Consider the following 72,089-nt stretch of genomic DNA (forward strand, 5'->3'; position numbering starts at 1 on the left):
TGCCCACTCTCCTATTGCTGCCCACGATCTGTGGTTCCCATATGGGCATCCCGCCCTGGCTCCAACCTCACATAGCTGGTATCCCCAAGTCTCCCTGGTCTCTGGGTCCAGACTCTCCTCTTCCCTCAAGAATATCAGATATTGGATTTGGTCCCAGTTGATGCTGTGTTCCATCATGTGAGCTCTTAGCTTCATCACTGTGCAAAGACTCTTTTCCCACACAAGTTCGCACGACTTTTGGCTGGCTTAAGAATTTTCAGGCGACACTTTTCTAATGAGTACACTTTCCTTCCTTCCGATCTCCCCCCAGTGAGCATTCCTCGCACCCTTGTCCTAGTTCCTTTATGGCAGTTTCCCTCCTTATGGCTGAGAGGACCTAGTGACCCCTGGATTCACACGTTCTCCTTAATCACCAACACACTGCCGAATTCTCCAAAGGGCCATATATGCTCCTGGAAGTTGGTGTTGGAAATAGTTCTCCATCCATTAATCACTCCCTCACTCACTAATGTCCTTGTGTCCTTGAGAAAGGCTCTCCCTTTCCTGGTTTTCCTGAATAGAAATCCTCTTGCCTCTTGGGTGAATAGGGTTATGGGTTGTGCAGAGGGTGTTGGTCCACTGAGCATCTTAGAGACTGTCCTTTATGGAGCCTAATGATCCTCACTGGGGAATGAGGCCAGGGTCCTAACTGTGGTTAGTGTGAGGACACCCTGGGTTCAGAGAGGGAAAGAAGGACGAGGGAAACTCAGATGTCCCTTCATGGCCCCTGGAGTTAGAGGACTTACCCCTTTGCACCTGGGATCAGGAGACCTCATTTCCTCAAGGACACGCACACTCAGACGTTAATCTTGAGTGTGGGTTCCTTTCTGGGGTCCAGGGCTGTTGTTAGCCACCAGGAATGACAGTGCTCTCCATGCTGAGTGGAGCCATTTTTGCCAGGAAAGAGCCCGTGGTCACGCCTTGTGCAAAGCATCCTGCGCCAGGGGCTCCCATCCCTACATTCCTGTCCTGAAAGGAAACCACTCAGAGGCAAGGTGGGTCCAACCACCTCCCATGTGTTCACTCATCACTGTGTTCCAGCATCACCCCAGTTAACAGTCCTGATGGGATTGGATGTGGCTCAGAGTGTCACCCTCATGAGCTCTACCCTGCCACAGCTGCAGTTCTGCAGTGGGAGAAACTCAAAACCTCAAAACACATGCACGTGAAAGAAAAGAGCAAGAGCCAGAGCCCAAACAGGCCAGGTGTGGCAAAGACAGCTGGAGTGCCTAGGTTGGGACTCAGAATTCTGTCAGTGGGGTGGCATTGCTGCTGGCACCAGCATGATAACAGAGAGCCAGCCCTGCTCATTTTGGGGAGCAGTGTGTTGGGGAAGGCAGCAGAAATTGAGAGGCAGGATTGAGTTTGGCCCTAGGAGGAGGTTGGGTAAGAGGCCAGTGTGGGTTGGAGGGCCTGGGCAGATAGAGAGAGGCCAGGGCACACCCCAAAGCCTGGAGACTGCACTGGATGTCCAGGGTTGTGAAACACCCTCCCCTCTTACTCACAACTGAGAGCAAGGGGCATTGGTGAGTTCAGTTTGTGTGCGGCTTCATCCAAGGTGGCTCGGCTAGGCACCTCTGTTTCCTTGACTCAGGAGGCTGGGAGTCCAGGCTCCACCGAGGCTCGGCTGGGAGGATCGGACTCTGAGTTTATGCCTGTGTTCCTGGTAGGATCCATGTTGGCTGAGCCTCAGTGTTTTTGTAATGAGAGGATGGGTGACCGTCATGTCTTTATCACAGGACACACTTGCTAAATGGATTTGTTTGCTCTGAGGAGGAAAGAGAGAGGGGGGAGTGGTGCTGGAGACAGGGATGCAGACAGGGGTCATGGACTTGGCATAACTCAGTCTTGGAGGTGATATCCCATCACCTGTACCCACTTCAATTCCCATGAATCCAGAGGCTGAGCCCCCTTGAGGTGAGGGGTGAACCGGTTCTGGGCAGCAGGATGCTGTGGTACCTCGGAGTCTCTGTGAGACCCCAACACTAGACACACTTGGCCCTTTTGAAATCTTAGGAGAAGCCTTGGGAAGTTGTATGGCAGAGGGGAGCAGCCTCTGCATCTCAGTCCTCTCCAACTTGCCATGGTGTAGAGAGGGAACTGCAGCCACGATGGGACGGACATTGGCCATGTCCCTGTGTGGGACACAGGCCTGATTGAGTTAGGGTGCATTCTTTGTCTCTCCCCTTCTTGTGATTGTCCCATCTGTACATTTGTGCTTTAGCCACCTGTGAGTCCCATCTCTGGTTTCAGAGAGAATAGAGGGTGTTAGGGGCCAATAGACACAATAAACCCTAGAGATTAGATGCTACCCTACTTTCCAGAAAAGACTGGGCACACCGTGAGTTGCACAATGATGGGACCAGGGTCCAAAAGCTGCTGAGAGGGAAGGACTGGTTGTGAATGCATTTTTGAAGGCTCCAAGCTGGAACTCTAGTGGCACCAAGCAGGGCAGATGCTGGTGGGGATGTTTGGGTAGTTGTTGGTGAACACCTGCGCACCTGAGATGGGTAGGTATGGAGGAGAAATCAGCAGCCCATAGGGCTTTTGAAAGTGGTCTTATGTGTAAAGAGGCTCAGGTATGGGCACAGGAAATGACATCATTGCCTTGACAATGGATCAAACAGAACATGGAACCCTGGTATCCAGGCATCCACTTCACTGACCAAGCCATCCGAGCTCACTTGGTTGGAGCCACTGGAGGGAGAAGGATGTTCTCCTGTGGTTGCAGACAATGCCGAGCCTCAGGCTCCCAGGAATCTCAGGGGGGCCAACTAGCCCTTTTGTGGATACACTGGGTGAGGCTTCATCTTAGACGCCAGAGCCTCTGGCGATTGTCGCAGAGGAGCTCAAGAGTAACAGTGAGTAGCACAGGGCAGGTGAGCCCAGCAGGCCCTCTAGTCTGATCCCTGATGAATGGCCCAGGACTCCTATTCTGACTCTGTGTGTGTGTGTGTGTGTGTGTGTGTGTGTGTGTGTGTGTGTGTGTGTTTGTACTGATGGGAACTGTCCCATTGTGCTTTGACTCTAGTGTATTGGCACAAGTCATTTTTCTGTTTGTCACCATTTCCATTTTGAACCCACCATTCTTGGTCCCAACCCAGGGTGAAAATGATCAGAACACGGAGGAGCCCTTCAGGGTTCAGAGCCTTGAACCTTACAGGCAGGACCAGCTTAGGAATGAGCTCCTGCCTGTCATTTGTGGGAGGAACCTAGAGTTCAGCAGCAACATGGGGTTAATCTCCTGGGATTTCATCCCCACCCAGCAGGTGCTGGATCTCTTGTTCCCAAGGTAAGCACCAGACCACCAAGCCCAAGTGTGTAGCCCCCTCATGCCTCTGTCTTGGGGCTGCCATGTGCCTCTCAGGGACCCAAAGGTTTGTGATACCTAATGAGATAGAGGACCACACTCATAGTGGAATGTCAGCCCCGAATGGTACGAGTCCTGGAGGTGCCTGCCACAGCCTTGCAAGGGCAGTGAACTTCCCCTCTCAGGCAGAGAAACCATCCTGACTCCAGCTGATCCACAGAGGTCCATGGAGCAGTCCCCACACACTGGGCACCACAGCTCAATGGTGTGCACTGAGCTCATTCCCAGGTGGACTCAGTGAGGCCAGGTGGTCTTTCTGGTGTGATGTTGGCTTTGTGAAGAACGTAGATCTGTGCCAGAGGCGTCTCAAAACTCGGGCCTTGGGAAAAGCACTTTTGGGTTAATAAAGACATGTTAGTTTCCATAGTGGGACAGAGCGTCCTAGCTGGGACATAGCTGGACAGGGGCTTTGGACATGGCAGCTCCCACACCCAGAGATATGTGGGAATCAGCAGTTTGGGCTCATTCACTGGTGAACATGGAGAAAGCACCCACTGTGTGAAGACACGTTTCCAGTCACGTTTCATAATTCAGTGAAAAATGGGGTGCAAATGATTGCCATTGTGTCCCTTTTCATGGGGTCAGCCTAAACCGCAGGTGCCATGAGTACATATCCTCCATGTGACTGCATCCCTGACTCCATGAGGCATAACTGCACGTTGTCCTCTTCAGTGACTATGGTGGACCCTTGGACCAACTTCAACATGGAATGGGCTTGGGGTCAAGAGGGTGGGCTCCTGTTTCCAGAATAGGGACCTGCAAGATGATTTGACTTGGGAAGGCTGAGGAAAGACTGCTCTCCCCAATTCAGTTTTCTGCCTGCAGTGTAAGGTGTGGGGCTTCAACAGTAGGAGGGGTAAGGCGGGGAGTTGTAGGTGGAGTCAGGGTCCTCTGGGGAAGGCCCTGGGATAATGGATCCCCCCACACCACACCTCCCTGTCCTCCCCCAGGGCCACAGAGATGTGGTCTGCACTCATGGGAAAAGAGAGGTCCACCGCTACTCAGGGGAACTCAGTGAGAGCTCACAGAGAATGAGGTAGCATTGCAGCCCACGCCAGGGGAGGAGGTGTCTCTTGAGCCCCGAGAAGAGTGGGCAGGAGGACAGACACTCCCAGAAGGTGCATTCCAGGTTGGAGAGCATGTAGCCAAGAGGAAGAAGAGTGTCAGGCCTGCCCAGAGGAGGGGAGAGCTGGTCAAACCATGGATCTAGCGCTCCTTCGTTGAAGGTTCTTTGCCTGTAGCAACCTGTCCTGACCCTGCCTGTACAGCCACTGTGTCTTGCCTGAGGTGGACTGGTGTGTTCAGAACCAGGGACGGTTCAGGAGGGTAGGGTCAGAGGTTTGCTCTGGAGGCCGTGGCGAAGGCAAGGCCAGGGTTTTGCTGACTCCACACCTGCCTCCCCACAGTGCCTCATCTTCCTTCCTGGGGACCTGGGTGAACTTCTACTCCGAGGCTTCCCATCAGCCTCCAGGCTCTCTGAGTCTGCAGCAGCTGCTGCCGTACATGTGGCTCCTCCTGAGTGGCTTTAACCTGGAGCACCAAGCACACCACCTGCTGGCCCAGGTTGAAGATGGCAGATCAAGCCAGGCAGAGCCTGAGAGCCAGGCGGACCGGGGTGAGTACCTAAGTACCTCAACACACCTCCAAACCATACCCCTCCAATTAGTGTAGCCCTGTATGAGTAGATGAGTCCACTGTCAAGGTGGAGGCACCCACCATCAAGTGCTTTTCCCCAAACCCACCTGTGATCATTGCTGCAGTGGGGAGAAAACCTTCAACACATGAGTCTTTGGGGACCAATCCAGATACAAAGTCTAGCTGTTTCTCTTTGATGGGTCCAATGTGAACTAAGAGGTACTGGGGTACAAGGGGCTATTTCCTTGAAAGGTGTTCCTGTAGTGGACCTCCTGTGCATAGAGGGTCCTCAGGGATTAATCAGTGGGGAGTCTTTGGTGGAACAGAAGCTGGATTCGGGGGCTCTCAGGTCTGTGTGTGAGACCTGAGCTGGCAGAGGCTCTCAGTTGTGGGGGATGTTGGGTAGTGTATTCCTTGAGTGTCACCTACCACGCCTCTGCCCCTGCCTTTCCAGAGCTGAGGGTCCCTGCTGATGCGAAAGTATATCACGGCCTGATTGGAGGAGTGCATTACGACTTTCTTCTTCGAGAAACAGATGCCAGCAAGTCGTTGAAGGTCAAACCAAAGGAGGTAAACAGCCACCTTCTTCAGTCTTTACTCCTGGTGCCACTCCACATCCTCCAAGGGGACAAGAACCTCAGGTTCTGGATGGATGTTGTAGAATGCCCACAGAGCCAACTGCCAGGCTGGGTGGGGTGCAGTTGCTGGGCTTTGCTGATGTTGTCATCCCCCACAGTTCTTGGAACCTTCTGTGGCAGTGGCATCCAGGACCCCAGCAGCTGTGAGCAGCAGCTCTGCAGTGGCTGCAGGATCATTGCCCCAGGCCACCCAAAGCAATGAGTGCTGCATGAGAAAAGTCACCAGTAGCAGCTCCTCACTGCTTCACTCCAGCGAGCAGGTGGAAGACAGCCGCGTTGTTCACGTCCTCCTAGAGGGACAGAGCCTGAGGGAGACAAAGCGCATCCCGGTAAGCCCGACAGCAGGGCTGCCTCCTGGGTGTCCACACAGTGGAAGGCAGGAGACACAGCCAACCCCAGGGCTATGGTGGGAAATAAAGAAGAGAGAGGTCCGTCTTAAGGGCTTGACCTGAGGAGGGAGAGCATCAGCATGCCCAGCTTCCGTGGTGAGTGGGCCTGTGTATTGTGGGTTTTGCAGGCCAGAAGTGCAGACGGAAGTGCTGTGGACAGATGAAGGCAGAGATATGTCCAGGGTGCCGGCTGCAGTGCCTAGAACTTGGTATTCTCAATGAGTGAAGTTGGAGCAGAGGAGGTGGCAGTGACTTGTCACATGTGTAGGAGGGGATGTGTTCCTGGTGGCAGGGAAGAGAACCTCCTTAGCATGACTAGGTGTAGGAATTTGGGGTCGGGATCACCTGGGGGGTCATGCCAAAGCTTCGGAATGTTAGGCTTTGCATGTATGTAAATACGGAGCTAAAGGGGTTCTTGGCAGAATTTCTATGGATGTGCAGTAGACACGCTAACGCTGCAGGTGTCCAGCTGCAGAGGAGACATGTTCAGTGACTGCCAGTGCTGAGTCAAGTACATCATTACAACCAGACCCGCACCGAGCTTCCAGAGGCCAGGGCCTCTCAAAGCTATCATGAAGCACTCAAGTGCACACTCTTGTATCTGAGTCTGTTTTGTGTCGTGGCAGTCAGGACCCAAATTTTCAGTGCATCTGCCTCTTCCACCCACAAAGGCAGCCTGCATCCCAGATCACACTTGGTGCGCAGATCCCTGGCCCATTGCTCTCATCTCAGTGAGATGAGAGTGTGTCTGTGCATAGGCAGTTTGGTCCTTTGACATGAGTGGAATGTGGCTCCCCAGGGGGAGGGGAGATGGCAGGTACAGGCAGATATTTGTACCAGGATTGTTCTAGTAGCACATTGCAAGAACCCAGGTGGTATATGGAGGACACACTCAGGTAGCAGGATAACAAGATTGTGCCCTTGTATATGTAGCTGAGATTTCTCCTGAATGTTTGACCACAGTCTTCTGGGTAGCTCTTCTAAAAGCCATTCTCTGATGACATTTGTCCCACCCTGATCCAGGTGACCTTTCAGGAGACGGTGACAAGCCTCATCCGCAGGGCCTTGGACCAAAATTTGTTGCAGCATGAGGATGTGGACAACTTTGAGCTGCTGTATATGATGTCTGAGGATGAGAGTAAGTAGGACAATCAGACAGTGGGGAGACATGATCCACAGTGGGCTCAGGATAACTGACAGCCAAGAGAAAGTGGGCCTTGGCCCCAAAATACCAAAGTGTGATGGGCCTGGCGGAGACTCTCAGGGGTTGTGGGTGTTTTGTGGTATAATCCTTGAGTGCCACCTAACAATTCTCTCCACTTCGCTCTGCAGAAATCAAGGTCTCTGACCACTCACTCGTGTGTCTGTCCATGAATCTGGGAGTACAATATTTCATCGTGAGGAAACGCCCCCAGGTCAAGGGAAAGGAGGTAAACACCTACCTTATTCAAGCTGTGCATGTGCTGCCATTCCACTCCGACCTGAGGAAATAAGAAGCCTCAGCACCTGGACATATTTGCTGGAAGCCCATAGAGCCAACTGACAGTCTGGGGTGGCTTTGTGTTTCTGGGTTTGCTGATGTTCCATCCCCCACAGTTCTCAGAATCAACCTGCAAGTCCTCCAGGCCGCTTTCCCACAAGCAGGTGGGAGACACCTGCTTAATTCGTGTCCACTTAGAAACACAAAGTCCAGAGATGGCCAAGAGTGTTCTGGTAAGCCTGGGAGCAGGGGTGTCCCGTGGTGCTTACACCTGGGTGGGGAGCAGACACTGGTCCAATACCATGGACTACTCATGCCCTCTTGAATTTGGAGCTTCTGGATGATCAGGAGGATAGATGGGAATCAAGAAGGGAGAGGTCAGTGTGAAGGGCTGGAGCTGAGATGAGCGAGTGCAGCAGCTTGTCCACTGCCATGTCTGAGGGAGTCTGTGTGTCAGGTGGCAGCATGCAGTCCAGAAGGGCAGGGACAGGTATGGGTGACAGATGAGAATAGGACAGGAACTAGGTTGCAGGTTCCCTTGTATGGGATGCTGACGTCTATGGAGGAGGACAGCAGTGTGAGGTTCTCCATGTTCCTTGAACAAGGAGCTGAGAGAGTCTCTCTGCAGAGTCGATATGGAATGTGGAGCAAGCACACTAAATGTCCAGGTAACCCAATGACCACCCTTGCCGGATGAGGTGCCCTCCTACATCCCAGCCAGCACTGAGCCTCTGGAGGCCAGGAGCTCTCGTGGCTATCTTTCAGCACTCCTGTGTGTGGTCATGTTCCTGGGTCTGTTTTTGGCCCTGGCAATCCAGACCAAAGCCTCTAGGTTTTGTGCCTAGGCCATTCCCAATGCCGCCTGCATCCTCGGGCAGACCTGGGATCTTGGAGGCTATTGTCCCATTCCTCCCAACTTGTGGGATGAGATTGCATCTGTATGCAGGTAGTGGGGTCCTTTCACTCCGAGAGGAGTGCAGCTCCACAAAGAGCAATGGCAGGCCCAGGAAGTCCTATGTACAAGGATTGGGCTAGTAGCCTGTGGGAAGAGCCCACACGATGAGCAGGAGGTCAGCCTCAGGTAGTAGGGTCATGGGTGTTGCACTTGTATTTAGAGTGGAGGTGCCTCCAGAATGCCCCTGCCCACTGTCCTTGAGTAGTCACTTCAAGGCCCATTTCCTGAAGGCCTGTCTCCCATGCTGCTCCAGGTGACCTGCCAGGATAGGGCTCCTGTTGTCATCCGCAGCGCCCTCGACCTACACTTCCTTACTGAGGAGAATCCAGAGGATTATGAGCTGGGCCAAATCATCTCTCGCCGTCAGAGTAAGTGAGACAATCAGATAGCAGAGAGCAAGGGTCAGGATGTGGACTCAGGTCAACTCTTAGCAACAAAGAGTAGTCTCTGACCCCCAAGAACACTCCAACAGGTGTGTTGGGTTCGTGCACAAAGCCAACTGCACTTCTGCTGGTGGAAGGTCTTGAGGTCCAATAGTATACCCCAGTGGATATTGCGGCTCCCCACCAGGTGCCCTCCCCTGGACATGAACAGGCATCCAAAGCTGACATCTTTGAGGAGTGAGGAGGAAAGCCTCTCTCCAGGAGCAGTATGTTTTCATGGTCTGGGATAGGAGTGGTTTCAAAGGAACATGGGAATGCATGGGCTAAAGAGGGAACTGGCATTTTGTGGACTGAAGCAGTACTATTGAAAGCCTTCTGTGTGACCAAAAAACCACTGCCTGGGCAGAGCATTGCCAGGATTCTAGCAAGCAGTAACAGGATGAAATTGGGAAGAAAACACAGCCTGGGAGACAGCCTGAATCATCTGTTTTTGCATAAATTCCATGGTCTTACGCACCTGAGTCCACTAGGCAAGGAGTGATCACAATAGCCAGGTTGTGATCCCTAACTAAAGTCAGATGAGGGCTTCCTGAGCACTTAGCCACAGAGCTCATCTGATAATAATGCCAGCGCTTTTTTGTTGGTTGGTTGGTTGGTTTTTGTGAGCCAAACACCACAGCAGCCATTATCCCAGCCTATGTACCCTGAAGACCACCATCCCTATGAGTTCTAGGGTCACTTGTCTCCTATCTTAACCTACTGTTAGGTTAGTAGAGTCTATGGAAGAGGAAGTCTGTCTGGGGCCTTGGTAGCCTAAGAAATTCATAGCAGAGATCTCCACATCCAACCCAGAAGGGACGGAGAACAGGCTCTAGGTTAGAGGAGGGCGACAGGAAACACATGTTCAGAGGAAGGAGAAGCGGCTGTTGTATTCCCCCACTCGGGGTCATGGCACCACTGGGCCATACACCATGTTGGAGGGAAGCAGTCCCTTTGCTGGTCTTTGGAACCATTGTTCTCAGTAGGGCAGTATTTGGAATGTGGCCTCCATTCTCAGAAGCCTGGTTCACATGGAGGCGGGCTCCACCAACGCAGAAGCATGGCTCTAACGTGGTATCCGTGCTGGTCAGCCTGTCCTCACTGTGGCCATACTTGAGGAAAATAACTCAGAGGAGGAATCCTAGGCCTTTTCTCTGGGTTTCATAGCTTTCTCTTTGGTTGTGCACTGAGGCTGTCCATAAAGCTCTAGTGTGTGGCAGTGGAGGGAGAGCTCCTCAGCCCTTGCCACAAAGGCATAGACTGGGAGAGAGAGAACGAGGCTGGCAGAGAGGGAGAGAGAGAAAGATGGAGAGGGAGGACCTCTACTTGGAGAATGAGGATTCAGTGGAGCCAACAGGAACAAGGTACTGTTGCCCAGGGCGCACCCCTGTTTAGGTCTTACTCCAACCATGCTCAACCTTTCTTCCAGTCCCTCCCACCCCCCAGTAGTGTATTCATCTTGAATGAGAATTTCATGTTGACATCAGAGCACTCACCATCCAATGCTTCCCTCCAAACCCACCTATGAAGATGGCTCATGTGGGGACTGAATCTTCGGCACAGGAGCCTTTTGTGGGAGATTTCAGATGCAAACCCTAGTGGTGTGCTTTGGCAGATGCAAGAGGACCTGAGATATTCTGGAGTCCAAAGCCTTTGGTAGGAACAGACATTAGGTCTGTTGAAGTGCTCTGCCTAGTTCTTCCTCAGGGAGGACTGTGGAGGCTGTCTTTGTTGGTATTGGTGCTGAATTGGAGAGCTCTCAGGTGTGTGGCTCTGGCCTTTTCTGGCACAGGCTCTCAGATGTTGGCGTGTCCTAGGGAGCACCTCCTGAGTGCCACCTTCTTTTTGTACACCCCTCTCTCCCCAGAGCTGAGGATTCCAGCAGAGGCCAACGTATTTTATGCCAAGAATCCTCACAAAAAATCCAACTTTGTGCTGAGGAAAAGGAGCCTCTCCCAAAAGAATGATGGGTGGATCCAGCCTCAACCTCCCTCTCGTCCTGGAAAGAAGGCTCCAGCCCTCCTGAGGATGCTTGCAAAACCATTCTGCTGCTGTGTGCCTGGGCGGGGCTGAGGCAGCCCAGGAATATTTACATTGATTACTATTTTCTTCAAAGTTTGAATCTATAGTTTGCCATTGTCCTTGACCTTGTTTAGTAACACAGTTGTTACTCTATCCTGTATTTGTTGTTTCCATTAATATATTATTATTTTAAAATATATATGTTTTTGTTACCTGATCTACTGTGATGATTTGAGTATACTAAATGTAACAGTGATTCCTAAAGGACACATCCAAACCAACAGGAAGGAATGTTTCATTCTATCAGCAAGAACTTTGGTTTTTAGGAGTTTGGCAGATGGCATTATCTGAGTCAGTTTTCCAATGGGGGCAATGAAGTATCAGCTATGATGGTACAAACACAAACAAAGACACACAAACACACACAAGAGCACACACACTCACTGAGAGATAGATAGACAGATGGAGTTGGTCTCTGCTGAAATACTTTGGAGACATGGTTCTGATTTCTCCCCTTTTGGAGTATTTTCAATTGCACAAGGTGCCTTGCAAATGAACCCATGTCTGAGGAAGACATGCATGTGTACTTCACATGCCACTTTTCACATAGCAGGAAGGTCATGTAATATTTTTCATGCAGCTGTCTTTTGACTGTGAACCATCCCATGAGGTCAGCTGTGGAATTTTCAACTTGTAGCATCACAATGGGGATCCACTCTTTGGATTTGGGGATATTTCCGATTTTCTTGATTCAGATTGGAATGATATATATATTAGTTTTTGATGAAAATTCTGCATTTGATGGTAATGAATGTCGTGCATCTAGGAATCTGTAGAGTGCAGACAATGAATGGATGCCTACTGTTGTCTGGACTGGTCTGAAAAGTCCTGTAGCATCTGAGCATGTGTGAGGGCTGTACAGGTCTTGCAAAAAGTCCAGGTCAGATGATCCTGCACAAAGCTGAACTCCTAGTGGTCTCCACAACAGTGTAAGGGCCAAGGAGAAACACACTTCCACACAGAAGTTGGGAAGCTACCTTATGAAGGTGATCATAGGTACGGGATTATTAATATATCCAGGTTGGCATCTATTATTTTTTTAGCTTTTGACTTTCGCAGCTGTGGGCATCTTGACAACCATCAACTCCCTGTAAGCACAGACAACTCTATAAGAACCTGAGGATAAATTTCCCTGTGCATGTCCCCTTGTGAAACTGCTTAAGCACCGCCTGGTTTACACACAGGTGGAATTTCTAGGTCAAAGTGTACATGTTTACTTCTTTGACTAAGCACTCCTCTGCATAGCTCTACCTGTGGCCAGGATTGTATTATCTAGCTTTCTAACTTTTGCATGTTGAGTAGATACATAGTGGGAGCACACTGTTTTTGTTGGTATTTTTCTTGGTATCTATTCTGATGCTTTTCACTGGGGGATTTTTTCCTGTGAAAATGGGCTTCCTCTACTTGACCTTATTTTCTTCTTTTTAAAATTTTTTCAATGTGACTTTTTAATTTTAGTTTTATTAAAGACATTGCCCCTTGCTTGCATAGTCTATATCTAAAGCACTAGTCCTTGCTCCAAGGCCCAGCTTGCTCTCAGCTGCCCCAGGAGGGGAACAGTCTTTGGCGGTAGACAAGAGACACCCCTGCAGGGGGCACAAGTGCTTTGGCCCTCTGGTGTCTTGCCAGCAGTGCTTCCCATGCTCACAGAGGGTTTCAGACACTGAGTCAATGGTCCAGGTGGTCTTTTGTTCAGTCTGATCTCAAATTGAGCTCCTCTGAGAGGTCATATTGAAGTCCTTGTGTGTACCTGATCCATCATTTTAAACAATATTCCAAGTTCACTTTTTGTGTGTACGTGGGTTCTGGGGATTGAACCCAGGGCCTTGAGCCTGTGAGGCAAGTGACCTACCTGAGCTACACCCTCAGAGACCCCTGTAAAAGTATTTCCCCTTTGCCTCGGGGTCTAAGTTGCCAAGGCTGACCTCAAACGTTCCTCTTGCCTCAGCCTCCCTGGTGGCTGGCATGACAGGCATGCACCTGGGACTGTCACACTCGAGCCTGAGATGGGAACTCATGTGCATCTGTCCAGGGCTGAGCATGGTTAGGCAGAGCTGTGCTCCAGGCTCCCTGCAGGGCTGTGGAGGCTTCTGCTGCCCAGCAGCCCTGGTGCCATGGCCAGGGCTCCTCCCAGCCGAGGGCAGGCAGCTGCCCATTGCTGTAGGCTGACCTTATTTTCTTCTTATGGCACTCGTCCGTTCTCTGGAGTATGTTGTATGGTTTGTCCATTAGGAGTCTAACAGGTCCTCTAGAACCTTCAAACAATTAGTAAAATTCCTAAACAGTAAGTGAGCACGCACAGAAATTGGGCTAATATTTTGGGAAGAACAATGTTGGATGATATATTCATGGCTTGAATATATCATCCAACATGAAGTTATATTTTATTACTTACAAAATAATAAAATAATGAAGCAATACCATGGGCTGAGCTAAAATAGATCCTTAGGATCTTAGGCATTCTGTAATAAATCTGTGTCACTTGAAGTATAGAGTTGATCGACTCTGAGTAATGAAACAGAAGTAAAGGTATCAAAGCAAATGATCATCTGTTTCCAATTTTCTGTGATTTGGTTCAAGTGGTAAAGTGGTGATATTTATTAATAATGGATCAAATAGGTTCATAATTGTTTTAGAGTACAATTAGATGCCTTCAAACTTTAGGCTACATGGGCACATTTGAGAACGGTTCCAGCCATTCTCTCATCCTTTGGGTCATTCCCCTCCTATGTCCTGTGAGACATTTTCTATGTGAGGCTTTAAGAAGAAGAAGAGAATATTCTGTAAAGAAAACCTTGTGATCTGTGCAGTATGAAGTTGAATGGATTCATTCAGAAATCAGAAATTCTATTGAAAGATATTTAATCTGCATGAGCCAAGTAAAACCTATTTTTAGGCATCCTGGTGAAGACAAGGTTTTATCTTTATGTCTCATTTTCTATGTTTTGTTGTTGTTGTTGTTGTTAGAATGAAATTCATATGTTGCCAGACCATTCTATCAGATGTGTAACTAGATGCCATTTAAATTACCCACTTTTACATGGTAGACAGTTTTTAATGAACACTGCCTGTCTGCACCTTTTTTAAAAACAGGACTGGGATCAGAAGCCCAAATACCAATGGTTAGCTGGAACATATTTTTCATTTGGCCTATCTGTCAGTATTCCCTGAGGTCATCTGTGCAATCAGCTTCGTTACTCCTGCTCCCTCACTGGATTTCATAGAAACCATATGCTATGTATGAATCAGGGACACCAATCCCACAACATAGCATTCTTGGAATATCCAAAGTCCCACTTTTCACTTCGCCATGCCTGAGATCAGCAGTAATATTTATCAGCAAATGTGAGATTTTCAAAGATCCAATTCTATGTGCTCCTTTCTCATAGAGCCTTAGGCAGGGATATAGCATACATAAATATTAAGTAAAGTCCATAGTTTTTAAAATGTCATCCATTGAATAGTTGACACATGTCTGAGATACTTTTTATTTTGGAGGAGGTGTTATTTAATAGGGAATTCCAACAGCTACCTAATAGTGAAATGAGAAGTCTTGCATCCATTTTATTTTGTTTCTGATGATTTTTATGAGTAAGGGTAAGATACTTCCTTGTTCTGATGCAGATGTTGCCCACTTTTGTGAATGGATGCGGGGTGTCACCTACTACTTGCATATCTGCATATTGGGCTTGACACTGCTATCGTACTTGGTAGTTGGCAAAAAGTCAATACTGAAGTTAAGCTCTTGTGTTCTAGCAGCAGAGCTGAAGATCCTTGATGTGCCACCTTCTGCAATCCATGCTGCTCTCTTCATGTTCCTTATTGACTTCCTGGTGATGAGCATCATGGTCTCCTGGTCTTGAGAATGGCCAAGCATTGCTCTGTGAATGTGGAAGATGGGCATGTGGAAGGCTCCAGGGAGGAGGGATCATTGAACATGTACTCTAATCCATGTGCCTGTTGAATGACCTGTTTTTTTATTCTTGGGTTTTAAGGGAGACACTGCCCTAAAACACTTCTGTGCAGCTGGGAATGCAGGCTTCTGCTTCACCTTGCAGGAAGCATTAACGAATCCTTTCCAGAAGACATGAGAAGAGAGAAGTGAGCCTCTGGTATCATGCAGGTTCCTTGCATTGCCCATGGGCTAGAAGAGAGAAGAGTTGCTTCATGAGATTTGATCCCCTTTTTCCTGAAAAGTTCCACACAGAGGTGAGTCCCCAGCATGTTTAGAAATCATTTCAGACACCTTTCTGGACGGAATTGAATCAGAGCCCCTGATGATGTGGAAGAGCTAAAGATGGGTTTGCTATGAATTTTCTATTTCATTCATCAGGGCCTGAGTCAAGTCAGTCATTGTGCTGTCAACACATGAGCTGCTGGTCAAATGTGAGGAAGTGGTCTTGCTTTATGAAAACACCACCCTGATTCAGTGAGCCAGAGGCAGCCTGCAGTCCCTGTTTTCCTGTAAAGGCAGATTGCTGTGGATGGCCTCTGGCCTCGTCATGCAGCCCTGCTCAGAGTAGGGGATTGAGGGACCAGGCAGATCCCTAGTTCCTTTTGACCTTTATTGCCATTGGGCCACCCCAGGATTCTTGGACTCTACCTGGTCTTCTGGCCTGGGTCAGGGGATGTGAGGTTTGGAATCCCCCTCTGTGGCAGGATCCCAAGCCCCCCCCCCAGCCACTTGAGGACAGGCACAGCCTTCCCTAATTGTGTTAGAGTTGGAGACTTCTCCCACCCATCCTCATCCATGCTCATCCCACATTTTGTAGCTTGACACCTGAGGACCTTTATTCATTGACTTAGTTGTTAGTGATGATGGTTACTAAGACTAAGTGACTCTTTCAAGTCACATCACTTGCATGGTAGGGCTAGAGCATGGATCTTCCTAATTGATTTCATGGGACTCTCTCATGGAAACTGTGACTGCCTCCTAAACACACACTCTACATTTGGAGTGTCAAAATTCTTGGCACTGCCTCCTTGGCAAGTGTATCTTGTCTTCTACGTGGGAATTTCAAAAATATTTTCCTTTGGTTTGTGGAGGTCATGCAGAAGTGATTTCATTTGAAATAGCCCAAACAAGAAATACCAGTTGTCTTTTTCGCACATGGATGTGTGTAGTGAACATCCCTTTCTGTGTGCTTGCATGAGTTGCTCCTTTGAATTTGTTGAAGAATGGTTGGCTGGGGAGCAAGGTAACGAGAGATGGATATCAATGCTTGTCCAGTATTCTGAAGTGAAGAATGTATTGAGGATGTGAAGGCTTTTCTAGCCAGTTCCTATGGCTCAGTCAGGGATCAGTCAGAGGATTCTGTCTGGTAGACTCTTTGGAACATATGTCAAAGTGGCCTGGTCTTACCCTGTCCAGGACTGAATGCTGAGCTTGAGTGGGAGCTTCTTATCAGTTCAAGTACTTCCATGAGTCTGTCCTCTGTTCTCTTTGTTTTTTTTTTTTTTTCAGTTTTCAGTGGACATATCTTTATTTTATTTTATTTTATATGGTGCTGAGGATCGAACCCACTGACTCGCGCATGCCAGTCGAACACGTTACCACTTGAGCCACATCCCCAGCCCCCTCTGTTCTCTTTTTTCCGAGCAGTTTCTAACAGGAAAGGAGAACAAACATTGAAAGTACAGTGATTGATTATGTATACCAATGTTATTTGAATCAACTTTGTATAATTCAAAATTAACTTTTTGCTAGTAAAATTTCATATGTTGAGGAAATAATGAAAATATTGGGGTTGGGGGATGAGGATGGGCAAATCAAATATTTTTGAGCACCAAGACCTGTTTTTTTGTTTTTTTTTTTAACTTAAATCATAAACTGCCTGAGGACCACAGCAAGTAGATATTTCCAGAGACAGTGGGAAGGTAGTAGCACATGAGGAAGGGAAGAGCTCTCAGGATGGGAAGAGGGGGCCGCTTCAGGACTCACCGGGCAAGGCACGAGGCTGCTGGCCATGGTACATGCCTGGGCCCACTGAGTGGGGAAGATCCATGCTCTGTGTCCCTCCACCCTCCTCTGTAGCTTGTGTTGGCAGCAGATCAGGGAATTGGGGTCAGAAGTGCTCCCAGTAATATAGGCACCAGCCCCCAGAGTGTGTTCCTAGCCCTTTCCCCACCTGGCCTGACTTGGTGCTTGTGTTGATGCATGGCTGAAACCCTACAGTCATCAGAGTGTGTCTGCGGTCCAGATCCACCCTGCATGGCCAACATGCTCAGACCTTCGGCTGGGTCCTAGGCCTGCTACAACCAAACTCTGTCAACTGGGTGGCCAACAACAGAGGAAGGGCCTTCCCTCAAGCTCCAGGGGCTCAACACACAAGGTGTTGGGCGGTCTCACTGCCAAAACACCTCACAGGTTCCTAGGGGACTGTCCCCCCAACTCTCCCAGCCCTTGCCCACTCTCCTATTGCTGCCCACGATCTGTGGTTCCCATATGGGCATCCCGCCCTGGCTCCAACCTCACATAGCTGGTATCCCCAAGTCTCCCTGGTCTCTGGGTCCAGACTCTCCTCTTCCCTCAAGAATATCAGATATTGGATTTGGTCCCAGTTGATGCTGTGTTCCATCATGTGAGCTCTTAGCTTCATCACTGTGCAAAGACTCTTTTCCCACACAAGTTCGCACGACTTTTGGCTGGCTTAAGAATTTTCAGGCGACACTTTTCTAATGAGTACACTTTCCTTCCTTCCGATCTCCCCCCAGTGAGCATTCCTCGCACCCTTGTCCTAGTTCCTTTATGGCAGTTTCCCTCCTTATGGCTGAGAGGACCTAGTGACCCCTGGATTCACACGTTCTCCTTAATCACCAACACACTGCCGAATTCTCCAAAGGGCCATATATGCTCCTGGAAGTTGGTGTTGGAAATAGTTCTCCATCCATTAATCACTCCCTCACTCACTAATGTCCTTGTGTCCTTGAGAAAGGCTCTCCCTTTCCTGGTTTTCCTGAATAGAAATCCTCTTGCCTCTTGGGTGAATAGGGTTATGGGTTGTGCAGAGGGTGTTGGTCCACTGAGCATCTTAGAGACTGTCCTTTATGGAGCCTAATGATCCTCACTGGGGAATGAGGCCAGGGTCCTAACTGTGGTTAGTGTGAGGACACCCTGGGTTCAGAGAGGGAAAGAAGGACGAGGGAAACTCAGATGTCCCTTCATGGCCCCTGGAGTTAGAGGACTTACCCCTTTGCACCTGGGATCAGGAGACCTCATTTCCTCAAGGACACGCACACTCAGACGTTAATCTTGAGTGTGGGTTCCTTTCTGGGGTCCAGGGCTGTTGTTAGCCACCAGGAATGACAGTGCTCTCCATGCTGAGTGGAGCCATTTTTGCCAGGAAAGAGCCCGTGGTCACGCCTTGTGCAAAGCATCCTGCGCCAGGGGCTCCCATCCCTACATTCCTGTCCTGAAAGGAAACCACTCAGAGGCAAGGTGGGTCCAACCACCTCCCATGTGTTCACTCATCACTGTGTTCCAGCATCACCCCAGTTAACAGTCCTGATGGGATTGGATGTGGCTCAGAGTGTCACCCTCATGAGCTCTACCCTGCCACAGCTGCAGTTCTGCAGTGGGAGAAACTCAAAACCTCAAAACACATGCACGTGAAAGAAAAGAGCAAGAGCCAGAGCCCAAACAGGCCAGGTGTGGCAAAGACAGCTGGAGTGCCTAGGTTGGGACTCAGAATTCTGTCAGTGGGGTGGCATTGCTGCTGGCACCAGCATGATAACAGAGAGCCAGCCCTGCTCATTTTGGGGAGCAGTGTGTTGGGGAAGGCAGCAGAAATTGAGAGGCAGGATTGAGTTTGGCCCTAGGAGGAGGTTGGGTAAGAGGCCAGTGTGGGTTGGAGGGCCTGGGCAGATAGAGAGAGGCCAGGGCACACCCCAAAGCCTGGAGACTGCACTGGATGTCCAGGGTTGTGAAACACTCTCCCCTCTTACTCACAACTGAGAGCAAGGGGCATTGGTGAGTTCAGTTTGTGTGCGGCTTCATCCAAGGTGGCTCGGCTAGGCACCTCTGTTTCCTTGACTCAGGAGGCTGGGAGTCCAGGCTCCACCGAGGCTCGGCTGGGAGGATCGGACTCTGAGTTTATGCCTGTGTTCCTGGTAGGATCCATGTTGGCTGAGCCTCAGTGTTTTTGTAATGAGAGGATGGGTGACCGTCATGTCTTTATCACAGGACACACTTGCTAAATGGATTTGTTTGCTCTGAGGAGGAAAGAGAGAGGGGGGAGTGGTGCTGGAGACAGGGATGCAGACAGGGGTCATGGACTTGGCATAACTCAGTCTTGGAGGTGATATCCCATCACCTGTACCCACTTCAATTCCCATGAATCCAGAGGCTGAGCCCCCTTGAGGTGAGGGGTGAACCGGTTCTGGGCAGCAGGATGCTGTGGTACCTCGGAGTCTCTGTGAGACCCCAACACTAGACACACTTGGCCCTTTTGAAATCTTAGGAGAAGCCTTGGGAAGTTGTATGGCAGAGGGGAGCAGCCTCTGCATCTCAGTCCTCTCCAACTTGCCATGGTGTAGAGAGGGAACTGCAGCCACGATGGGACGGACATTGGCCATGTCCCTGTGTGGGACACAGGCCTGATTGAGTTAGGGTGCATTCTTTGTCTCTCCCCTTCTTGTGATTGTCCCATCTGTACATTTGTGCTTTAGCCACCTGTGAGTCCCATCTCTGGTTTCAGAGAGAATAGAGGGTGTTAGGGGCCAATAGACACAATAAACCCTAGAGATTAGATGCTACCCTACTTTCCAGAAAAGACTGGGCACACCGTGAGTTGCACAATGATGGGACCAGGGTCCAAAAGCTGCTGAGAGGGAAGGACTGGTTGTGAATGCATTTTTGAAGGCTCCAAGCTGGAACTCTAGTGGCACCAAGCAGGGCAGATGCTGGTGGGGATGTTTGGGTAGTTGTTGGTGAACACCTGCGCACCTGAGATGGGTAGGTATGGAGGAGAAATCAGCAGCCCATAGGGCTTTTGAAAGTGGTCTTATGTGTAAAGAGGCTCAGGTATGGGCACAGGAAATGACATCATTGCCTTGACAATGGATCAAACAGAACATGGAACCCTGGTATCCAGGCATCCACTTCACTGACCAAGCCATCCGAGCTCACTTGGTTGGAGCCACTGGAGGGAGAAGGATGTTCTCCTGTGGTTGCAGACAATGCCGAGCCTCAGGCTCCCAGGAATCTCAGGGGGGCCAACTAGCCCTTTTGTGGATACACTGGGTGAGGCTTCATCTTAGACGCCAGAGCCTCTGGCGATTGTCGCAGAGGAGCTCAAGAGTAACAGTGAGTAGCACAGGGCAGGTGAGCCCAGCAGGCCCTCTAGTCTGATCCCTGATGAATGGCCCAGGACTCCTATTCTGACTCTGTGTGTGTGTGTGTGTGTGTGTGTGTGTGTGTGTGTGTGTGTGTTTGTACTGATGGGAACTGTCCCATTGTGCTTTGACTCTAGTGTATTGGCACAAGTCATTTTTCTGTTTGTCACCATTTCCATTTTGAACCCACCATTCTTGGTCCCAACCCAGGGTGAAAATGATCAGAACACGGAGGAGCCCTTCAGGGTTCAGAGCCTTGAACCTTACAGGCAGGACCAGCTTAGGAATGAGCTCCTGCCTGTCATTTGTGGGAGGAACCTAGAGTTCAGCAGCAACATGGGGTTAATCTCCTGGGATTTCATCCCCACCCAGCAGGTGCTGGATCTCTTGTTCCCAAGGTAAGCACCAGACCACCAAGCCCAAGTGTGTAGCCCCCTCATGCCTCTGTCTTGGGGCTGCCATGTGCCTCTCAGGGACCCAAAGGTTTGTGATACCTAATGAGATAGAGGACCACACTCATAGTGGAATGTCAGCCCCGAATGGTACGAGTCCTGGAGGTGCCTGCCACAGCCTTGCAAGGGCAGTGAACTTCCCCTCTCAGGCAGAGAAACCATCCTGACTCCAGCTGATCCACAGAGGTCCATGGAGCAGTCCCCACACACTGGGCACCACAGCTCAATGGTGTGCACTGAGCTCATTCCCAGGTGGACTCAGTGAGGCCAGGTGGTCTTTCTGGTGTGATGTTGGCTTTGTGAAGAACGTAGATCTGTGCCAGAGGCGTCTCAAAACTCGGGCCTTGGGAAAAGCACTTTTGGGTTAATAAAGACATGTTAGTTTCCATAGTGGGACAGAGCGTCCTAGCTGGGACATAGCTGGACAGGGGCTTTGGACATGGCAGCTCCCACACCCAGAGATATGTGGGAATCAGCAGTTTGGGCTCATTCACTGGTGAACATGGAGAAAGCACCCACTGTGTGAAGACACGTTTCCAGTCACGTTTCATAATTCAGTGAAAAATGGGGTGCAAATGATTGCCATTGTGTCCCTTTTCATGGGGTCAGCCTAAACCGCAGGTGCCATGAGTACATATCCTCCATGTGACTGCATCCCTGACTCCATGAGGCATAACTGCACGTTGTCCTCTTCAGTGACTATGGTGGACCCTTGGACCAACTTCAACATGGAATGGGCTTGGGGTCAAGAGGGTGGGCTCCTGTTTCCAGAATAGGGACCTGCAAGATGATTTGACTTGGGAAGGCTGAGGAAAGACTGCTCTCCCCAATTCAGTTTTCTGCCTGCAGTGTAAGGTGTGGGGCTTCAACAGTAGGAGGGGTAAGGCGGGGAGTTGTAGGTGGAGTCAGGGTCCTCTGGGGAAGGCCCTGGGATAATGGATCCCCCCACACCACACCTCCCTGTCCTCCCCCAGGGCCACAGAGATGTGGTCTGCACTCATGGGAAAAGAGAGGTCCACCGCTACTCAGGGGAACTCAGTGAGAGCTCACAGAGAATGAGGTAGCATTGCAGCCCACGCCAGGGGAGGAGGTGTCTCTTGAGCCCCGAGAAGAGTGGGCAGGAGGACAGACACTCCCAGAAGGTGCATTCCAGGTTGGAGAGCATGTAGCCAAGAGGAAGAAGAGTGTCAGGCCTGCCCAGAGGAGGGGAGAGCTGGTCAAACCATGGATCTAGCGCTCCTTCGTTGAAGGTTCTTTGCCTGTAGCGACCTGTCCTGACCCTGCCTGTACAGCCACTGTGTCTTGCCTGAGGTGGACTGGTGTGTTCAGAACCAGGGACGGTTCAGGAGGGTAGGGTCAGAGGTTTGCTCTGGAGGCCGTGGCGAAGGCAAGGCCAGGGTTTTGCTGACTCCACACCTGCCTCCCCACAGTGCCTCATCTTCCTTCCTGGGGACCTGGGTGAACTTCTACTCCGAGGCTTCCCATCAGCCTCCAGGCTCTCTGAGTCTGCAGCAGCTGCTGCCGTACATGTGGCTCCTCCTGAGTGGCTTTAACCTGGAGCACCAAGCACACCACCTGCTGGCCCAGGTTGAAGATGGCAGATCAAGCCAGGCAGAGCCTGAGAGCCAGGCGGACCGGGGTGAGTACCTAAGTACCTCAACACACCTCCAAACCATACCCCTCCAATTAGTGTAGCCCTGTATGAGTAGATGAGTCCACTGTCAAGGTGGAGGCACCCACCATCAAGTGCTTTTCCCCAAACCCACCTGTGATCATTGCTGCAGTGGGGAGAAAACCTTCAACACATGAGTCTTTGGGGACCAATCCAGATACAAAGTCTAGCTGTTTCTCTTTGATGGGTCCAATGTGAACTAAGAGGTACTGGGGTACAAGGGGCTATTTCCTTGAAAGGTGTTCCTGTAGTGGACCTCCTGTGCATAGAGGGTCCTCAGGGATTAATCAGTGGGGAGTCTTTGGTGGAACAGAAGCTGGATTCGGGGGCTCTCAGGTCTGTGTGTGAGACCTGAGCTGGCAGAGGCTCTCAGTTGTGGGGGATGTTGGGTAGTGTATTCCTTGAGTGTCACCTACCACGCCTCTGCCCCTGCCTTTCCAGAGCTGAGGGTCCCTGCTGATGCGAAAGTCTATCACGGCCTGATTGGAGGAGTGCATTACGACTTTCTTCTTCGAGAAACAGATGCCAGCAAGTCGTTGAAGGTCAAACCAAAGGAGGTAAACAGCCACCTTCTTCAGTCTTTACTCCTGGTGCCACTCCACATCCTCCAAGGGGACAAGAACCTCAGGTTCTGGATGGATGTTGTAGAATGCCCACAGAGCCAACTGCCAGGCTGGGTGGGGTGCAGTTGCTGGGCTTTGCTGATGTTGTCATCCCCCACAGTTCTTGGAACCTTCTGTGGCAGTGGCATCCAGGACCCCAGCAGCTGTGAGCAGCAGCTCTGCAGTGGCTGCAGGATCATTGCCCCAGGCCACCCAAAGCAATGAGTGCTGCATGAGAAAAGTCACCAGTAGCAGCTCCTCACTGCTTCACTCCAGCGAGCAGGTGGAAGACAGCCGCGTTGTTCACGTCCTCCTAGAGGGACAGAGCCTGAGGGAGACAAAGCGCATCCCGGTAAGCCCGACAGCAGGGCTGCCTCCTGGGTGTCCACACAGTGGAAGGCAGGAGACACAGCCAACCCCAGGGCTATGGTGGGAAATAAAGAAGAGAGAGGTCCGTCTTAAGGGCTTGACCTGAGGAGGGAGAGCATCAGCATGCCCAGCTTCCGTGGTGAGTGGGCCTGTGTATTGTGGGTTTTGCAGGCCAGAAGTGCAGACGGAAGTGCTGTGGACAGATGAAGGCAGAGATATGTCCAGGGTGCCGGCTGCAGTGCCTAGAACTTGGTATTCTCAATGAGTGAAGTTGGAGCAGAGGAGGTGGCAGTGACTTGTCACATGTGTAGGAGGGGATGTGTTCCTGGTGGCAGGGAAGAGAACCTCCTTAGCATGACTAGGTGTAGGAATTTGGGGTCGGGATCACCTGGGGGGTCATGCCAAAGCTTCGGAATGTTAGGCTTTGCATGTATGTAAATACGGAGCTAAAGGGGTTCTTGGCAGAATTTCTATGGATGTGCAGTAGACACGCTAACGCTGCAGGTGTCCAGCTGCAGAGGAGACATGTTCAGTGACTGCCAGTGCTGAGTCAAGTACATCATTACAACCAGACCCGCACCGAGCTTCCAGAGGCCAGGGCCTCTCAAAGCTATCATGAAGCACTCAAGTGCACACTCTTGTATCTGAGTCTGTTTTGTGTCGTGGCAGTCAGGACCCAAATTTTCAGTGCATCTGCCTCTTCCACCCACAAAGGCAGCCTGCATCCCAGATCACACTTGGTGCGCAGATCCCTGGCCCATTGCTCTCATCTCAGTGAGATGAGAGTGTGTCTGTGCATAGGCAGTTTGGTCCTTTGACATGAGTGGAATGTGGCTCCCCAGGGGGAGGGGAGATGGCAGGTACAGGCAGATATTTGTACCAGGATTGTTCTAGTAGCACATTGCAAGAACCCAGGTGGTATATGGAGGACACACTCAGGTAGCAGGATAACAAGATTGTGCCCTTGTATATGTAGCTGAGATTTCTCCTGAATGTTTGACCACAGTCTTCTGGGTAGCTCTTCTAAAAGCCATTCTCTGATGACATTTGTCCCACCCTGATCCAGGTGACCTTTCAGGAGACGGTGACAAGCCTCATCCGCAGGGCCTTGGACCAAAATTTGTTGCAGCATGAGGATGTGGACAACTTTGAGCTGCTGTATATGATGTCTGAGGATGAGAGTAAGTAGGACAATCAGACAGTGGGGAGACATGATCCACAGTGGGCTCAGGATAACTGACAGCCAAGAGAAAGTGGGCCTTGGCCCCAAAATACCAAAGTGTGATGGGCCTGGCGGAGACTCTCAGGGGTTGTGGGTGTTTTGTGGTATAATCCTTGAGTGCCACCTAACAATTCTCTCCACTTCGCTCTGCAGAAATCAAGGTCTCTGACCACTCACTCGTGTGTCTGTCCATGAATCTGGGAGTACAATATTTCATCGTGAGGAAACGCCCCCAGGTCAAGGGAAAGGAGGTAAACACCTACCTTATTCAAGCTGTGCATGTGCTGCCATTCCACTCCGACCTGAGGAAATAAGAAGCCTCAGCACCTGGACATATTTGCTGGAAGCCCATAGAGCCAACTGACAGTCTGGGGTGGCTTTGTGTTTCTGGGTTTGCTGATGTTCCATCCCCCACAGTTCTCAGAATCAACCTGCAAGTCCTCCAGGCCGCTTTCCCACAAGCAGGTGGGAGACACCTGCTTAATTCGTGTCCACTTAGAAACACAAAGTCCAGAGATGGCCAAGAGTGTTCTGGTAAGCCTGGGAGCAGGGGTGTCCCGTGGTGCTTACACCTGGGTGGGGAGCAGACACTGGTCCAATACCATGGACTACTCATGCCCTCTTGAATTTGGAGCTTCTGGATGATCAGGAGGATAGATGGGAATCAAGAAGGGAGAGGTCAGTGTGAAGGGCTGGAGCTGAGATGAGCGAGTGCAGCAGCTTGTCCACTGCCATGTCTGAGGGAGTCTGTGTGTCAGGTGGCAGCATGCAGTCCAGAAGGGCAGGGACAGGTATGGGTGACAGATGAGAATAGGACAGGAACTAGGTTGCAGGTTCCCTTGTATGGGATGCTGACGTCTATGGAGGAGGACAGCAGTGTGAGGTTCTCCATGTTCCTTGAACAAGGAGCTGAGAGAGTCTCTCTGCAGAGTCGATATGGAATGTGGAGCAAGCACACTAAATGTCCAGGTAACCCAATGACCACCCTTGCCGGATGAGGTGCCCTCCTACATCCCAGCCAGCACTGAGCCTCTGGAGGCCAGGAGCTCTCGTGGCTATCTTTCAGCACTCCTGTGTGTGGTCATGTTCCTGGGTCTGTTTTTGGCCCTGGCAATCCAGACCAAAGCCTCTAGGTTTTGTGCCTAGGCCATTCCCAATGCCGCCTGCATCCTCGGGCAGACCTGGGATCTTGGAGGCTATTGTCCCATTCCTCCCAACTTGTGGGATGAGATTGCATCTGTATGCAGGTAGTGGGGTCCTTTCACTCCGAGAGGAGTGCAGCTCCACAAAGAGCAATGGCAGGCCCAGGAAGTCCTATGTACAAGGATTGGGCTAGTAGCCTGTGGGAAGAGCCCACACGATGAGCAGGAGGTCAGCCTCAGGTAGTAGGGTCATGGGTGTTGCACTTGTATTTAGAGTGGAGGTGCCTCCAGAATGCCCCTGCCCACTGTCCTTGAGTAGTCACTTCAAGGCCCATTTCCTGAAGGCCTGTCTCCCATGCTGCTCCAGGTGACCTGCCAGGATAGGGCTCCTGTTGTCATCCGCAGCGCCCTCGACCTACACTTCCTTACTGAGGAGAATCCAGAGGATTATGAGCTGGGCCAAATCATCTCTCGCCGTCAGAGTAAGTGAGACAATCAGATAGCAGAGAGCAAGGGTCAGGATGTGGACTCAGGTCAACTCTTAGCAACAAAGAGTAGTCTCTGACCCCCAAGAACACTCCAACAGGTGTGTTGGGTTCGTGCACAAAGCCAACTGCACTTCTGCTGGTGGAAGGTCTTGAGGTCCAATAGTATACCCCAGTGGATATTGCGGCTCCCCACCAGGTGCCCTCCCCTGGACATGAACAGGCATCCAAAGCTGACATCTTTGAGGAGTGAGGAGGAAAGCCTCTCTCCAGGAGCAGTATGTTTTCATGGTCTGGGATAGGAGTGGTTTCAAAGGAACATGGGAATGCATGGGCTAAAGAGGGAACTGGCATTTTGTGGACTGAAGCAGTACTATTGAAAGCCTTCTGTGTGACCAAAAAACCACTGCCTGGGCAGAGCATTGCCAGGATTCTAGCAAGCAGTAACAGGATGAAATTGGGAAGAAAACACAGCCTGGGAGACAGCCTGAATCATCTGTTTTTGCATAAATTCCATGGTCTTACGCACCTGAGTCCACTAGGCAAGGAGTGATCACAATAGCCAGGTTGTGATCCCTAACTAAAGTCAGATGAGGGCTTCCTGAGCACTTAGCCACAGAGCTCATCTGATAATAATGCCAGCGCTTTTTTGTTGGTTGGTTGGTTGGTTTTTGTGAGCCAAACACCACAGCAGCCATTATCCCAGCCTATGTACCCTGAAGACCACCATCCCTATGAGTTCTAGGGTCACTTGTCTCCTATCTTAACCTACTGTTAGGTTAGTAGAGTCTATGGAAGAGGAAGTCTGTCTGGGGCCTTGGTAGCCTAAGAAATTCATAGCAGAGATCTCCACATCCAACCCAGAAGGGACGGAGAACAGGCTCTAGGTTAGAGGAGGGCGACAGGAAACACATGTTCAGAGGAAGGAGAAGTGGCTGTTGTATTCCCCCACTCGGGGTCATGGCACCACTGGGCCATACACCATGTTGGAGGGAAGCAGTCCCTTTGCTGGTCTTTGGAACCATTGTTCTCAGTAGGGCAGTATTTGGAATGTGGCCTCCATTCTCAGAAGCCTGGTTCACATGGAGGCGGGCTCCACCAACGCAGAAGCATGGCTCTAACGTGGTATCCGTGCTGGTCAGCCTGTCCTCACTGTGGCCATACTTGAGGAAAATAACTCAGAGGAGGAATCCTAGGCCTTTTCTCTGGGTTTCATAGCTTTCTCTTTGGTTGTGCACTGAGGCTGTCCATAAAGCTCTAGTGTGTGGCAGTGGAGGGAGAGCTCCTCAGCCCTTGCCACAAAGGCATAGACTGGGAGAGAGAGAACGAGGCTGGCAGAGAGGGAGAGAGAGAAAGATGGAGAGGGAGGACCTCTACTTGGAGAATGAGGATTCAGTGGAGCCAACAGGAACAAGGTACTGTTGCCCAGGGCGCACCCCTGTTTAGGTCTTACTCCAACCATGCTCAACCTTTCTTCCAGTCCCTCCCACCCCCCAGTAGTGTATTCATCTTGAATGAGAATTTCATGTTGACATCAGAGCACTCACCATCCAATGCTTCCCTCCAAACCCACCTATGAAGATGGCTCATGTGGGGACTGAATCTTCGGCACAGGAGCCTTTTGTGGGAGATTTCAGATGCAAACCCTAGTGGTGTGCTTTGGCAGATGCAAGAGGACCTGAGATATTCTGGAGTCCAAAGCCTTTGGTAGGAACAGACATTAGGTCTGTTGAAGTGCTCTGCCTAGTTCTTCCTCAGGGAGGACTGTGGAGGCTGTCTTTGTTGGTATTGGTGCTGAATTGGAGAGCTCTCAGGTGTGTGGCTCTGGCCTTTTCTGGCACAGGCTCTCAGATGTTGGCGTGTCCTAGGGAGCACCTCCTGAGTGCCACCTTCTTTTTGTACACCCCTCTCTCCCCAGAGCTGAGGATTCCAGCAGAGGCCAACGTATTTTATGCCAAGAATCCTCACAAAAAATCCAACTTTGTGCTGAGGAAAAGGAGCCTCTCCCAAAAGAATGATGGGTGGATCCAGCCTCAACCTCCCTCTCGTCCTGGAAAGAAGGCTCCAGCCCTCCTGAGGATGCTTGCAAAACCATTCTGCTGCTGTGTGCCTGGGCGGGGCTGAGGCAGCCCAGGAATATTTACATTGATTACTATTTTCTTCAAAGTTTGAATCTATAGTTTGCCATTGTCCTTGACCTTGTTTAGTAACACAGTTGTTACTCTATCCTGTATTTGTTGTTTCCATTAATATATTATTATTTTAAAATATATATGTTTTTGTTACCTGATCTACTGTGATGATTTGAGTATACTAAATGTAACAGTGATTCCTAAAGGACACATCCAAACCAACAGGAAGGAATGTTTCATTCTATCAGCAAGAACTTTGGTTTTTAGGAGTTTGGCAGATGGCATTATCTGAGTCAGTTTTCCAATGGGGGCAATGAAGTATCAGCTATGATGGTACAAACACAAACAAAGACACACAAACACACACAAGAGCACACACACTCACTGAGAGATAGATAGACAGATGGAGTTGGTCTCTGCTGAAATACTTTGGAGACATGGTTCTGATTTCTCCCCTTTTGGAGTATTTTCAATTGCACAAGGTGCCTTGCAAATGAACCCATGTCTGAGGAAGACATGCATGTGTACTTCACATGCCACTTTTCACATAGCAGGAAGGTCATGTAATATTTTTCATGCAGCTGTCTTTTGACTGTGAACCATCCCATGAGGTCAGCTGTGGAATTTTCAACTTGTAGCATCACAATGGGGATCCACTCTTTGGATTTGGGGATATTTCCGATTTTCTTGATTCAGATTGGAATGATATATATATTAGTTTTTGATGAAAATTCTGCATTTGATGGTAATGAATGTCGTGCATCTAGGAATCTGTAGAGTGCAGACAATGAATGGATGCCTACTGTTGTCTGGACTGGTCTGAAAAGTCCTGTAGCATCTGAGCATGTGTGAGGGCTGTACAGGTCTTGCAAAAAGTCCAGGTCAGATGATCCTGCACAAAGCTGAACTCCTAGTGGTCTCCACAACAGTGTAAGGGCCAAGGAGAAACACACTTCCACACAGAAGTTGGGAAGCTACCTTATGAAGGTGATCATAGGTACGGGATTATTAATATATCCAGGTTGGCATCTATTATTTTTTTAGCTTTTGACTTTCGCAGCTGTGGGCATCTTGACAACCATCAACTCCCTGTAAGCACAGACAACTCTATAAGAACCTGAGGATAAATTTCCCTGTGCATGTCCCCTTGTGAAACTGCTTAAGCACCGCCTGGTTTACACACAGGTGGAATTTCTAGGTCAAAGTGTACATGTTTACTTCTTTGACTAAGCACTCCTCTGCATAGCTCTACCTGTGGCCAGGATTGTATTATCTAGCTTTCTAACTTTTGCATGTTGAGTAGATACATAGTGGGAGCACACTGTTTTTGTTGGTATTTTTCTTGGTATCTATTCTGATGCTTTTCACTGGGGGATTTTTTCCTGTGAAAATGGGCTTCCTCTACTTGACCTTATTTTCTTCTTTTTAAAATTTTTTCAATGTGACTTTTTAATTTTAGTTTTATTAAAGACATTGCCCCTTGCTTGCATAGTCTATATCTAAAGCACTAGTCCTTGCTCCAAGGCCCAGCTTGCTCTCAGCTGCCCCAGGAGGGGAACAGTCTTTGGCGGTAGACAAGAGACACCCCTGCAGGGGGCACAAGTGCTTTGGCCCTCTGGTGTCTTGCCAGCAGTGCTTCCCATGCTCACAGAGGGTTTCAGACACTGAGTCAATGGTCCAGGTGGTCTTTTGTTCAGTCTGATCTCAAATTGAGCTCCTCTGAGAGGTCATATTGAAGTCCTTGTGTGTACCTGATCCATCATTTTAAACAATATTCCAAGTTCACTTTTTGTGTGTACGTGGGTTCTGGGGATTGAACCCAGGGCCTTGAGCCTGTGAGGCAAGTGACCTACCTGAGCTACACCCTCAGAGACCCCTGTAAAAGTATTTCCCCTTTGCCTCGGGGTCTAAGTTGCCAAGGCTGACCTCAAACGTTCCTCTTGCCTCAGCCTCCCTGGTGGCTGGCATGACAGGCATGCACCTGGGACTGTCACACTCGAGCCTGAGATGGGAACTCATGTGCATCTGTCCAGGGCTGAGCATGGTTAGGCAGAGCTGTGCTCCAGGCTCCCTGCAGGGCTGTGGAGGCTTCTGCTGCCCAGCAGCCCTGGTGCCATGGCCAGGGCTCCTCCCAGCCGAGGGCAGGCAGCTGCCCATTGCTGTAGGCTGACCTTATTTTCTTCTTATGGCACTCGTCCGTTCTCTGGAGTATGTTGTATGGTTTGTCCATTAGGAGTCTAACAGGTCCTCTAGAACCTTCAAACAATTAGTAAAATTCCTAAACAGTAAGTGAGCACGCACAGAAATTGGGCTAATATTTTGGGAAGAACAATGTTGGATGATATATTCATGGCTTGAATATATCATCCAACATGAAGTTATATTTTATTACTTACAAAATAATAAAATAATGAAGCAATACCATGGGCTGAGCTAAAATAGATCCTTAGGATCTTAGGCATTCTGTAATAAATCTGTGTCACTTGAAGTATAGAGTTGATCGACTCTGAGTAATGAAACAGAAGTAAAGGTATCAAAGCAAATGATCATCTGTTTCCAATTTTCTGTGATTTGGTTCAAGTGGTAAAGTGGTGATATTTATTAATAATGGATCAAATAGGTTCATAATTGTTTTAGAGTACAATTAGATGCCTTCAAACTTTAGGCTACATGGGCACATTTGAGAACGGTTCCAGCCATTCTCTCATCCTTTGGGTCATTCCCCTCCTATGTCCTGTGAGACATTTTCTATGTGAGGCTTTAAGAAGAAGAAGAGAATATTCTGTAAAGAAAACCTTGTGATCTGTGCAGTATGAAGTTGAATGGATTCATTCAGAAATCAGAAATTCTATTGAAAGATATTTAATCTGCATGAGCCAAGTAAAACCTATTTTTAGGCATCCTGGTGAAGACAAGGTTTTATCTTTATGTCTCATTTTCTATGTTTTGTTGTTGTTGTTGTTGTTAGAATGAAATTCATATGTTGCCAGACCATTCTATCAGATGTGTAACTAGATGCCATTTAAATTACCCACTTTTACATGGTAGACAGTTTTTAATGAACACTGCCTGTCTGCACCTTTTTTAAAAACAGGACTGGGATCAGAAGCCCAAATACCAATGGTTAGCTGGAACATATTTTTCATTTGGCCTATCTGTCAGTATTCCCTGAGGTCATCTGTGCAATCAGCTTCGTTACTCCTGCTCCCTCACTGGATTTCATAGAAACCATATGCTATGTATGAATCAGGGACACCAATCCCACAACATAGCATTCTTGGAATATCCAAAGTCCCACTTTTCACTTCGCCATGCCTGAGATCAGCAGTAATATTTATCAGCAAATGTGAGATTTTCAAAGATCCAATTCTATGTGCTCCTTTCTCATAGAGCCTTAGGCAGGGATATAGCATACATAAATATTAAGTAAAGTCCATAGTTTTTAAAATGTCATCCATTGAATAGTTGACACATGTCTGAGATACTTTTTATTTTGGAGGAGGTGTTATTTAATAGGGAATTCCAACAGCTACCTAATAGTGAAATGAGAAGTCTTGCATCCATTTTATTTTGTTTCTGATGATTTTTATGAGTAAGGGTAAGATACTTCCTTGTTCTGATGCAGATGTTGCCCACTTTTGTGAATGGATGCGGGGTGTCACCTACTACTTGCATATCTGCATATTGGGCTTGACACTGCTATCGTACTTGGTAGTTGGCAAAAAGTCAATACTGAAGTTAAGCTCTTGTGTTCTAGCAGCAGAGCTGAAGATCCTTGATGTGCCACCTTCTGCAATCCATGCTGCTCTCTTCATGTTCCTTATTGACTTCCTGGTGATGAGCATCATGGTCTCCTGGTCTTGAGAATGGCCAAGCATTGCTCTGTGAATGTGGAAGATGGGCATGTGGAAGGCTCCAGGGAGGAGGGATCATTGAACATGTACTCTAATCCATGTGCCTGTTGAATGACCTGTTTTTTTATTCTTGGGTTTTAAGGGAGACACTGCCCTAAAACACTTCTGTGCAGCTGGGAATGCAGGCTTCTGCTTCACCTTGCAGGAAGCATTAACGAATCCTTTCCAGAAGACATGAGAAGAGAGAAGTGAGCCTCTGGTATCATGCAGGTTCCTTGCATTGCCCATGGGCTAGAAGAGAGAAGAGTTGCTTCATGAGATTTGATCCCCTTTTTCCTGAAAAGTTCCACACAGAGGTGAGTCCCCAGCATGTTTAGAAATCATTTCAGACACCTTTCTGGACGGAATTGAATCAGAGCCCCTGATGATGTGGAAGAGCTAAAGATGGGTTTGCTATGAATTTTCTATTTCATTCATCAGGGCCTGAGTCAAGTCAGTCATTGTGCTGTCAACACATGAGCTGCTGGTCAAATGTGAGGAAGTGGTCTTGCTTTATGAAAACACCACCCTGATTCAGTGAGCCAGAGGCAGCCTGCAGTCCCTGTTTTCCTGTAAAGGCAGATTGCTGTGGATGGCCTCTGGCCTCGTCATGCAGCCCTGCTCAGAGTAGGGGATTGAGGGACCAGGCAGATCCCTAGTTCCTTTTGACCTTTATTGCCATTGGGCCACCCCAGGATTCTTGGACTCTACCTGGTCTTCTGGCCTGGGTCAGGGGATGTGAGGTTTGGAATCCCCCTCTGTGGCAGGATCCCAAGCCCCCCCCCCAGCCACTTGAGGACAGGCACAGCCTTCCCTAATTGTGTTAGAGTTGGAGACTTCTCCCACCCATCCTCATCCATGCTCATCCCACATTTTGTAGCTTGACACCTGAGGACCTTTATTCATTGACTTAGTTGTTAGTGATGATGGTTACTAAGACTAAGTGACTCTTTCAAGTCACATCACTTGCATGGTAGGGCTAGAGCATGGATCTTCCTAATTGATTTCATGGGACTCTCTCATGGAAACTGTGACTGCCTCCTAAACACACACTCTACATTTGGAGTGTCAAAATTCTTGGCACTGCCTCCTTGGCAAGTGTATCTTGTCTTCTACGTGGGAATTTCAAAAATATTTTCCTTTGGTTTGTGGAGGTCATGCAGAAGTGATTTCATTTGAAATAGCCCAAACAAGAAATACCAGTTGTCTTTTTCGCACATGGATGTGTGTAGTGAACATCCCTTTCTGTGTGCTTGCATGAGTTGCTCCTTTGAATTTGTTGAAGAATGGTTGGCTGGGGAGCAAGGTAACGAGAGATGGATATCAATGCTTGTCCAGTATTCTGAAGTGAAGAATGTATTGAGGATGTGAAGGCTTTTCTAGCCAGTTCCTATGGCTCAGTCAGGGATCAGTCAGAGGATTCTGTCTGGTAGACTCTTTGGAACATATGTCAAAGTGGCCTGGTCTTACCCTGTCCAGGACTGAATGCTGAGCTTGAGTGGGAGCTTCTTATCAGTTCAAGTACTTCCATGAGTCTGTCCTCTGTTCTCTTTGTTTTTTTTTTTTTTCAGTTTTCAGTGGACATATCTTTATTTTATTTTATTTTATATGGTGCTGAGGATCGAACCCACTGACTCGCGCATGCCAGTCGAACACGTTACCACTTGAGCCACATCCCCAGCCCCCTCTGTTCTCTTTTTTCCGAGCAGTTTCTAACAGGAAAGGAGAACAAACATTGAAAGTACAGTGATTGATTATGTATACCAATGTTATTTGAATCAACTTTGTATAATTCAAAATTAACTTTTTGCTAGTAAAATTTCATATGTTGAGGAAATAATGAAAATATTGGGGTTGGGGGATGAGGATGGGCAAATCAAATATTTTTGAGCACCAAGACCTGTTTTTTTGTTTTTTTTTTTAACTTAAATCATAAACTGCCTGAGGACCACAGCAAGTAGATATTTCCAGAGACAGTGGGAAGGTAGTAGCACATGAGGAAGGGAAGAGCTCTCAGGATGGGAAGAGGGGGCCGCTTCAGGACTCACCGGGCAAGGCACGAGGCTGCTGGCCATGGTACATGCCTGGGCCCACTGAGTGGGGAAGATCCATGCTCTGTGTCCCTCCACCCTCCTCTGTAGCTTGTGTTGGCAGCAGATCAGGGAATTGGGGTCAGAAGTGCTCCCAGTAATATAGGCACCAGCCCCCAGAGTGTGTTCCTAGCCCTTTCCCCACCTGGCCTGACTTGGTGCTTGTGTTGATGCATGGCTGAAACCCTACAGTCATCAGAGTGTGTCTGCGGTCCAGATCCACCCTGCATGGCCAACATGCTCAGACCTTCGGCTGGGTCCTAGGCCTGCTACAACCAAACTCTGTCAACTGGGTGGCCAACAACAGAGGAAGGGCCTTCCCTCAAGCTCCAGGGGCTCAACACACAAGGTGTTGGGCGGTCTCACTGCCAAAACACCTCACAGGTTCCTAGGGGACTGTCCCCCCAACTCTCCCAGCCCTTGCCCACTCTCCTATTGCTGCCCACGATCTGTGGTTCCCATATGGGCATCCCGCCCTGGCTCCAACCTCACATAGCTGGTATCCCCAAGTCTCCCTGGTCTCTGGGTCCAGACTCTCCTCTTCCCTCAAGAATATCAGATATTGGATTTGGTCCCAGTTGATGCTGTGTTCCATCATGTGAGCTCTTAGCTTCATCACTGTGCAAAGACTCTTTTCCCACACAAGTTCGCACGACTTTTGGCTGGCTTAAGAATTTTCAGGCGACACTTTTCTAATGAGTACACTTTCCTTCCTTCCGATCTCCCCCCAGTGAGCATTCCTCGCACCCTTGTCCTAGTTCCTTTATGGCAGTTTCCCTCCTTATGGCTGAGAGGACCTAGTGACCCCTGGATTCACACGTTCTCCTTAATCACCAACACACTGCCGAATTCTCCAAAGGGCCATATATGCTCCTGGAAGTTGGTGTTGGAAATAGTTCTCCATCCATTAATCACTCCCTCACTCACTAATGTCCTTGTGTCCTTGAGAAAGGCTCTCCCTTTCCTGGTTTTCCTGAATAGAAATCCTCTTGCCTCTTGGGTGAATAGGGTTATGGGTTGTGCAGAGGGTGTTGGTCCACTGAGCATCTTAGAGACTGTCCTTTATGGAGCCTAATGATCCTCACTGGGGAATGAGGCCAGGGTCCTAACTGTGGTTAGTGTGAGGACACCCTGGGTTCAGAGAGGGAAAGAAGGACGAGGGAAACTCAGATGTCCCTTCATGGCCCCTGGAGTTAGAGGACTTACCCCTTTGCACCTGGGATCAGGAGACCTCATTTCCTCAAGGACACGCACACTCAGACGTTAATCTTGAGTGTGGGTTCCTTTCTGGGGTCCAGGGCTGTTGTTAGCCACCAGGAATGACAGTGCTCTCCATGCTGAGTGGAGCCATTTTTGCCAGGAAAGAGCCCGTGGTCACGCCTTGTGCAAAGCATCCTGCGCCAGGGGCTCCCATCCCTACATTCCTGTCCTGAAAGGAAACCACTCAGAGGCAAGGTGGGTCCAACCACCTCCCATGTGTTCACTCATCACTGTGTTCCAGCATCACCCCAGTTAACAGTCCTGATGGGATTGGATGTGGCTCAGAGTGTCACCCTCATGAGCTCTACCCTGCCACAGCTGCAGTTCTGCAGTGGGAGAAACTCAAAACCTCAAAACACATGCACGTGAAAGAAAAGAGCAAGAGCCAGAGCCCAAACAGGCCAGGTGTGGCAAAGACAGCTGGAGTGCCTAGGTTGGGACTCAGAATTCTGTCAGTGGGGTGGCATTGCTGCTGGCACCAGCATGATAACAGAGAGCCAGCCCTGCTCATTTTGGGGAGCAGTGTGTTGGGGAAGGCAGCAGAAATTGAGAGGCAGGATTGAGTTTGGCCCTAGGAGGAGGTTGGGTAAGAGGCCAGTGTGGGTTGGAGGGCCTGGGCAGATAGAGAGAGGCCAGGGCACACCCCAAAGCCTGGAGACTGCACTGGATGTCCAGGGTTGTGAAACACCCTCCCCTCTTACTCACAACTGAGAGCAAGGGGCATTGGTGAGTTCAGTTTGTGTGCGGCTTCATCCAAGGTGGCTCGGCTAGGCACCTCTGTTTCCTTGACTCAGGAGGCTGGGAGTCCAGGCTCCACCGAGGCTCGGCTGGGAGGATCGGACTCTGAGTTTATGCCTGTGTTCCTGGTAGGATCCATGTTGGCTGAGCCTCAGTGTTTTTGTAATGAGAGGATGGGTGACCGTCATGTCTTTATCACAGGACACACTTGCTAAATGGATTTGTTTGCTCTGAGGAGGAAAGAGAGAGGGGGGAGTGGTGCTGGAGACAGGGATGCAGACAGGGGTCATGGACTTGGCATAACTCAGTCTTGGAGGTGATATCCCATCACCTGTACCCACTTCAATTCCCATGAATCCAGAGGCTGAGCCCCCTTGAGGTGAGGGGTGAACCGGTTCTGGGCAGCAGGATGCTGTGGTACCTCGGAGTCTCTGTGAGACCCCAACACTAGACACACTTGGCCCTTTTGAAATCTTAGGAGAAGCCTTGGGAAGTTGTATGGCAGAGGGGAGCAGCCTCTGCATCTCAGTCCTCTCCAACTTGCCATGGTGTAGAGAGGGAACTGCAGCCACGATGGGACGGACATTGGCCATGTCCCTGTGTGGGACACAGGCCTGATTGAGTTAGGGTGCATTCTTTGTCTCTCCCCTTCTTGTGATTGTCCCATCTGTACATTTGTGCTTTAGCCACCTGTGAGTCCCATCTCTGGTTTCAGAGAGAATAGAGGGTGTTAGGGGCCAATAGACACAATAAACCCTAGAGATTAGATGCTACCCTACTTTCCAGAAAAGACTGGGCACACCGTGAGTTGCACAATGATGGGACCAGGGTCCAAAAGCTGCTGAGAGGGAAGGACTGGTTGTGAATGCATTTTTGAAGGCTCCAAGCTGGAACTCTAGTGGCACCAAGCAGGGCAGATGCTGGTGGGGATGTTTGGGTAGTTGTTGGTGAACACCTGCGCACCTGAGATGGGTAGGTATGGAGGAGAAATCAGCAGCCCATAGGGCTTTTGAAAGTGGTCTTATGTGTAAAGAGGCTCAGGTATGGGCACAGGAAATGACATCATTGCCTTGACAATGGATCAAACAGAACATGGAACCCTGGTATCCAGGCATCCACTTCACTGACCAAGCCATCCGAGCTCACTTGGTTGGAGCCACTGGAGGGAGAAGGATGTTCTCCTGTGGTTGCAGACAATGCCGAGCCTCAGGCTCCCAGGAATCTCAGGGGGGCCAACTAGCCCTTTTGTGGATACACTGGGTGAGGCTTCATCTTAGACGCCAGAGCCTCTGGCGATTGTCGCAGAGGAGCTCAAGAGTAACAGTGAGTAGCACAGGGCAGGTGAGCCCAGCAGGCCCTCTAGTCTGATCCCTGATGAATGGCCCAGGACTCCTATTCTGACTCTGTGTGTGTGTGTGTGTGTGTGTGTGTGTGTGTGTGTGTGTGTGTGTTTGTACTGATGGGAACTGTCCCATTGTGCTTTGACTCTAGTGTATTGGCACAAGTCATTTTTCTGTTTGTCACCATTTCCATTTTGAACCCACCATTCTTGGTCCCAACCCAGGGTGAAAATGATCAGAACACGGAGGAGCCCTTCAGGGTTCAGAGCCTTGAACCTTACAGGCAGGACCAGCTTAGGAATGAGCTCCTGCCTGTCATTTGTGGGAGGAACCTAGAGTTCAGCAGCAACATGGGGTTAATCTCCTGGGATTTCATCCCCACCCAGCAGGTGCTGGATCTCTTGTTCCCAAGGTAAGCACCAGACCACCAAGCCCAAGTGTGTAGCCCCCTCATGCCTCTGTCTTGGGGCTGCCATGTGCCTCTCAGGGACCCAAAGGTTTGTGATACCTAATGAGATAGAGGACCACACTCATAGTGGAATGTCAGCCCCGAATGGTACGAGTCCTGGAGGTGCCTGCCACAGCCTTGCAAGGGCAGTGAACTTCCCCTCTCAGGCAGAGAAACCATCCTGACTCCAGCTGATCCACAGAGGTCCATGGAGCAGTCCCCACACACTGGGCACCACAGCTCAATGGTGTGCACTGAGCTCATTCCCAGGTGGACTCAGTGAGGCCAGGTGGTCTTTCTGGTGTGATGTTGGCTTTGTGAAGAACGTAGATCTGTGCCAGAGGCGTCTCAAAACTCGGGCCTTGGGAAAAGCACTTTTGGGTTAATAAAGACATGTTAGTTTCCATAGTGGGACAGAGCGTCCTAGCTGGGACATAGCTGGACAGGGGCTTTGGACATGGCAGCTCCCACACCCAGAGATATGTGGGAATCAGCAGTTTGGGCTCATTCACTGGTGAACATGGAGAAAGCACCCACTGTGTGAAGACACGTTTCCAGTCACGTTTCATAATTCAGTGAAAAATGGGGTGCAAATGATTGCCATTGTGTCCCTTTTCATGGGGTCAGCCTAAACCGCAGGTGCCATGAGTACATATCCTCCATGTGACTGCATCCCTGACTCCATGAGGCATAACTGCACGTTGTCCTCTTCAGTGACTATGGTGGACCCTTGGACCAACTTCAACATGGAATGGGCTTGGGGTCAAGAGGGTGGGCTCCTGTTTCCAGAATAGGGACCTGCAAGATGATTTGACTTGGGAAGGCTGAGGAAAGACTGCTCTCCCCAATTCAGTTTTCTGCCTGCAGTGTAAGGTGTGGGGCTTCAACAGTAGGAGGGGTAAGGCGGGGAGTTGTAGGTGGAGTCAGGGTCCTCTGGGGAAGGCCCTGGGATAATGGATCCCCCCACACCACACCTCCCTGTCCTCCCCCAGGGCCACAGAGATGTGGTCTGCACTCATGGGAAAAGAGAGGTCCACCGCTACTCAGGGGAACTCAGTGAGAGCTCACAGAGAATGAGGTAGCATTGCAGCCCACGCCAGGGGAGGAGGTGTCTCTTGAGCCCCGAGAAGAGTGGGCAGGAGGACAGACACTCCCAGAAGGTGCATTCCAGGTTGGAGAGCATGTAGCCAAGAGGAAGAAGAGTGTCAGGCCTGCCCAGAGGAGGGGAGAGCTGGTCAAACCATGGATCTAGCGCTCCTTCGTTGAAGGTTCTTTGCCTGTAGCGACCTGTCCTGACCCTGCCTGTACAGCCACTGTGTCTTGCCTGAGGTGGACTGGTGTGTTCAGAACCAGGGACGGTTCAGGAGGGTAGGGTCAGAGGTTTGCTCTGGAGGCCGTGGCGAAGGCAAGGCCAGGGTTTTGCTGACTCCACACCTGCCTCCCCACAGTGCCTCATCTTCCTTCCTGGGGACCTGGGTGAACTTCTACTCCGAGGCTTCCCATCAGCCTCCAGGCTCTCTGAGTCTGCAGCAGCTGCTGCCGTACATGTGGCTCCTCCTGAGTGGCTTTAACCTGGAGCACCAAGCACACCACCTGCTGGCCCAGGTTGAAGATGGCAGATCAAGCCAGGCAGAGCCTGAGAGCCAGGCGGACCGGGGTGAGTACCTAAGTACCTCAACACACCTCCAAACCATACCCCTCCAATTAGTGTAGCCCTGTATGAGTAGATGAGTCCACTGTCAAGGTGGAGGCACCCACCATCAAGTGCTTTTCCCCAAACCCACCTGTGATCATTGCTGCAGTGGGGAGAAAACCTTCAACACATGAGTCTTTGGGGACCAATCCAGATACAAAGTCTAGCTGTTTCTCTTTGATGGGTCCAATGTGAACTAAGAGGTACTGGGGTACAAGGGGCTATTTCCTTGAAAGGTGTTCCTGTAGTGGACCTCCTGTGCATAGAGGGTCCTCAGGGATTAATCAGTGGGGAGTCTTTGGTGGAACAGAAGCTGGATTCGGGGGCTCTCAGGTCTGTGTGTGAGACCTGAGCTGGCAGAGGCTCTCAGTTGTGGGGGATGTTGGGTAGTGTATTCCTTGAGTGTCACCTACCACGCCTCTGCCCCTGCCTTTCCAGAGCTGAGGGTCCCTGCTGATGCGAAAGTATATCACGGCCTGATTGGAGGAGTGCATTACGACTTTCTTCTTCGAGAAACAGATGCCAGCAAGTCGTTGAAGGTCAAACCAAAGGAGGTAAACAGCCACCTTCTTCAGTCTTTACTCCTGGTGCCACTCCACATCCTCCAAGGGGACAAGAACCTCAGGTTCTGGATGGATGTTGTAGAATGCCCACAGAGCCAACTGCCAGGCTGGGTGGGGTGCAGTTGCTGGGCTTTGCTGATGTTGTCATCCCCCACAGTTCTTGGAACCTTCTGTGGCAGTGGCATCCAGGACCCCAGCAGCTGTGAGCAGCAGCTCTGCAGTGGCTGCAGGATCATTGCCCCAGGCCACCCAAAGCAATGAGTGCTGCATGAGAAAAGTCACCAGTAGCAGCTCCTCACTGCTTCACTCCAGCGAGCAGGTGGAAGACAGCCGCGTTGTTCACGTCCTCCTAGAGGGACAGAGCCTGAGGGAGACAAAGCGCATCCCGGTAAGCCCGACAGCAGGGCTGCCTCCTGGGTGTCCACACAGTGGAAGGCAGGAGACACAGCCAACCCCAGGGCTATGGTGGGAAATAAAGAAGAGAGAGGTCCGTCTTAAGGGCTTGACCTGAGGAGGGAGAGCATCAGCATGCCCAGCTTCCGTGGTGAGTGGGCCTGTGTATTGTGGGTTTTGCAGGCCAGAAGTGCAGACGGAAGTGCTGTGGACAGATGAAGGCAGAGATATGTCCAGGGTGCCGGCTGCAGTGCCTAGAACTTGGTATTCTCAATGAGTGAAGTTGGAGCAGAGGAGGTGGCAGTGACTTGTCACATGTGTAGGAGGGGATGTGTTCCTGGTGGCAGGGAAGAGAACCTCCTTAGCATGACTAGGTGTAGGAATTTGGGGTCGGGATCACCTGGGGGGTCATGCCAAAGCTTCGGAATGTTAGGCTTTGCATGTATGTAAATACGGAGCTAAAGGGGTTCTTGGCAGAATTTCTATGGATGTGCAGTAGACACGCTAACGCTGCAGGTGTCCAGCTGCAGAGGAGACATGTTCAGTGACTGCCAGTGCTGAGTCAAGTACATCATTACAACCAGACCCGCACCGAGCTTCCAGAGGCCAGGGCCTCTCAAAGCTATCATGAAGCACTCAAGTGCACACTCTTGTATCTGAGTCTGTTTTGTGTCGTGGCAGTCAGGACCCAAATTTTCAGTGCATCTGCCTCTTCCACCCACAAAGGCAGCCTGCATCCCAGATCACACTTGGTGCGCAGATCCCTGGCCCATTGCTCTCATCTCAGTGAGATGAGAGTGTGTCTGTGCATAGGCAGTTTGGTCCTTTGACATGAGTGGAATGTGGCTCCCCAGGGGGAGGGGAGATGGCAGGTACAGGCAGATATTTGTACCAGGATTGTTCTAGTAGCACATTGCAAGAACCCAGGTGGTATATGGAGGACACACTCAGGTAGCAGGATAACAAGATTGTGCCCTTGTATATGTAGCTGAGATTTCTCCTGAATGTTTGACCACAGTCTTCTGGGTAGCTCTTCTAAAAGCCATTCTCTGATGACATTTGTCCCACCCTGATCCAGGTGACCTTTCAGGAGACGGTGACAAGCCTCATCCGCAGGGCCTTGGACCAAAATTTGTTGCAGCATGAGGATGTGGACAACTTTGAGCTGCTGTATATGATGTCTGAGGATGAGAGTAAGTAGGACAATCAGACAGTGGGGAGACATGATCCACAGTGGGCTCAGGATAACTGACAGCCAAGAGAAAGTGGGCCTTGGCCCCAAAATACCAAAGTGTGATGGGCCTGGCGGAGACTCTCAGGGGTTGTGGGTGTTTTGTGGTATAATCCTTGAGTGCCACCTAACAATTCTCTCCACTTCGCTCTGCAGAAATCAAGGTCTCTGACCACTCACTCGTGTGTCTGTCCATGAATCTGGGAGTACAATATTTCATCGTGAGGAAACGCCCCCAGGTCAAGGGAAAGGAGGTAAACACCTACCTTATTCAAGCTGTGCATGTGCTGCCATTCCACTCCGACCTGAGGAAATAAGAAGCCTCAGCACCTGGACATATTTGCTGGAAGCCCATAGAGCCAACTGACAGTCTGGGGTGGCTTTGTGTTTCTGGGTTTGCTGATGTTCCATCCCCCACAGTTCTCAGAATCAACCTGCAAGTCCTCCAGGCCGCTTTCCCACAAGCAGGTGGGAGACACCTGCTTAATTCGTGTCCACTTAGAAACACAAAGTCCAGAGATGGCCAAGAGTGTTCTGGTAAGCCTGGGAGCAGGGGTGTCCTGTGGTGCTTACACCTGGGTGGGGAGCAGACACTGGTCCAATACCATGGACTACTCATGCCCTCTTGAATTTGGAGCTTCTGGATGATCAGGAGGATAGATGGGAATCAAGAAGGGAGAGGTCAGTGTGAAGGGCTGGAGCTGAGATGAGCGAGTGCAGCAGCTTGTCCACTGCCATGTCTGAGGGAGTCTGTGTGTCAGGTGGCAGCATGCAGTCCAGAAGGGCAGGGACAGGTATGGGTGACAGATGAGAATAGGACAGGAACTAGGTTGCAGGTTCCCTTGTATGGGATGCTGACGTCTATGGAGGAGGACAGCAGTGTGAGGTTCTCCATGTTCCTTGAACAAGGAGCTGAGAGAGTCTCTCTGCAGAGTCGATATGGAATGTGGAGCAAGCACACTAAATGTCCAGGTAACCCAATGACCACCCTTGCCGGATGAGGTGCCCTCCTACATCCCAGCCAGCACTGAGCCTCTGGAGGCCAGGAGCTCTCGTGGCTATCTTTCAGCACTCCTGTGTGTGGTCATGTTCCTGGGTCTGTTTTTGGCCCTGGCAATCCAGACCAAAGCCTCTAGGTTTTGTGCCTAGGCCATTCCCAATGCCGCCTGCATCCTCGGGCAGACCTGGGATCTTGGAGGCTATTGTCCCATTCCTCCCAACTTGTGGGATGAGATTGCATCTGTATGCAGGTAGTGGGGTCCTTTCACTCCGAGAGGAGTGCAGCTCCACAAAGAGCAATGGCAGGCCCAGGAAGTCCTATGTACAAGGATTGGGCTAGTAGCCTGTGGGAAGAGCCCACACGATGAGCAGGAGGTCAGCCTCAGGTAGTAGGGTCATGGGTGTTGCACTTGTATTTAGAGTGGAGGTGCCTCCAGAATGCCCCTGCCCACTGTCCTTGAGTAGTCACTTCAAGGCCCATTTCCTGAAGGCCTGTCTCCCATGCTGCTCCAGGTGACCTGCCAGGATAGGGCTCCTGTTGTCATCCGCAGCGCCCTCGACCTACACTTCCTTACTGAGGAGAATCCAGAGGATTATGAGCTGGGCCAAATCATCTCTCGCCGTCAGAGTAAGTGAGACAATCAGATAGCAGAGAGCAAGGGTCAGGATGTGGACTCAGGTCAACTCTTAGCAACAAAGAGTAGTCTCTGACCCCCAAGAACACTCCAACAGGTGTGTTGGGTTCGTGCACAAAGCCAACTGCACTTCTGCTGGTGGAAGGTCTTGAGGTCCAATAGTATACCCCAGTGGATATTGCGGCTCCCCACCAGGTGCCCTCCCCTGGACATGAACAGGCATCCAAAGCTGACATCTTTGAGGAGTGAGGAGGAAAGCCTCTCTCCAGGAGCAGTATGTTTTCATGGTCTGGGATAGGAGTGGTTTCAAAGGAACATGGGAATGCATGGGCTAAAGAGGGAACTGGCATTTTGTGGACTGAAGCAGTACTATTGAAAGCCTTCTGTGTGACCAAAAAACCACTGCCTGGGCAGAGCATTGCCAGGATTCTAGCAAGCAGTAACAGGATGAAATTGGGAAGAAAACACAGCCTGGGAGACAGCCTGAATCATCTGTTTTTGCATAAATTCCATGGTCTTACGCACCTGAGTCCACTAGGCAAGGAGTGATCACAATAGCCAGGTTGTGATCCCTAACTAAAGTCAGATGAGGGCTTCCTGAGCACTTAGCCACAGAGCTCATCTGATAATAATGCCAGCGCTTTTTTGTTGGTTGGTTGGTTGGTTTTTGTGAGCCAAACACCACAGCAGCCATTATCCCAGCCTATGTACCCTGAAGACCACCATCCCTATGAGTTCTAGGGTCACTTGTCTCCTATCTTAACCTACTGTTAGGTTAGTAGAGTCTATGGAAGAGGAAGTCTGTCTGGGGCCTTGGTAGCCTAAGAAATTCATAGCAGAGATCTCCACATCCAACCCAGAAGGGATGGAGAACAGGCTCTAGGTTAGAGGAGGGCGACAGGAAACACATGTTCAGAGGAAGGAGAAGTGGCTGTTGTATTCCCCCACTCGGGGTCATGGCACCACTGGGCCATACACCATGTTGGAGGGAAGCAGTCCCTTTGCTGGTCTTTGGAACCATTGTTCTCAGTAGGGCAGTATTTGGAATGTGGCCTCCATTCTCAGAAGCCTGGTTCACATGGAGGCGGGCTCCACCAACGCAGAAGCATGGCTCTAACGTGGTATCCGTGCTGGTCAGCCTGTCCTCACTGTGGCCATACTTGAGGAAAATAACTCAGAGGAGGAATCCTAGGCCTTTTCTCTGGGTTTCATAGCTTTCTCTTTGGTTGTGCACTGAGGCTGTCCATAAAGCTCTAGTGTGTGGCAGTGGAGGGAGAGCTCCTCAGCCCTTGCCACAAAGGCATAGACTGGGAGAGAGAGAACGAGGCTGGCAGAGAGGGAGAGAGAGAAAGATGGAGAGGGAGGACCTCTACTTGGAGAATGAGGATTCAGTGGAGCCAACAGGAACAAGGTACTGTTGCCCAGGGCGCACCCCTGTTTAGGTCTTACTCCAACCATGCTCAACCTTTCTTCCAGTCCCTCCCACCCCCCAGTAGTGTATTCATCTTGAATGAGAATTTCATGTTGACATCAGAGCACTCACCATCCAATGCTTCCCTCCAAACCCACCTATGAAGATGGCTCATGTGGGGACTGAATCTTCGGCACAGGAGCCTTTTGTGGGAGATTTCAGATGCAAACCCTAGTGGTGTGCTTTGGCAGATGCAAGAGGACCTGAGATATTCTGGAGTCCAAAGCCTTTGGTAGGAACAGACATTAGGTCTGTTGAAGTGCTCTGCCTAGTTCTTCCTCAGGGAGGACTGTGGAGGCTGTCTTTGTTGGTATTGGTGCTGAATTGGAGAGCTCTCAGGTGTGTGGCTCTGGCCTTTTCTGGCACAGGCTCTCAGATGTTGGCGTGTCCTAGGGAGCACCTCCTGAGTGCCACCTTCTTTTTGTACACCCCTCTCTCCCCAGAGCTGAGGATTCCAGCAGAGGCCAACGTATTTTATGCCAAGAATCCTCACAAAAAATCCAACTTTGTGCTGAGGAAAAGGAGCCTCTCCCAAAAGAATGATGGGTGGATCCAGCCTCAACCTCCCTCTCGTCCTGGAAAGAAGGCTCCAGCCCTCCTGAGGATGCTTGCAAAACCATTCTGCTGCTGTGTGCCTGGGCGGGGCTGAGGCAGCCCAGGAATATTTACATTGATTACTATTTTCTTCAAAGTTTGAATCTATAGTTTGCCATTGTCCTTGACCTTGTTTAGTAACACAGTTGTTACTCTATCCTGTATTTGTTGTTTCCATTAATATATTATTATTTTAAAATATATATGTTTTTGTTACCTGATCTACTGTGATGATTTGAGTATACTAAATGTAGCAGTGATTCCTAAAGGACACATCCAAACCAACAGGAAGGAATGTTTCATTCTATCAGCAAGAACTTTGGTTTTTAGGAGTTTGGCAGATGGCATTATCTGAGTCAGTTTTCCAATGGGGGCAATGAAGTATCAGCTATGATGGTACAAACACAAACAAAGACACACAAACACACACAAGAGCACACACACTCACTGAGAGATAGATAGACAGATGGAGTTGGTCTCTGCTGAAATACTTTGGAGACATGGTTCTGATTTCTCCCCTTTTGGAGTATTTTCAATTGCACAAGGTGCCTTGCAAATGAACCCATGTCTGAGGAAGACATGCATGTGTACTTCACATGCCACTTTTCACATAGCAGGAAGGTCATGTAATATTTTTCATGCAGCTGTCTTTTGACTGTGAACCATCCCATGAGGTCAGCTGTGGAATTTTCAACTTGTAGCATCACAATGGGGATCCACTCTTTGGATTTGGGGATATTTCCGATTTTCTTGATTCAGATTGGAATGATATATATATTAGTTTTTGATGAAAATTCTGCATTTGATGGTAATGAATGTCGTGCATCTAGGAATCTGTAGAGTGCAGACAATGAATGGATGCCTACTGTTGTCTGGACTGGTCTGAAAAGTCCTGTAGCATCTGAGCATGTGTGAGGGCTGTACAGGTCTTGCAAAAAGTCCAGGTCAGATGATCCTGCACAAAGCTGAACTCCTAGTGGTCTCCACAACAGTGTAAGGGCCAAGGAGAAACACACTTCCACACAGAAGTTGGGAAGCTACCTTATGAAGGTGATCATAGATACGGGATCCTCTTGGTAGGACCCATTTTCTATTGGGCCAGAACTGTGCTCTGAATGTGGTTGCTAGAAGAACTTGGAATTTTCTAACTGAAGCAGTTCGTGCAAGCTACTTCCACTTGCAGGAACAAAGTGTGTTCTCATTGAGCACTTTAGGCTGTCCCTGGTTGAACTAGAGTGTCAGAAGCACTTGTAATGATTGGCATTCACGGTTTCACATTGAAGCCTCTGTGCCATCTGTCAACCAGTGATGGCTGCAAGTGGGGAATGGAAGCCATTTGCTGCAAGCAGTTTCAACTTGCAGGACTAACTTTGTTGTAAGTGGGCACATGGTGTTTTTCCTGTGTGAGCTAGAAGAAAGCAAAACTGCTTCTTACAGGTGACAGGCATGCTTTCACATTGAAGCTTTTGTGCCGTTGATCCAAAACAGTTCACTCATGTGGGCACCTGCACTTCAACTGTATGTTGTAAACAAGTGTGACAAATGGATGTCAGTGAGACTCTGGAGAACGGACCTTCTCAGCTGGTCCTCTTTCCTCCTGCAAGTTGGTGATCTCTTTCTGTCACACTTTGTGTTTCATGCCTGAACTGTGCTCTGAATGTGCTTGATGAGAACAGTTTAGAAGTGCAGAAGTGAAGCTGTTTGCAGAAGCAGCTTCAAGTAGCACAAGCTAACTTGTTCTCATTGAGCACATGGAGATTTTTCCTTAGGTGAAGCAGTGTGAATGAGAATGGCTTCTCAGAGCTGGTAGGCATGTTTGCATTTGGCAAACATTGCCATCTATCACCCAGAGTTCCTTGCATGCAGAAACCTTCTTTTTAAGTGTTCTCAGAAAGGTCTGATGAGTGGATTTCCATGGAATTTCGTGGAATTGATCTTTTCAGCAGTCCTCATTGGCTTCTCAAAATTGGTGATCCTGGGCACAAGGACTCTCTTGCCAGCCAACATTGTATTTTGGGCCTGACCTCGGCTCTGAATGTGCTTGCTGAGAGTAGTTTGGGAGTACAAAAGTAAAGCAGTCTCTCAGCAGCTTCAACATTCAGGAGCTCATTTTGTTCCCAGTGAGCACATTGGGGTTTGTCACTACTTAAACTAGCATGAAGAACCACCGCTTCTCAGAGGTGGCAGTTTCCCTCTGAAGCGTCTGTACAATTGGTCAATGCGAGTTCAATGCAGGCAGGCACTTGGATTTCAAGTGAATTCTGTGACAAACAATTGAGCAATGGATTTCAATCCACCTTGGGGAACTGCTCTTCCCAGTGGGCCCACAGTTCTCCTCCAGTTGCTGAACCTAGGTCCAAGGGCTCTCTTGCTAGCACTCTTTGCATATGGGCTGAAACTGTGCTCTGAGTATGCTTCCTGAAAATATTTTGGAAGTGCAAAACAGAAGAATTTTGGAAAGTAGCTTTCATATTAGGAAATGACTTTTTTCTCATCGTGCCCATTGAGCTTTGTACCTGGCTGAAGTAGCCTTAAATCCAATGGCTTCTGAGAGCTGGCAGGCCCAGTTTCCATTGGAAGCAACTGTGCTCTTGGTCAATGGCAAGTTGGTTACTGTCAGGTACCTGCAGTTTCAATGAGTTTTTAGAAGAAGGAGACCAAGGGGATAAGATGAAACTTGTGCAATTCATTTCCTAATCAATGTTGGAGATGCTAGGCCAGAGTGGACTTTTGCAATGATACTTTCTCATGTTTTTTTCAGGAAATGTGTTCTGAATGTGCATCCTGAGATGCATTTGTAGGGGGCAAACAGAAAAAGTTTGTGCACAAAGTAGATTTGTTCTCAGTGAACACGTGGCGGGTTTTCCTTGGTTGAACATGCAGGAAGTAGAACCTCTTGTCAGAGCTGATGGCACCATTTCACTTGGAACCATCAATGCACTCAATAAAGCAGAGGTCATTGGAAACAGGGTCATGCAACTTCAAGATAGTTTTCAGAATCCGTTTGAGGAATGGATTCCAAAGAATCTTTGAGGTATTGACCCACCCATCAGTCCTATCACTTCCTATCTGAGCAAGTGCTCCGAGGTACAAGGGCTCTCCTGCTAGCACACTTTGGATATTGAGCCTGAACTGTTCTCTGAATGTGCTCAATGAGAAGAGTGTGAAGTGCAGAAGAGAAGCAGGGTGTACAAACAGCTTCAATTGCAGGATGTAAAAGTGTTTCTAGAGAGCATATTGGGATTTGGGCTTGGTTGAACTAGTAGGAATTGGAATCCTTCTTAGAGCCAGCAGTTACGGGCTTTACTTAGAAGTTTCTGTGTCTTGTATAAAGCAGAGTTTGTTGCTCATGGGTACCTTCGTTTCCAGTGAGTTTTCAAAAAATTTGAGAAAAATATTTCAATGAAACTCTGGGCCATTAATCTTGTCAACCATCCAATGTTCCACTGAATATTGGTGGTGTCCCAAGGGATCTCTGGGTAGCACAATTTGCACTTTGGTTGTAAATGTCGTCTGAACGTGCTGGCTGAGAAAGCTTGGAAGTGCAGAACAGAAGCATTTTGTGCAGGCAGCTTCCAATTGAAGGAACGGTTTTGTTCCCTGTAAGCACATTGAGGTTTGTTTCTGGTTGAAGCTGCATGAAGTGGAACCGCTTCTCAGAGCCGGCACTCTCAGTTTCTCTCTGAAGCATCTGTTCCATTGGAAATGTAGATTCCCTTCAATAGGGCCTCATCTAGGGAGCCTGCCCATGTGCCTCCCACTTGATTCAAACCTCCAGTGCACTTGTTGTCAAAGCAGGGACTCCGAGGAGAGAGGGGCTCTCCATTCTCCACACTGACATCTCTCAGCAGGGAGGACTCCTCCATGCTTGGATGGCAGGGCTGTGATCACCTGGGAAGGTGGAAATAGGAGGCTGGTGGTGTTCCTAGCCAGGATGCTGGTGATTGCAGTGCATTTAATCTATGGATCTCAAGGAGCCTTATGCTGCAGATTTGTGTACTTCTGCATCTGTATGCACACAGTTCTTCATGTGGGGAAAAAGCAGTGTTCTCAAAGTTTGCTTTATATTATACTCAACTGGTAATTTACAAACCCCAGTGTCCCATCTTAGCCCAGAGCCATTCCATCAGCCCAGGGCCAGTAGGTGGTCCAGCGGTCAGTACTATGCACAGCTCCCAGGTGGCTCCAGTGTGCAGCTGAACTTGACAGCCAGTGTACTGTAGGATTTGCCCTTGAGGTTAGAATTCATTGACTTCCTCTTATGTCATTTGACTAGTCAGGATGTCTCATTAACTATCTGTGAAATCTTCAAGTTAGCAATCTCTGGTCATTTCTACCCTCTGAGGCACCTGGTTCAGCGGTTGGTCATGGCCATGGGTAGTCCTGGGTCACAATGAGGGAGAAGAAGACAATAATGTGGAATGGTGGTGTAGAGAGTAAGGGTGGGGCCAGAGCCCACACTGTGGTTAGGGTAGGGAAGGGATCTGAAGAGACTACCTTGAAAGCGAGCTCTGGCTGCATTAACCAGGAATCAGGGCCTGGAATTGGAAGCCATGACAGGGCTTCTGACTAGAAAGGACACATCCTTCTGGGCTGAGTTGGAGGTCCATCCAGGCAGAGGCAAACAGAGAGGATGCAGGAGAGGGGGATGGTCTAGATCACAGAGCAGCTCTGTCATCATATCTTAGAGAATGGATTTTTTTCTTCCAGTTGTTGGTAAATGCTAATTCATTTACGTGTTACATTCACATCCACCTCGTCCATTGGAAAGGCCACTCAACCACCATAGGCAGTGATATCTTGGTGGATGTGTGCATTCTAAAAGGAGGTGAGGTTGGCGCCAATAGAGTGTGTGGGCACTCAGGCATTGGCAAGCTTGCTTTGGAGAGTGAATCCTCTAAATGTTATTGGGATGGCTTTTGAGAGCTCCTGTGGTTTGGCTAGACGTAGAATTCTTCCACACAATTTAGCATGGTGTATATTTTAGAGAGCATGATCACTGAGGGGCAGCTTGCCGGTTTGAAGCTGTGAGCATTAACATCTTTCAAGTTTCTCACCTGGAGTTGGCTACCTACCACTGGTGACAGTGTTTTGCTACTGCTGAGCAATACTGAACAAGTCTCTGGGCCAATAATCCATTGCTGAACTACATCACCAACAAAAAGACACTGAGTGAAGGTGAGGACCAGAAGAGCCCGGGAACCACCTGACAGCAGCCCTGAAGTCCTGAGCTCTGGCACATCGTATGCCAACTCAACTGGGTATCAACCTTGTCTTCCTGGGCTCATTAGAACTGTGTGCTTCAACTTTCAGAAGCAAATGCAGAATGACAGAATCTTCTCTGAGGACACTTTTCTAAGTCTTATTTGCAGCACGTCTTCACTGGAATGAGTAGTCATTTGGCATTTTGTTGTACTTAAAATTTCATGAGATTCTACCCCTACTTGGTAGGTTGTGTGAAAGTGACTCGGCCTGAATGCATTTTACATCCCAAAATATGGCTTGTCTTTCCTCCTAAACTTATCAGGGCAGTCAGAGCAGCCAAGGAGTACTATAAATTTAGGCATAAAATGGCCAGATAGACTGGGATCACTGTACATCTTTCTAGAACCTTCTTTCATGCTCTGGCTTCCCTGAGGTAAAGTGTGGGGACTCTGGGATCCAGATTTGTTAGAAAGTAGTTTTCTTGGAAGGCGATGCTAGAAAACTCCAGGTGGGAACAGGAAGTGATTAGGAACTGGAAGACAGGGTGTACCAGCCAGTTGTTGTCATTGAGTGACTAAACACAGTTCTGATAAGGAGTGCTGGGGGTCCATGTAGATCATGCTACTAATAGAAGCCCTCCTACAGGGTGAGAGAGCTGGGGGTTCTCCACCCACTCCTGCCAGCCATGGCAGGATTCTGCTGCTGGCCTTCACTGTAGGCAAATGGGCCATGGTGCTGGGGGCTGGAGGTCAGCTGGGGTGTGAAGAAATGGCATAGTGCTGGACAATGTCATCCAGCTTTGAATCCCCAGACTGGGATCTTTAGCAGGGCAAGGTTAGAGACTGTACTCAATGCAGCGTCTACTTCTCAGCATAGTGCCAGGCACACAGCAGAACTTCATCAATGCCCGTGGAATGTGCTGGCTCACCCCAGCCCTGCTCCAGGCCTCTCTCAGCTGGGCTCTCTCTGCTGGTCCTGTCTGTTCTAGTATATTCAGCTCTTGCTTCTTTGTATTTCGCTTTCCTGAATTATGTCCTCTTTCTCCACACTCCTGTGGTCACTCTTTCTCCACACTCCTGTGGTCCCAAATGGCTGTCTGGTGGGACTGTGGCAGAGAGATCTCATTACTACCAAAGATGGAGTTTTTAAGCCAAATAAGACACGTGCTCTGCTGCTTAGGATTGTCTTCAGCATAACGTGAGGTAGAAGGTTTGAAATTAGGATTGTCCTCCCAATCTTAAGGCATGTCATCCCTGTGTGCAGACCAGGAAGTGCCCTGGGAAGAAAGGCAGGTGTGGGTTTGGAATCAGAGACCAGCATGAGAAACACTTTCACTGCTTACTAGACAATGAGCTTGGGCATGTTCTGTAACCTCTTGGGACCTCAGTGTTTGCAAATCTGAAATGGGGATAGTTGTATGACTGACTTCAGAAGGTGGGTAGACAGAATCCTAGAACTAGAGGAAGAAAACGACTGGCATCTGTGAAGCACCCCATCCCCATCTTTAGTCTTTCCATGATTTTCTAAGCGTGTGTTGATTGACTGTTGGTTAGAGCATGCCTGTAGATCTACCTGACGTCCCGTCTAATCCACATGGATGGAGAAGCTCACTTTTGCCCAGTTGCCACATTTGCAAAGACACCTTCTAATAGAATCGGATCTAGGAAGCTGGGGTCCCTTTGCAGAACATACAGGATCCACAGAAAAGTTCAAGCCCCTGAGACAGAGGGCTTCTGCTGGTGTCCTCATGTCCTCATGGGCACTGCAATGCCTTTCTCCACTGATGTTCATTGAGAGCCTGGTCCAGGCCAGGCCAGGGCTCCCTGCTGAGGATGTGGCAGAGAATGAAGCACATGCCTGGCTGGCTTGTAGGGGACTCAACAATCGGGGGCAAGACAGGCCAGTGATGGTGAAGACAAGACCAGTTAGTTGACTTGTCTGAAGGTCTTGGAACCAAGCACTCTTCTAAGCACCTTATCATAAAAGCTTCCTCATCCCTCAATAGTTGCAGGAGGAACAGTGCTTTGGTTGTCCCCATTTTCCATAGGTGACAACTGAGGCACTGCAAGATCAGGTCACTTGGCCAAGGTCATGGAGATAGCACAGGGGGAAGTGTTGGCTGCAAAACCCTCCCAGGTGGCTACTGCTTTGGGCTCTTTATCACCCACGGCCTGCAACCTCTTGGTCATGCTGTGGCCCCTGTGACTTGTCTGTCACCAAATAGTGATTCACTGCAGGGCCTTTCCCGAGTCCTCTTCCACCTCAGAGTGCCTGTGTCTCACAGAGAGTTAACCAGTTTCCTGGGCCCCACTGGAGTTCCTGGTTTTGCCAATCTGGGGTGGGGTCTGAGAATGTGTGTTTGTAACAAGGTCTCAAGTGACCCTGAAGGTGATGGGTCTCAACACAGGTGACTTTCCCCCTCCCCTTGGGTCATTTGACAGTGCCTGGAGACCTTTTGTGATATCATAAACCAGGGGTGCTGGTGCACAGCTCAGGTAGAGGCCATGGGTGCTGCTGAATGTCTACACTGCTCGGGGAAGACCTCTACAGACTAAGAAGGATATGGCCTGATGGGCCAAGGGCATCAAGGTGAGGAACCCAGTGTGGAGTACAAGCACATGAACTTGGGTGTGTGAAGGTATAGCCTTGGGGCTTGTTTCAAACATGGCTTCTGTCAGTGCAAAATTCCAGCACCTCTGAGTGGCAGCGTATCTGACAAGCTCTGAGCAGGGATGCTGGTGCTGCTGACCAAGCGACCCCACTTTGAGTAGTCAAAGTGAAGTGGAGTTCTTAGGACACCATGAACTTCTCAGAAATGCAAAGTGGACATCTCCTGCATTGGTTCAGAAGGAAAGAAACTCTGAGTTGGAATAATCCTCTTTGGACTCACCTAGTTACAAGTTTGCCCTTAAAGCAGCGCTGAGACAGCGGGGCCAGGTGGGGGACAGAGCTCCACTCCTCTCCTAGCCACAGGCAGAGGCCTGCTGGAAATGAGGAGGGTGCAGAGGTGGGTGAGAACTGCCTTGCTTCAGTCCCAAGCATCCAGTCAAGTCTATTGTCACCTGGAGTGGTGGCTTCTTTTCCAGGGTCCACGCTAGCATTGGGGTTTGCATCTGCCTGACTTTCAGTTCTGTGAATGGAAGGTGGGAACTGGCTGCGTGAGACATTGTTGCTCTCTTGGGAGAGGGTATGGGAGAAATTACAGGACTCCAAGCCCTCCTGAGCCCACACCCCTGCCCCTGTGATAAATGGCAGCATTAACAAGGTTTGGTTGAGAGGGTCCCCCAGATTTGTGACTTCCTATGTCCGCCAGGCAGAACAGAAGGCCTTTCAAGAGTGAGCTGGGGGGAGCAGAGAGGGGAAAATATCATCAAATAGAAGGCAGAAGCCAAAAGTACCCTTGGCCTAGTGGGATATGGTCCATACTATCATTTTAGGAATGGAAACATTCTCCAATAAACCCACTATCAGATCGTGTCACTGAGGTCCAGCTTCTGAGAGCTAGGCAGAAACTCTCCAATGAAACACAAAGTTCCTGGCTTCTCTCAACTGAGAAAGTCTCCAGGTTTTGACTCCTGGCCTATATGTATCAGGAAACATTTTCTTGAAGGAAACAAACACGTTGCACTGAATAAACATATATTTGTTGTAGCTTACCCTGAGACATCATATTGACGGGTTTTAAAAATTGATTCATTTTACAAATTCAGCAGCTTATTCTGAAGTTCCATTGCCCTCAAAATCCCTTATGATTGGCACATTAGCCAACAAGCAGAATTCTCTGAAGCCCCAGCAAGAAAAAAATAAAGTCAAATTCCTATTTGTTGACATTTGAGGAAAACAAGGGAGAAGCAAGGGGCCCCACTCATTGGTGACAAGGTCTGATTGAACATCTTTTATCTAATGCTTACCAAGAACGGTAGCAGAAACAGCACTGGTTCCTCAAACAGGGCAAGAGAGAGGTTGACACACATGAAGAAGTATGTGGCCATCCGCATGGCCCAGTGATTATAAAAATAGTAAAGTCTGGAGAGGAAAAACAGTAAAGGTGGTTATAACCACTGAGCAGGAGTTATATAACACTCAAACTTCTGTGCTAAGACAAACAGGGGCCGGGGCTGGGGCGGCAGCTCAGTGGTAGAGCAGTACCCAGCACGCACCAGGTCCTGTGTTCCATCCCCAGCACTGCCAAATAAACGGGTAAATAAACAAATAAATAAATAAGACTCGTGATGGGTCACATGCCCTTTAGGTTCTCAGGAGCAGGGGTGATATTACTTGAGCTCAAACTATAAAACACTAACAGAAAACATCAAGATGATGATCATATCTCAAAGCACACTTGATGGACAGTCTCGAGCCAGCTTTAGCACCTTCTTCACGGAGTTGTTGTGACAGTAATAAGAGAACACTCTGAACCAGAGACTGACAAGGTGAACCCTCAGTTAAAGTGACCTAATGCCATGTGGGCGTAGCTGAGTCCAATGTGATAATGTGCACAGCCTGTCTCAACGCGGTATACTCAGGACAGAAGTGGCTGCCACACGCCAGATCCCTGCAGGGTGGGACAGTTCCCCACTCCTGCTTGCAGTCTGGGCATATGAGGTGTTTGTTGCTTTTGGAGACACTGACACCGAGCGCTGATGTAAGAGTGGGTTTTTCCTTACTCTAGCCAAGGGCTTGGTCTTAGTTGAAACTTTAGGGGGAGATAGAAAAGGCTGGATTCCCAGGAAAGCAGTGAATGTGTGGGTAGCATTAGGAGGTGACAGAAGGGAAAAGAGAAGCCCTCTTTTGCACTCCAGGTAACGCTGGCTAGAAAGAAAGGTGGCCATGTGCGTCCAGCTTGGGCACTCCATCTCCTGGCCTTGGTGGTGTCCATTACCCCCGATCTGCTCTTAACTGACTGGATGCTCCCTGCACGTGGGACACTGTGCTCTTAGAACTTAACCCAAACCACCAGGCTCTGGGGCTGGGCTGCAGCTCCGTGGTGGAGCGCTTGCCTAGCACAGCCCCGTCTCTTGGTCGGCTCCCAGCACCGCAGAACACAACACTCTTGGGTTTTACCCAAATTATGTGCAGTACCTAGACCCCTCTGAAAAGTTTCTGTAGAAAGAATGCCTCCAGGTTTGTCTCAACCTCTAGAACTTAAGGTGGACAAGTGGGACAGCTAGATGATTAAATTACCTGATAGCCTGAGGGGAAGTTTGGAATGGAACGTTCCTGTTGTACTGGGCATCAGAAACATAGGCAGCTCCAAGAGAAGGTTCTGGAAGGGAGAAAACGTCAGCACAGGAACTAAACTGCTTTTTCCTTGTGGGAATGCATCAGGCACAGAGGGGAGCCCTGCCCCTCCACCTCCAGCCTGGCTCCCTAGAGGTTGCCACCATCAGCAGAGCCATAGGTGCCTTTCCTGGTGGGTCCTCTGGGACCAAGGATCCTGCAGCAGAGCTGGCCACGTGCACACTGCATTTTCTAGAACTCAAATACAGGTTCTCATTTGAGGAAGGAAAATAAGAAAGCACTGAACAGAATATGTACATGGCTTATGTGGCATATTTACACATAAATAAAGGTTCCATCTGTCCAAAAATACATATGAGTATATGCACACAAACCCAAGTATAGAAACCCAAAATTATATTTAAGCCACTTGGTGGGTGATTGAAGGGATTTTTGAGGTGAAATCTGACAAGTGAATTATCCATGTCTTCCAAATCTACTTAAGGTAGATCTCTATACATACATGGAACTGAAAACCAGTCACAAGGCTTTCATGTAACTCATGGTGGACACTTTTCAGCCAATATATTCTGGACTTTATCCCCCTGTCAGGACACAGAGTTGTATTCTTCTTAACAAGCAACTTATCATTCAGATAGTACTCATTTTTTTTTCTATTCAAACATAGTTGCATTACATATTCTTATGGGGGTGGGTACGACGGAACTCAGGGAGCTTAACCACTCAGCAACATCCCCAGTCCCCCTCCCCTCCCCCAGCCTTGAGACAGGGGCTTGCTAAGTTGCTGAGGCTGGCTTTGAACTTGCAATCCTCCTACCCCAGCCTCCAAGTGCTGGGATTACAGGTGTGTGCCAATGTGCTCAGCTCAACATTCTTTTGTATATTATACACACACACACACACACACACACACACACAAGAATATCACACGTGCACACATAAATATCTTGGGGCCCTATGAGTGTTTTTGTAGGATTAAAAAAGTGCATTACTTCTTGATGAAAGAAGACATAGATATCCCACAGGCTTCCAAATGGTATGGGAAAGAAGACATGCAGGTAAGCATGCGCATGCGCACGCCCAAACACATACACACGTGCGTGCACGTTCTCCTGCTTGTCACTAAGGGTGATGAGATTTTAAACAGTGTCTAATACCGACCAGCCAAAGGGGCTTCTAGAGAATTTGTTTGCCTTTCCTTAGGACCAGGACTGCTGCCTCCCTGTGTGATGATTCACATTCTGATTCTCCATCGATGAGATAAGAACATACACACACTGACCAGCTATTTAGCCCTTTCCATAGACTTCAGAAAGAAAAATAGTCTGAGAAGCTAATTGACTGCCTGAGCTATCCACTGTAAACAGAAGCCATCTTCCTGCCTGTTTGGAATGGGTGTCTCTTACTGGTCAGGCAAGTTAATCTTAAAAATGCATCACGTATTCATAGGGTCAAAAGATTCCCAACTGTATGCAGATGGTCAGTCATAGTTCTATAAAGCTGTTAAAAATTATCCAAACAGAAAAGAAATGCTTGAATTAAAAGTTGATGCAGAACCATATCCTTAGAGATGGATTCACTGCTGTAAGAATGGATGGCTTTTGGAGTCTCACGCATTCCAGGGCAGGCGGACACTTCACCAGGGCACGTTACCAAAACCTAAGATGCACTATATATGTTTTTGACACATTATACATTTTTCTTTAACATATCTAATAAAATATTAATAGAAAAACTATTAATATCAATTCTTTTTCCATCAAGCATCTTTAATATTGAGCAATAAAGAGTTTCCCAGTATACTCTTAGAATTCTGTTTTAGGTAAAAACAACTTGTATCAATAAGAGTTGATTTGTTTCTAGCTTTTTTCAGTGCATGCACATCAACTTTAAGAAAATTCTTTACCTTATATAAATGTTAAAATAGATTCTACTGTCTTTTATGCCTAAAAAAGAAAAAGAAAAAAATAAATATATGTTTAAAAAAAATAAAGGCCTATTAAACCTCAGAAAGATCATACTGGGGCAGCAAAGAATTCTGACTTTTTAAAAAAGTATTTACAGCAATATCTTTTTAAAGTTGCTGCTGTTCCTGGTTTGAGAAGATGACGCAGGGTTTGGTGTAGAGTGTGTGCTCAGCTTGTACAAAGCCTGGATTTGATGGACACCCAGGAAAAGAAATTTTAAAAATGAAGTTATTAACATCCTTATGACTGGACCCTGAGACAGGAGCCCTTTGACACTCACAAGCTTGATGTAGACCATTCACAGGCCCTCCAGAGGGAGGATGGGGAAAACCACTCCCACCATGCCTGGGAGGCAGGCCAGGGGGTTATCTCCCTGAGACATCATCCAGACCATAGACCTTATTGAGACCAGCACAGGTTTCCCTCCAGTGCCCCTGGCCATCCGGACACCCCTGGTTGTCAAGATCTGCTCAGGCTCTGTAACACCAAGCCTGCTCCAGGACAGCCCACAGAAGTGCTCTCGAGGCTTTCCCTGCCTTAAGAGGAGGCACATTTCTGACATCTGTCTCCACTTGCAATCTCCTCTACCCTATCAGGGCAGTCAGAGCAGCCAAGGAGTACTATAAATTCAGGCATAAAATGGCCAGATAGACTGGGATCACTGTACATCTTTCTAGAACCTTCTTTCATGCTCTGGCTTCCCTGAGGTAAAGTGTGGAGACTCTGTGATCCAGATTTGTTAGCAAGTAGTTTTCTTGGGAGGTGATGCTAGAAAACTCCAGGTGGGAACAGGAAGTGATTAGGAACTGGAAGACAGGGTGTACCAGCCAGTTGTTGTCACTGAGTGACTAAGCACAGTCCTGATAAGGAGTGCTGGGGGTCCATGTAGATCATGCTACTAATAGAAGCCTTCCTACAGGGTGAGAGAGCTGGGGGTTCTCTACCCACTCCTGCCAGACATGACGGGAAGATGCTGCTGGCCTTCACTGTAGGCAAATGGGCCATGGTGCTAGGGGCTGGAGTGTGGTGAGCCGTTTCTGTGTACTGTGGCCGCCATTACAAAATGGCGCTGATAAGCGCCGTGGCCTGTGATAAACAACTCCTTATTTTGGGAGAGTTGGCACGTAGCTGAAAAACACCCTATGAGAAAGATCCACGTGGCAGTTGTGCATTGGGGCTTTATCTGCTTTATTAAGGCTGGGGCACGTAGTAGTAGTAGTAGGAGTAGCAGTAGGAGTAGTAGTAGTAGAAAGAGAAACAAGCTAAAAGACATGTCTAAACAAAGGCCTGAATAAACTGCTGAAGGAAGAATCCTGTGTCGTGTTTCCTTTGCTGGCGAGGGGACGCGGCACTGGAGGTCAGCTGGGGTGTGAAGAAATGGCATAGGACAATGTCATCCAGCTTTGAATCCCCTGGGATCTTTAGCAGGGCAAGGTCAGAGACTGTGCTCAGTGCAGCGTCTACTTCTCAGCATAGTGCCAGGCACACCACAGAACTTCATCAATATCCGTGGAAGGGGCTGGCTCGCCCCAGCCCTTCTCTAGGCCTCTCAGCTGGGCTCTCTCTGCTGGTCCTGTCTGTTCTAGTATATTCAGCTCTTGCTTCTTCGTATTTCGCTTTCCTGAATTGTGTCCTCTTTCTCCACACTTCTGTGGTCCCAAATGGCTGTGTGGCGGGGCTGTGGCAGAGAGATCTCATTACTACCAGAGATGGAGTTTTTAAGCCAAATAAGACACGTGCTCTGCTGCTAAGGATGCTCTTCAGCATAACGTGAGGTAGAAGGTTTGAAATTAGGATTGTCCTCCCAATCTTAAGGCATGTCATCCCTGTGTGCATACCAGGAAGTGCCCTGGGAAGAAAGGCAGGTGTGGGTTTGGAATCAGAGACCAGCATGAGAAGAACACTTTCACTGCTTACTGGACAATGAGCTTGGGCATGTTCTGTAACCTCTTGGGACCTCAGTGTTTGCATATCTGAAATGGGGATAGTTGTATGACTGACTTCAGGAGGTGGGTAGAGAGAATCCTAGAAGTAGAGGAAGAAAACACACAGCATCTGTGAAGCACCCCGCCCCCACCTTTAGTCTTTCCATGATTTTCTAAGCATGTGTTGATTGACTGTTGGTTAGAGCATGCCTGTAGATCTACCTGACGTCCCATCTAATCCACATGGATGGAGAAGCTCCCTTTTGCCCAGTTGCCACATTTGCAAAGACACCTTCTAATAGAATCGGATCTAGGAAGCTGGGGTCCCTTTGCAGAACATACAGGATCCACAGCAAAGTTCAAGCCCCTGAGACAGAGGGCTTCTGCTGGTGTCCTCATGTCCTCGTGGGCACTGCAATACCTTTTTCCACCCATGTTCATTGAGAGCCTGGTCCAGGCCAGGCCAGGGCTCCCTGCTGAGGATGTGGCAGAGAATGAAGCACATGCCTGGCTGGCTTGTAGGGGAACAGTAGGGGGCAAGACAGGCCAGTGATGGTGAAGACAAGACCAGTTAGTTGACTTGTCTGAAGGTCTTGGAGCCAAGCACTCTTCTAAGCACCTTATCATAAAAGCTTCCTCATCCCTCAATAGTTGCAGGAGGAACAGTGCTTTGGTTGTCCCCATTTTCCATAGGTGACAACTGAGGCACTGAAAGATCAGGTCACTTGGCCAAGGTCATGGAGATAGCACAGGGGGAAGTGTTGGCTGCAAACCCTCCCAGGTGGCTCCAGCTTTGGGCTCTTTATCACCCACGGCCTGCAACCTCTTGGTCATGCTGTGGCCCCTGTGACCTGTCTGTCACCAAATAGTGATTCACTGCAGGGCCTTTCCCGAGTCCTCTTCCACGTCAGAGTGCCTGTGTCTCACAGAGAGTTAACCAGTTTCCTGGGCCCCACTGGAGTTCCTGGTTTTGCCAATCTGGGGCGGGGTCTGAGAATGTGTGTTTGTAACAAGGTCCCAGGTGACCCTGAAGGTGATGGGTCTCAACACAGGTGACTTTCCCCCTCCCCTTAGGTCATTTGACAATGCCTAGAGACCTTTTATGTTATCACAAGTCAGGGGTGCTGGTGCAAAACCCAAGTAGAGGCCATGGGTGCTGCTAAATGTCTACCACTGCACGGGGAAGACCTCTACAGACTAAGAAGGCAGGTGTGGGTTTGGCATCTGTGAAGCACCCCACCCCCGTCATTAGTCTTTCCATGATTTTCTAAGCGTATGTTGATTGGCTGTTGGTTACAGCATGCCTGCAGATCTACCTGAGGTCCTGTCTAATCCACACGGATGGAGAAGCTCACTTTTGCTCAGTTGCCACATTTGCAAGGACACCTTCTAATAGAATCGGATCTAGGAAGCTGGGGTCCCTTTGCAGAACATACAGGATCCACAGCAAATTCAAGCCCCTGAGACAGAGGGCTTCTGCTGTTGTCCTCATGTCCTCATGGGCACTGCAATGCCTTTCTCCACTGATGTTCATTGAGAGCCTGGTCCAGGCCAGGAAGGGCTCCCTCAACACAGGTGACTTTCCCCCTCCCCTCGGGTCATTTGACAATGCCTAGAGACCTTTTGAGTTATCACAAGTCAGGGGTGCTGGTGCAAAACTCAGGTAGAGGCCATGGGTGCTGCTGAATGTCTGCACTGCACAGGGAAGACCTCTACAGTCTAAGAAGGATATGGCCTGATGGGCCAAGGGCGCCAAGGTGAGGAACCCAGTGTGGAGTACAAGCACATGAGCTTGGGTGTGGTGTTCAGGTATTGCCTCGGGGCTTGTTTCAAATGTGGCTTCTGTCAGTGCAAAACTCCAGCACCTCTGAGTGGCAGCGTTTCTGACAAGCTCTGAACAGCAGTGTATTCTGAAATTTTTTTGTATACATATAATTTTACCCATTTTCACAATTATTTGATAGGTGTCATGAATGCTTTAATTGTTAGAATTTGTGTGTGTGTGTGTGTGTGTGTGTGTGTGTGTATGACGTTTGGAAACAGGGCATAAATTTGGCCTTCTTCATGGGCCACGTTAGTATACACAACTGCTAACAGATGCTTAGCAGTAATTATAAGTCACATTTCCTTCCTTTAATCTTTCCTTTCATGTGTAAAGACAAGTGTTTTCAAAATTGACTCTCTGGACAGATCTTTGGGCTCAGGTGTCAGTGTTCCAAACTGTGCCAGAAAACACCAAATCTGATTTCACAGGCTGGGCTGTCCTTAGCTCTGGCCTCCAAATTCATTCCCCTTCCTGGCTGTACAACCCATGAGACTTGCCAGAAAGGAAGAGCCATGGAAGACTTTAAGGAGGACAGCCACAGGATCCTCTTTGCTCCTAGCCTCTTGAGAAAATAATAAAAACAATAACATCAAGCAAACACATGGTCTAGAACCTTCTTCTGTAAATAATTAGTATTTAACATATTGATATGTGTGCCGTGGTCCAAATTATATTTCAGAGAGAGAGAGAGAGAGAGAGAGAGAGAGAGAGAGAGAGAGAGAGAGAGAGAGAGAGATGTGTGTGTGTTTGATTCTGAAGAATCAAAGCCAGAGAACAGAGATAATTCTATTAGCTGCATCTGGATAGCACTTGGCCTCCTTTCCTAGCAGGGAAGGACCTGAAGTCAATGGCAGAGCTTGTTCATGGTGTAGCCAAGTTGTCTCTGCAGCATTTTCAATGCTAGAGCATCTGTTCTGAGAATTTTAGTACAGCACCTAATTTTTTATCTTTGCAGGAACTTGCAAATGTGGGTGTTGAATGAGGGGTATCCATCAGAGGAGAAAAGTTCTTGTTTTGGAGATGGGGAATGTCTAAAGTCTTAGTCTGTAGAGGTCTTCCCCGTGCAGTGTAGACATTCAGCAGCACCCATGGCCTCTACCTGAGTTGTGCACCAGCACCCCTGACTTGTAATAACACAAAAGGTCTCCAGGCATTGTCAAATGACCCGAGGGGAGGGGGAAAGTCACCTGTGTTGAGACCCATCACCTTCAGGGTCACCTGAGACCTTGTTACAAACACACATTCTCAGACCCTACCCCAGACTGGCAAAACCAGGAGCTCCAATGGGGACCAGGAATCCGATTAAACTCGCTGCAAGACACAGGCACTCTCAGGTGGAAGAGGACTCGGGAAAGGCCCTGCAGTGAATCACTGTTTGGTGACAGACAAGTCACAGGGGCCACAGCATGACCAAGAGATTGTAGGCTGTGGGTGATAAAGAGCCCAAAGCTGGAGCCACCTGGGAGGGTTTGCAGCCAACACTTCCCCCTGTGTTATCTCCATGACCTTGGCCAAGTGACCTGATCTTTCAGTGCCTCAGTTGCCACCTATGGACAACAAAAGCACTGTTCCTCCTGCATCTATTGAGGGATGAGGAAGCTTTTACGTTAAGGTGCTTAGAAGAGTGCTCCATACCAAGAGCTTCGGACACGTCACCTACTGGTCTCATCTTCACAATCACTTTCCTGTCTTGACCCGGATTGTTAAGTCCCCTACAAGCCAGCCAGGCAGGTGCTTCATTCTCTGCCACATCCTCGGCCGGGAGCCCTGGCCTGGGGTAGATCAGGCTCTCAATGAACATCCGTGGAGGAAGGCATTGCAGTGTGGAAAGCCGTTCTCGAACGTGATTGGGCAGCTCCCTGACTGGGTGTGAGGCCTTCCAGCTAAACTGGGTCAGAACTAATCCCCACCCTTTCTAGGTGCGAGAGCCCATCCGTGTGGGGGTGTGACTGACCATTGACCCTGAGATCAATCACTGACCCTGACCTTGGAATGCTGTCCCCCTCGACCTTCATTGGATGGAATTTTCCCCTGAATTTCTTGTTCCCCAATAAAAGGCCATCCTCTGGCGTGCTCTCTGTCTCTCCTGATAGTCTTGTGTAACCTCACTGCCCACCCGGTGGCTCGAGGCAGGAGCCAGAGGGAGAGCTGTCTCAGACCTGTTCAAAGAAAAAGGTAAATTGAGTTTATGTGTGTTTATTTTGATCTCACTAGTTAACTTCTATGCTTAGAACCTCTAGTATGAGGCTAGCGTGCTGGTCGCACAGCTCAATTTTCAGTGCCCCCAAGGACATGAGGACACCAGCAGAAGCCCTCTGTCTCAGGGACTTGAACTTTGCTATGGATCCTGTATGTTCTGCAAAGGGTCCTCAGCTTCCTGGATCTGATTCTATTAGAAGGTGTCCTTGCAAATGTGGCAACTGGGCAAAAGTGAGCTTCTCCATCCATGTGAATTAGACGGAACCTCAGGAAGATCTACAGGCATGCTGTAACCAACAGTCAATCAACACACGTTTAGAAAATCATGGAAAGACTAATGATGGGGGCGGGGTGCTTCACAGATGCCTTTTCTTCCTCTACTTCTAGGGGTCTCTCTACACTCCTCCTGAAGTCAGTCATACAACTATCCCCATTTCAGATATGCAAATACTGAGGCCCCAAGAGGTTACAGACATGCCCAAGGTCATTGTCTAGTAAGCAGTGAAAGTGTTCTTCTCATGCTGGTCTCTGATTCCAAACCCACACCTGCCTTTCTTCCCAGGGCACTTCCTGGTCTGCACACAGGGATTACATGCCTTAAGATTGGGAGGACAATCCTAATTTCAAGCCTTCTACCTCACGTTATGCTGAAGACAATCCTAGGCAGCAGAGCACGTGTCTTATTTGGCTTAAAAACTCCATCTCTGGAAGTAATGAGATCTCTCTGCCACAGCCCCGCCACACAGCCATTTGGGCCCACAGGAGTGTGGAGAAAGAGTGACCACAGCAATGTGGAGAGAGAGGACAAGATTCGGGAAAGCGAAAGACGTAGAAGCAAGAGCTGAATACACTAGAACAGACAGGACCAGCAGAGAGAGCCCAGCTGAGAGGCCTGGAGCAGGGCTGGGGCCAGCCAGTGCATTCCACAGGTATTGATGAAGGTCTGCTGTGTGCCTGGCACTATGCTGAGAAGTAGACGCTGCATTGAGCACAGTCTCTGACCTTGCCCTGCTAAAGATCCCAGTCTGGGGATTCAAAGCTGGATGACATTGTCCAGCACTATGCCATTTCTTCACACCCCAGCTGACCTCCAGCGCCCAGCACCATGGCCCATTTGTGTCGAGACCCCTTGCCCGCAAGGAAGACGCAACTCAGGAATATTCTTTCAGCAGTTTATTCAGGTCCTTGATACTTCTTCTAATAATCCCGGATGCCCCTCCCAGCCTTAATAAAGCATCTCAAGCCCCAATGCGAAGCTGTCACGTGGAACTTTCTCATAGGGTGTTGAAAAACCATGTGCCAACTCTCCCAAGTTAGGAGTTGTTTGTCACAAACCACAGCGGAGCCAGCGCCATCTTGTAATGGCAACCATAGTCCGCAAGAGCGGCAGAAGCGGCTCACCACACATTTGCCTACAGTGAAGGCCAGCAGCAGCTTCCCACTATGGCTGGCAGGAGTGGGTGGAGAACACCCCAGCTCTCTCACCCTGTAGGAGGGCTTCTATTAGTAGCATGATCTACATGGACCCCCAGCACTCCTTATCAGGACTGTGCTTAGTCACTCAGTGACAACAACTGGCTGGTACACCCTGTCTTCCAGTTCCTAATCACTTCCTGTTCCCACCTGGAGTTTTCTAGCATCACCTCCCAAGAAAACTACTTGCTAACAAATCTGGATCACAGGTTCCCTACACTTTAACCTCAGGGAAGCCAGAGCACAAAAGAAGGTTCTAGAAATGTTTGCAGTGATCCCAGTCTATCTGGCCATTTTACCCCTGTTGTTGGTTCTCCTTGGCTGCTCTGACTGCCCTGATAGGTTTAGGAGAAAAGACAAGCTGTATTTTGGCATGTAAAAAGAATCCAGGACAAGTCTCTTTCACACAACTTACCAAGTAGGGGCATATGATATACCAGAGTTTAGGACTTCAAAGCTGCTGTCAGGTGGTTCCGGGCTCTTCTGGTCCTCACCCTCCCTCAATGTCTTTTTGTTGGTGATGTAGTTCAGCAATGGATTACTGGGCCAGAGACTTTTTCAATATTCCTCAGCAGTAGTAAAACGCTGTTGCCATTATAGGTAGCCAACACCAGTAGTAGCATGATCTACATGGACCCCCAGCACTTGCCCCCAATCTTCCCCCCCCCCAGCAACCATGCTGTCTAAAATATACATCATGCTAAATTGTGTGGAAGAATTCTACATCTAGCCAAACCACAAGAGCTTGCAAAATCCAGCCCAATAACATTTAGAGGATTCTCTCTCCAAAGCAAGCTTGCCAATGCCTGAGTGCCCACACACTCTATTGGCACCAACCTCACCTCCTTTTACAATGCACACCCACCAAGATATCATTGCCTGTGGTGGTTGAGCTGGCCTCTCCAACAAACAAGGTGTTTTCAGATGCATGTGAATGAACTTACCAAAAATACTGGAAGAAAAAAATTCACTCTCTAAGATATGATGACAGAGCTGCTCTGTGATCTAGACCATCCCCCTCTCCTGCATCCTCTCTCTTTTCCTCTGTCTGGCTGGACCTCCACCTCAGCCCAGAAGGATGTGTCCTTTCTAGTCAGAAGCCCTGTCATGGCTTCCATTTCCAGGCCCTGATTCCTGGTTAACGCAGCCAGAGCTCGCTTTCAAGGTAGTCTCTTCAGATCCCTTCCCTACCCTAACCACAGTGTGGGCTCTGGCCCCACCCCTTACTCTCTACACCACCATTCCACATTATGGTCTTCCTGTCCCTCTCTGTGACCCAGGACTGCCCATGACCGACCCCACCCAACAACAAGCTGTTGAACCAGGTGCCATCAAAGGGAAGAAATGACCAGAGATGGCTAACTTGAAGATTTCACAGAATAGTTCATGAGACAAGGAATATCCTGAACCAGTGAAATGACATAAGATGAAGTCAATGAATCCTAACCTCAAGGGCAAATCCTACGGTACACTGGCTGTCAAGTTCAGCTGCACACTGGAGCCACCTGGAGCTGTGCATAGTACTGACCGCTGGACCACCCACTGGCCCTGGGCTGATGGAATGGCTCTGGGCTAAGATGGGACACTGGGGTTTGTAAATTACCAGTTGAGTATAATATAAAGCAAACTTTGGAAACATTGCTTTTTCCCCCACATGAAGAACTGTGTGCATACAGATGCAGAAGTACACAAATCTGCAGCATAAGGCTCCTGGAGATGCATAGATTAAAAGCACTGCAGTGACCAGCACCCTGGCTAGGAACACCACCAGCCCCCTGGAAGCCTCCTATTTCCACCTTCCAGGTGTTCACAGCCCTGCCATCCAAGCATGGAGGAGTCCTCCCTGCTGAGAAATTTCAGTGTGCAGAATGGAGAGCCCCTCTCTCCTCGGAGTCCCTGCTTTGACAACAAGTGCACTGGAGAAGTTTAAATCAAGTGGGAGGCACATGGACAGGCTTCCTGGATGAGGCCCTATTGAAAGGAGGATGGGATCTGAGGAGTGGATCAGAGAGAGGAAAGATGCGAAAGGGAGGGAAGCTGGTGAGGGCAGGGCGGCAGCATCACTGGAAAAGAGGCCCCAGGAGAAAATGCTACAGACTCTCAGCTGAAGACACCCATGCGGGCCTGAGGAGTTTTCAAGCACAGCCTTCCTTGCCAATGTGTGAACTTCGTGTTCAATAGACATTACACACTTTTTTGTTGTTTTTTTCTGAGAACCAATACTGAGCTGGACGTGGATGATTTAGTAAAATCATGTTTCTATTTCAATTAGGGGAGATAGTAATACACAAATACAGATTTAGAGGGAGATGTGATGGTAAAGGATGAAGTCTATGAGCTTAGACATAAGAGAAAAAGCAAATCCAGGAGGATCACCATAAGCACAAGAGCCCGAAACCAGTATGTAGTCAATCTCTCTGTGCTCAGGAGGTTCCTGAACCCCCACCCCACACTGGTACCAAAATAGTACCTGCTCAGCCAGAAAATATATACAGAATATACCACCCAACATCAAGTGGATACACTTTCTTCTCAGCAGCACATGGATCCTTCTGAAAAATAGACCATATATTATGTCACAGGGCAAATCTTGGCAATTACAAAGGAATAGAGATACTACCATGCATTTTATCTGATCATAATGGAATGAAATTGGAAATCAATAATAAAATGAGAAAGAAAAAATCCTACATCACATGGAGATTAAACAATATGCTACTGAATAAACAAAGGGTTACAGAAGACATCAAAGAGGAAATTAAAAAATTCTTAGAGGTAAATGAAAACTCACACACAACATATCAAAATCTCTGGGACACTATGAAAGCAGTACTAAGAGGAAAATTCATTTCATGGAGTTCATTCCTTAAAAGAAGGAAAAGCCAACAAATAAATGACTTCACACTACACCTCGAAGCCTTAGAAAAAGAAGAACAAATCAGCAGCAAATACAGTAGAAGGCAAGAAATAATTAAAATTAGAGCTGAAATCAATGAATTCAAAACAAAAGAAACAATCCAAAAAATTGACAAAACTAAAAGTTGGTTCTTTGAAAAAATAAATAAGATTGATAGACCACTAGCCACGCTAACAAAGAGAAGAAGAGAGAGAACCCAAATTACTAGCTTGTGGGATGAAAAAGGCAACATCACAACAGACAATTCAGAAATACAGAAGATAATTAGAAATTATTTTGAAACCCTATACTCTAATAAAATAGAAGATAGTGAAGGCATCGATAAATTCCTTAAGACATATGAACTACCCAGATTGAGTCAGGACGATATAAACACCTAAACAGACCAATATCAAGTGAGGAAATAGAAGAAGCCATCAAAAGACGACCAACCAAGAAAAGCCCAGGAGTGGATGGATGTACAGCAGAGTTTTATAAGAACTTTAAAGAAGAACTAATACCAATACTCTACAATCTTTTTCAGGAGATAGAAAAAGAGGGAGAACTTCCAAATTCATTCTATGAGGCCAGTATCACCCTGATTCCCAAACCAGATAAAGACACCTCAAAGAAAGAAAACTACAGACCAATATCCCTAATGAATTTAAATGCAAAAATCCTCAATAAAATTCTGACAAATCGGATACAAAAACATATCAAAAAGATCGTGCACCATAATCAAGTAGATTCATCCCTGGGATGCAAGGATGGTTCAATATATGGAAATCACTAAACGTTATTCACCACATCAATAAACTTAAAGATAAGAACCATATGATCATCTTGATAGAAACAGAAAAAGCATTCCACAAAGTACAGCATCCCTTTATGTTCAAAACACTAGAAAAACTAGGGATAACAGGAACTTACCTCAAAATTGTAAAAGCTATATATGCTAAGCCTCAGGCTAGCATCATTCTAAATGGAGAAAAACTGAAGGCATTCCCTCTAAAATCTGGAACAAGACAGGGATGCCCTCTATCACCACTTCTATTCAATATAGTTCTCGAAATACTGGCCAGAGCAATTACACAGACAAAAGAAATTAAAGGCATTAATATAGGAAAAGAAGAACTTAAATTATCACTATTTGTGGATGATATGATCCTATACCTAGAAGACCCAAAAGGGTCTACAAAGAAACTACTAGAGCTAATAAATGAATTCAGCAAAGTGGCAGGACATAAAATCAACACGCATAAGTCAAAGGCATTCCTGTATATCAGTGACAAATCTTCTGAACTGGAAATGAGGAAAACCACCCCATTCACAATATCTTCAAAAAAAAATAAAATACTTGGGAATCAACCTAACAAAAGAGGTGAAAGATTTATACAATGAAAACTACAGAACCCTAAAGAGAGAAATAGAAGAAGATCTTAGAAGATGGAAAAATATACCCTGTTCATGGATAGGCAGAACTAACATCATCAAAATGGCGATATTACCAAAAGTTCTCTATAGGTTCAATGCAATGCCAATCAAAATCCCAACGGCATTTCTTGTAGAAATGGATAAAGCAATCAAGAAATTCATATGGAAAAATAAAAGACCCAGAATAGCAAAAGCAATTCTAAGCAGGAAGTGTGAATCAAGTGGTATAGCAATACCAGATTTCAAACTGTACTACAGAGCAATAGTAACAAAAACAGCATGGTACTGGTACCAAAACAGGCGGGTGGACCAATGGTACAGAATAGAGGACACAGAAACCAATCCACAAAATTATAACTATCTTATATTTGATAAAGGGGCTAAAAGTATGCAATGGAGGAAGGATAGCATCTTAAACAACTGGTGCTGGGAAAACTGGAAATCCATATGCAACAAAATGAAACTGAATCCCCTCCTCTCACCATGCACAAAAGTTAACTCAAAATGGATCAAGGAGCTTGATATCAAATCAGAGACTCGAGTCTGATAGAAGAAAAAGTTGGCTCCAATCTACATATTGTGGGGTCGGACTCCAAATTCCTTAATAGGACACCCATAGCACAAGAGTTAAAAACAAGAATCAACAAATGGGACTTACTCAAACTAAAAAGTTTTTTCTCAGCAAGAGAAACAATAAGAGAGGTAAATAGGGAGCCTACATCATGGGAACAAATCTTTACTCCTCACACTTCAGATAGAGCCCTAATATCCAGAGTATACAAAGAACTCAAAAAGTTAAGCAATAAGAAAACAAATAACCCAATCAGCAAATGGGCCAAGGACCTGAATAGATACTTCTCAGAGGAGGACATACAATCAATCAACAAATACATGAAAAAATGCTCACCATCGCTAGCAGTCAGAGAAATGCAAATCAAAAACCACCCTAAGATACCATCTCACTCCAGTAAGATTGGCAGCCATTATGAAGTCAAACAACAACAAGTGCTGGCGAGCATGTGGGGAAAAGGATACACTTGTACATTGCTGGTGGGACTGCAAATTGGTGCGGCCAATTTGGAAAGGAGAATGGAGATTCCTGGGAAAGCTGGGAATGGAACCACCATTTGACCCAGCTAATGCTATCGGACTATTCCCTGAAGACCTTAAAAGAGCATACTACAGGGATACTGCCACATCAATGTTCATAGCAGCACAATTCACAATAGCTAGACTGTGGAACCAACCCAGATGCCCTTCAATAGATGAATGGATTAAAAATGTGGCATTTATACACCATGGATAATTACTCAGCACTAAAAAACGACAAAATCATGGAATTTGCAGGGAAATGGATGGCATTAGAGCAGATTATGCTAAGTGAAGCTAGCCAATCCCTAAAAAACAAATGCCAAATGTCTTCTTTGATATAAGGAGAGCAACTAAAAACAGCAGGGAGGAAGAGCATGAGAAAAAGATTAACATTAAACAGGGATGAGAGGTGGGAGGGAAAGGGAGAGAGAAGGGAAATTGCATGGAAATGGAAGGAGACCCTCATTGTTATACAAAATTACATATAAGTGGATGTGAGGGGAAAGGGAAAAAAATCAAGGGAGAGAAATGAATTACAGTAGATGGGATAGAGAGAGAAGATGGGAGGGGAGGGGAGGGGGGATAGTAGAGGATAGGAAAGGTAGCAGAATACAACAGTCACTAGTATGGCAATATGTAAAAACGTGGATGTGTAACCAATGTGATTCTGCAATCTGTATTTGGGGTAAAAATGGGAGTTCATAACCCACTTGAATCTAATGTATGAAATATGATATGTCAAGAGCTTTGTAATGTTTTGAACAACCAATAAAAAAACAAAAAAAATAAAGTGATAAACATATACTCTAAAAAAAAAAAAGGCCAAAATCTGTCTTCCTCCCAAAAGCTTATATGCTAGAGAGGACCTCAGACAACTAGCCAAAGGGAAAACTGTAAATAACATGTGCCAGTCTGATAAGTGGGCAAAAACAGAAAAGGAGAAATGGAGTGAGGAATGTGTGTGAGAGAGAGTGTGTGAGATTGTGTATGTGTGTATGAGAGAGAGAAGAGGGAGAGAGAAAAATTACAAGGTTGACCTCTGTGAGACAGTGCCTCGTAAGCAAA

Source organism: Urocitellus parryii, chromosome 12 (genome assembly GCF_045843805.1).
Source record: "Urocitellus parryii isolate mUroPar1 chromosome 12, mUroPar1.hap1, whole genome shotgun sequence".
Lineage (NCBI taxonomy): Eukaryota > Metazoa > Chordata > Mammalia > Rodentia > Sciuridae > Urocitellus > Urocitellus parryii.